A 72,089-nucleotide genomic window follows, 5' to 3' on the forward strand; every position below is an offset into this window, starting at 1 on the left:
GGGGATGCTCTGGGACCCAGCACTCAGTAGGGTGGTGCTCACAAGTATAGTCCTACTAGTAACTATACCTACAGTGCTTGGGGATCTATATTGCCATGCAGACCTCAAACATGCATATACTTCATCCCGTTGGTTTATCTCATCAGCCTCAGAACTTATTTTTTGATAAATGCTCTCTTTCAAAAAATAGAATAAATCTAGATAAAGTAAAAGTCAATTCTAAAGGAAAAACATTTAACTATTAAGTTTTTAGAGAAATAGTTTGGGAACAATTACTTCTAATATAAAACTTATTTGGAAAATGTATGATTTCTCACTCACATGTCATTAGCTTATAGATTTTTTATAGATATAATGAGTTTAAATGCATTTCATTTATTATTATTGATGCTTATGTATGTCATATTTGCATCTTTGGTCAGAAGGGATTTGTTCATGTTAAAACAGCATGCTTGAACATAATCCATAATTCTTCTTGGGTCGGCCAGGTTGGCCACATACAAGGCAAGCGCCCTCCCTCTGTCCTATCGCTCCAGCCTGGATTTGCTAACCAATATAAATTTATTTATTTTAATAAATTTCATTTAAATTTAATTTTTTTATTATATTTAATATAAACCCTTACACATTTTAAATATCCTATTGTATTATTTCAGTTATCTACTGATCTATATTTTTAGATTTTTTTTCATCCTGGTATTTTTTTTTATCATTAATGCTTTCTTTAAATAAGATTATTGTTAGTACTTTTGGGGGGTAGATATTATCTAGCAGCTTATTAAACTAGGCAACAAATATGACTTTCTTCTTTTAACCTTCACCTCTTCCATTATCCAATTTTAATTGTAGATATTTCATTCAAAACTCTTTTTGCAATTTTACAAAGGCCTATATTTTTTCTACTTTATTTGTCTTGAGGTTAACATCGCTGATGCAATAAGCCAACAAATTTTACTTTTATCTACACTCTTTTTGTTAATTATATAAACTGCTACTTTTACCAGAGTATATGAAATCTACGAACCATTTTTCACCAGCCAATTTTATTCTCCTGATTTGGAAGTTCATTTCTGGATTTGCTATAGCCTAATCTTCTAGTATTTTCTTTAAGGAGTTTTATGCAGGAACAATATTTTCTGAGTGACAGAGGAATTCTACAGTAATGAGGGAAAGAGATTATTCTGTGATGTCCTAGAATAGGTACAAATCAGATATCAACGGTATCAAACCCATATAGCAGGCAATTCAGAGATAATTAAAAGTTCTTGTTCTTAAGAAGTTTACAGCTTTTATAATGCAACACTGATACTTGGCACAACAGATCTCAGAGTTATGCTAAGGGAATGCCTGCTCAAGTTATTTTTTACCTATATTTCTGAACAGCAATAGACCAATTTCTTTCTATCTGGTCTATTGCTCACCATATGGGAAAGAGTTGTAATAACACAAGTGAGAATTCATGTTAGGACTAGAGAAAATTAATTGTTGCCATAAAAGCCTACTGAGCCATACTAAACCATTTTTATAAAAATCCCAAATTCACCTCACCCTTGATCACATAGCAATTCTTTAAATAAACAAATTTCTTTTTAGATGTTTCCTAGTGCTCTACCAGGTAAATTATGTTCTCAACTGTTAGCATTACTTTCTTTCTAACATCAAAATGGATTTGGTCTTAGTTCCTCTTAGTTTCTGTTTTTGTTCTTAATGGCTCATTATTTATTAGGTCAGATTAGGGAGAAATCTGTCTACCTAATACCTCCTATTTGTTATATTAAATTATAATTAATATATGGGACTATTTTAGCATTAGGCATACAACAGAATGTTTTCACATTTCTACTCAGTGAAATTATCAACCCCAAAGTAAACATCTTTTCTTAGTAACCTCCAAATTTGCAATATCATATTATTGACAATAGTCTTCAGAGTGTGTATCATATCTCCTTGATTTACATTTTCATGCAATTGAAATTTTATATCGCTTGATCCCCATCCCAAATTTCACCTACCATTCAAAGATCCCCCATCTGGTAGCCATTATTCTATTTTCTGCCTCAATCAGTTTAGCTTTGCTTTGTGTTTTTGGTTTCTTTTAAATTTTATTTTCCATTTCCACATACTGGGGAACTATATGGTATGTGTCTCTCTCTGACATGTTTTACTTACCACAATTTTATCAAGGTATACTGATGAGAGATAGTGATGTCACAGAGAGAAATGTTTTATTCCTTCTTTTTCCTTTCTTTTTCTTTTCCTTTTTTTCTTTTTTCCTTTCTTTTTCCTTTCTTTTTCTTTTCCTTTTTTTCTTTTTTCCTTTCTTTTCCTTTTCTCCTCCTCCTCTCCCCCCCCTCCTCCTCCTTCTATTTTTTTGTTTCAAGCCACACCCTGCTCTGCTCAAGGCTTACTCCTTGCTCTGTACTCAGGCATCACTCCCGGCAGGGCTCAGGCGACCATATGAGGATCAAATTTGTGTCAGCATTATGCAAGACAAATGCCCTACCTATTGTGCCATTGCTCCAGCTCCCCTTTCTTTATTTTCTGATTAGTATTCTATTGTGTATCTATAACACATATTTATTAGTTCATAGTTACTGGACACAGGTTGGTTCCTATATCTGGGTTACTGTAAATAATGCCCCAGTGAACGCAAGGATGCACACACATATGTTTTCAAGTGCTTCTCTGGAGGTCTGGGGTCCCTACCAACAATCCTCTGTCAACCAGATTGGTAGTTTGCTATAAAATCTCAAGGATGAATGCTTCTTGGCAGACCACATGATGCCCGGGATTATTAGGAGTCTACGTGGTGGTGCAGAGGGCTTCCTGGGCTGATTTCAGTGATGTTTGGGAGATTATATAGTAATTGCATGCTAGATTTGTTCCCTAACCATTGTACATTCCCCCAAACCCACAGGAGTATATTAATACAAACTCCAATTTTTGACAATACTTAGATGATATATATATTTCTGGTTGATTAAAATACCATTATCAGGATCCTATTGACATAATGAACTCATTTAATGGCATTAATTAAATCAAGCAGTTTAGGTCCTGGGTATTCAGAGATAAAAAGCATATTAACTTTATCGCTAATTTAATAATGAAAATATACTAATAAATGATTACAGTATAATGTAATTATAAGAGGTTTGCACATTTATATTGGGAGCACTGAGAAGCTCTCATTTAGAAAGGATTATCAGAGAGTATTCTAGATCTGACTTTTAAAGAATAAACAGAAGTCAGTGAATCACAGAATGCTGATGAAGGGTTTTTTGTTTTGTTTCTGAAAGATGACATAACACATGTAGTGAAGTCACCAAAGCAGGATATGACACGATGTACTTGTAAAAGTAGCTGTCCTCTGCAGTGTGGATGGAAGATGTGCAGTATGAATGTAGCTGTTTGGGAACTGAGAATTAGAGAGATGGGTACAAACATGCACTTCTGCCAACTTCCAAACATTTTTATGTTCTTAAGTATGATTATTTCCCCCCACAAAAATATTTTAAACTGGAAATTCAAGGGTTAGGGAGATGACTCAAGTGGTAGAATACATGTTTGGCATATTGTAGACCCTCAGTTCAATTACTAGGACAACACAGCCAGGTGTGGCCCCAACTTCCAGGTACTGTAGTGGCTCCATGAAAGCAAACTTGAAATTCAATAACTATTACTGTCACTGTCACTGTCCTCCTGTTGTTCATTGATTTGATCGAGCTGGCCCAGTAATGTCTCCATTTTGAGACTTCTTGTTACTGTGTTTGGCATATCCAATATGTCTCGGTAGCTTGCCGGTCTCTCCAAGAGGGGCGGAGGAATCAAACTTGGGTCGGCTATGTTAGCTGCGTGCAAAGCAAACACCCTACCCACTATTACATTTTATTTTATTTTATTTTATTTGGGGGAGAAAGGTGGAGGCACACTCAGCAGTGTTTAGGGCTTACTCATGGCTCTGCACTCAGGGATCACTCTTGGCTGATCTCAGTGGACCCTATGTGGTTCCGGAGATCAAACCTGGGTCTGCCATATGTCAAGTAAGTGTCCTACACAATGTACTTTTGCTTAAGACTCTCCAATGACTTATTTTAAAGTATTTTATGAAAGGGAGAGGGTGTTGGGGTCCTTGAGGAGAGTAAGGCTGGTACACTGGCGAGGAGTGTGGTGTTGGAATTATGTACATAAAAAATTGCCATTAACAGTATTATAAATCACATCATCGATAATGTTAATTATAATTTATAAAATATAAATATATCTAAAAAAACATATTATGCAATATATGGTTAATATGTGTTATTATTTAATCAAGCTTATTACATTCACTATTTAGCAAATAATTATAGGTTTCCAATAAGTATTGAGAACTCCGTTGAGCACTGAGGCAATATTAGTAAAAACAATTATGCTTCTGCCCTATTACAGTTGTAAGGCCAATTTATATTCTCTAGCATTTGCATTCTTTGCATTCTATACATTCTATAATGTATTTGTTCATGCCTTATTGCACTGGTTTGTCCTAGTTGGCCTGGAAACACTTTTAAATATATCTCAATCTTAAAAAAAAATGAAAGATAATTCTCCCTTTTAAATGCATCATTTTCTACTGCTGAATTAATTCCCTTGTTTCTCTTCATCTAAAACATGTTCATTCTTTCCTCAAATTTCCCTTTCAAAACTTTCTTATTCTGATTTCACTAGCACAATTTTGCTCAAGGTTGCAGTCTTCACCTTGATAAACCTAAGATAAATTCTCATTTTTCCTCCTATTCAACCTCTTAACTGCAACTGAACAGGAGTCTAGGACCCAAGACATAGTTGCTTGACCTACATTCAGTCACTTCCTCTGCTTCTTAACTCTCTCCATTATCTAACTGGCTACATGTCATGTAGGTGAGATTTAAAATGACCAGCTGTATTTAACTAGATTACCAGGCATCCTCCTCAGTACTCTTATTTTGATTATAACAAGATAGAATTTGTTTACTGGATCAGTAGTATAGAGGAAGTAGAAAAGGGGACAATTTCATTCTTAAAAAACTTAGTCATACCATAGGGCATATCTTAGACCTCACTGGCTGCAACATACAGTGACGGCTAACTATGGGATATTATGAGAAATGTGCTACTCTTTTTCTTGGTAGCCTTTTAGACAATCCCTAAAATTTGGAGCTCTGTTACTAAAGAGAGTGCTGATACTGGCATAAATAAGTAGTTCTCTCTTCTATTATATAATGTAATCATCCATACATTTCTATCTTTTCCGAAGCATTTGAATCTGAGAAAATATATATAATCTGGGATAATGTATATTCAATCATTTCAGCAAATCCGTATTTCTTTGGGTTATTGAGAGTAAGTATTATTACTACAGTGACAACCAGAAGTATTTAGTGTCAAATTTTTTTATTTTGTAATTCATGCAGCGGCACCAACAGGAACCTCTGTATCCCAGGCAATCTCAGTTCCCATAGCACACTTTACACCTTTCCTTTCCAGGAGACCAGAAAAACATCCAGATCAGAAAAACCTACACTTGTGTGATAATGTATCCCCTCCTTGCTCTCTGACTGGTTTCCTCTTACATAAACGAGGATTTGCAGAACTGAACAGTCAGGATGTATATTCCCTATGCAGGCATGGTTTTCTAACCAATTGAACAGCATATGTAAATAAGGGACTAACTGAAAGTTTGATGTTTTGGGGAACTCTCTGTTTATTTCCTTTATAAAAGAATCACTATTTACCCAGGACCTAGAACATGGTCTAATGCTCCTTAGACATTTCAATGCACAATTCACTCTGGGAAGTAAATGATACAGTTTTGGTGGAGATATCAGAGTTTTAGGAAAATAGGTAATGTTTCAAATAGTTGAGGAAAATGTGAGAGAATTACCAAGTTTGGAGTGTGGTTTTAGCAACCCATTAGATAGCAATCAATATACATTTTATGGTTAACTGTATTATTTTTTACCAAAAGTGACTGATTACTAAGATTCAGTTATAATAAATAACAAGCAGAATTTATCTTCTGTTCAAAATTTAGAATGTTGTTAAAATTATTATTAAAGATATGGAAAGTTTTTGCTTTGGGGGGTCATTTTACAGAGGAGAATGAAATTAATTACTTTTAGTGTCTTGAATTAAACAATATAAAGGAAATGTGTGTTAGAAAAGAATTATTACAATTTTGAGCACTGTCTTTTTAGTATAGAGTGATGGCAGCAATTTCTTATGTAAATCTCATCTAATTTTCATGAGTATATAATTAAAAATAGCATGTGAGGCTTGAAAAGATGTTACTATACTTATACTAGAAGTGAGAATATTACAACTGAAGGAGTTTAATGACTTCCCTAAACAGTGAAAGAAAGTTGAGAAAAAGTAAAACAGGATTTTCTTTTTTTCTTATTTTTTTAAATTTTTATTAGTGAGACATCATGAGGTACAGTCATAGACTTACAGATTTTTGTGCTTGGGTTTCAACTATACAATTATCAAATACCCATTCCTCCTCCAGTGCCCATTTCCCACTACCACGGATCCCAGTATCCCTCCCACCCCCCATCCCCCCATCCCACCCTGCCTCTGTGGCAGGGCATTCCCTTTTGTTCTCTCTCTCTTATTGGGTGTTGTGGTTTGCAAAAGAGGCAATGGGTGACAATCATGTTTGGTCTATAGTCTACTTTTCACATGCTTCTCGCATCCTGGGAGGATCCTCCCAACACCTTTATTTGGTGTTCCCTTCTTTATCTGAGCTCCCTTTTCCCCTAGCATGTGTGGTTGGCCTCCAAGCCATGGAGTAAAATTTCTAAAACAGGATTTTAAATCTAGTTATTCATCTAATGTTCTAAAAGGGAAAGAAGAAATGCATCTGGATATTCTCAACTCCATTAATTAACATAATTTGGGCTACTGTAATAATATTGGGAAATAATTTTTATCTCATTTCATTTAACTCAAAGGAAGAAATCTGTAGGTGTTTGTATTTTGTTTTCTTTAACTCCAACTGCCTACACTAAGTAAACCATAACTATATGTGGAGGTGATGTTCTGAATTCGCATGAATAATAGATACAAAATAAATTTGTTAAAGGAATAACATTTTGCTTTGGAAAATGATAGGTGCATCTTAGTGTGACTCGATTATCTGCCAAGTTCCAAGCAGCAAGGTGTGGTAAAAAAAAGCATGAATTCTGAAACACACAAATTAGGAACTGGTTCTAGCCTTCTCTGAAAATTAGTTTTGTCATTCACATATAGAAATGATAATGAATTCTTCATATTGTGTTTGGGAACACTCAGGACAGACTCACACTAGGAATTAAATGTATCTGACTGAAAATGACACATTTCTGATCAAATTTTACAAATTTTAGCAGTCTATAACCAGACATATCTAGCAGAAAGGAGAGAGAAAATTTATTTGTGGATCTTAAAGAATGAGAGGTATTGGTTAATAGCCCTCATATAGCATAGTGATTGAAAAATTAATTAGGGCCTGTGTGAATAGTGTTAAGACAAATAATATTCCAGTAATTTTGAAAGCATACTTTCCAGAATACTCAGAAGAATATTGGTAGGTATTTTCAGAAAAAATTCACTAGTAAGATAAATTTTAAGAAATACTAAAGTATTAATTGTTAAGTTTTTTTCACTATAAGATTTGTACTATGGCATACAAAATATATAAAGGATTTCCAAAGAGAGCTGGAAATTAAAATAAGTACCATTTTTCAGTGTTGTAAATTCTAGCATCTTTTTTTACTTGTTTGTTTTCTTTTTTAGAACCAGTGTTTGTAATTATTCTTTGAGAGTAAGGCTAGAATTATTTTTTGATATTTACTAAGAAAGAGAGGAGGGTTGTTGTTTTTTAGTCTGAATGAAAATACAAAGACTTCAAGGTAGTTAGTGACACTCTTCTAAACTCATCATAAAAGCAAAATAGTAGATACCACAGTTTTGAGGTTTTCTGCAATTGATAACATAGTGCTAGTGAGTTAAAATGTTTAGAAATAAGGTCACTCATTAGAAAGATGCTCACTAAAATTAAAAGTAAATGCCATTGTCTAATAAGTATAAAATGCATATTGGTGTATGAAGTGAAAGAACTGGACTTGGAGAAGAGCTTGTGATCATTATACCACAGTTGAGGCTGAGTTGTGAGGCCCATCTTTCTCTTGATGTAATGATTGCACTCTCTTAATCTATTAATATTTCATTTCTAATGACACTAATAAATATTTCACTCTAAATGCTGTGTCATAAGGTTGATCTCATAAAAGTGAGAATGGATCTGTACCTGGGAAAAAGGTCACAAGAGGATGAAATGATATCCTCACTGGTACTTTGCTGATTATCATCAAAAGTGTTGTAAAGGTCATCTATTCACTATTTATAAGCAAGGAATAATAATTGTTGAGTATAAAACTACCTGGATGAGCAAATGGATGTCAAAACACAGAGACTTCACCTATATTATGTCTATTATACTTAAAGTTTATCCAAATCTGAATATAAGGGGGTCATATCAAGTTAGATTTTACTTAGATGTTGTTTAATGTTTTTTTTTAAGCATAGATAGGTGGGGAAATATATATATTAAACCATGCTATATGTGAGGTTCAGATTGCAGCTATCTTAAAAATAAACTAGACTTACATATTTTCATAGTGATTCTTGGATTACTGGTATTCACAATTTAAAAGCATTATGTAACTACTTTAAAACTCATTAGTATGTATTTATCCAAATACTTTAGACAGATTGTGACTGATTCATATTATTTTCAGTGTAGTAGCACTGTAGCCCTGTCCTCCCGTTGTTCATCAATTTGCTCAAGCAGACCCAGTAATGTTTCCTTTGTGAGACTTGTTGTTACTGTTGTTGGCATCTCATACGTCATAGGGAGCTTGCCTCTCTGAGAGGGGTAGAGGAATCAAACCCAGGTTCATAACATGCAAGAAAAACACCCAACCCACTTTGCTATTGCTCCAGCCCATGAGTGTGGTATAGATGATAATTTTCTAAGTATTGAATAATATTTATTTTGATCATTTAACTCTATGTTCTTCAGAGGAGAGTAGTAAGATAATTTTCTTTTTTTCTAAATTTTACTTTTATTTTTATAAAACAGTTCACAATACTTGATTAAATTTATTTTTATAATTTTATTTTAGTAAATCACCATGAGATACAGTTACAGATGTACAAACTTCTGTGATTACATTTCGGTCATACAATGTTCAAGTATCCATTCCTCCACCAGTGACCATTCTCCACTTTTGATTACATTTAATGTTCGAACACCAGTTCCATGACCATTACACCTTTCCACCACCATATTTTGAATGTTTCCATCCTGAACTCCAATCCCTGACCCAAAGCAGAACAAAAATAATTTATTGTGTGTATTGTTTGTATGTGTGTGTGTGTGTGTGTGTGTGTGTGTGTGATGAATAACCCACTGAAAATCTTCCAAAAAAACTTTCCTTAGGGGAGAGTGTGTGAAGATTGTTGTATTTCATCCAGGGGCCATTAAGTCCATCTATAAGAGATTACTAATTTGTTGTTGAAGGTTGAGCCTTGTGTGCACACACACATATGTGTGTATGTATATATAGCTGTAAAATATATTTCCCTTTAAGATCGGTTGCCTTCTACTTTAAACATGTGAAATGTTTACTCTTGGAATGTGAGTGGTGTGAGGTATGAGATGTCGCAGTCACGCGGTTCATGGATAGGTTCACTTGTGGGTGAGGTTCAGCCCAAATGTGTGGAGAGTGGCTGTAAGCTTGTGGGCAGTTGAGTTCTGGAGGTTTTCAACTGCTGGGGCTGGGTCCCTTGGGGTGGGGAGAGGTCTCAGCCACCCACCCCCCCCCCCCCAGGTCACCTCAAATGAAACAGCCTGGCAGGGGTTAGCAGTATGGCTGTGGCAATTTGTTTAATGTTCTCTTCTGAGAGAAAAACAATGAGTCTCTAAGATGTTTCTCATAAGGTTGGCTTTTCTCAAAGTCAAGGGAATATGGTTTCACAAATCAATTTTGAAATTTGATTGCTTTTCTTTAACCTTTTCAGTCTAAAAATGTAGAATTCTGACTGGGAATGTGACTTAGTGGTAAAGCACATGCCTTTCATAGGAGACCTGTGTTCTATCCTGGGCATCACAAAAAAATACTGTGTTACTAAAAACATAATTTTCTATTAATTTTATTGGAAAGTAGATAATTTTCAGCTACATATTTCAAACTCATTTATTAGTTTTTATTAATTTTTACTAGATAGTAGTCATAAATATCAATGTTCCTTAACCTATATCACAACTTATAATTAGGAATGCTCATTATTTTATATTGGTTTTGTTGATATTTTTTAATTCTTTATATGTCTTGGATAGTAAACCTTTATCTGACATGACGACTTGGGTATTATCTTCCATTCACTTGGCTTTCTTAGTTTTATCCTATGTTCCTTTTACTGTGTTTGTCAAAAAAAATTATTAATAGTATATAACAATAAATATTTAAATTTAATATAGACACTCTTATTTTTGTTTCTTTTGCGTTCAGTGCCATCATAACATTGAAAATACCATCTCAGAGGTTAAAAATCTTGAAATATTCTGCTTATATTTTCCAATATGTACTTTATGGATTTTGGTCTAATCTCAAGATCTTAATCCACTTTGAATTTACTTTAGTGTAAGTTGTGAGTTATAAACCTGACTTCATTTTTTTTAAAACTTGTAGTTGTCCAGTTTGCCCACCACCATTTGTTGAAGAGGCTACCTTTACTCTACTTAGTGCACCCATGCTCATTTGTCAAATATAAGTTGAATAGAGATCTTGGAATTTGTGAATACTCAATTCTAACCCCTTGATCAGAGTCTGTCCTTATTTTAGTACCATGCTGTTTTGATCATTACAGCTTTTAGAATATAGTTTTAAGTTTGATAATGAGATACATTCCAATTTTTTATTTCTTAGTATGGCTTTGCTTTTCAGGTGCTTATGATTTCATAAAACTTTGTTATTGATTTTTCTAAGTATTGAAGAATGTCATCTGAATTTGGATAAGGGTTGAATTAAATTTATATAAAATTTCTGAGGAATAGTCATTTTTACAATATTGTTATTTCCAGTCCAGGAACATGAAATATTTTTTCTATTTCTTAAAGTCATCATATATATTTTTCTTAAGTAATTTAGTTTTAAAGATAATTCTACGTACTTGATAGCTTGGGACATTATTTTGAATGGATTAGAATCTTTTTAAAATCTCTCTTCTAGTTCATTATTTGCATATAGGAATATCACAGGTTTTGTTATGTTGCTTAGTAGCTTTTGTAACATAACGCTTTGTTGTATTGATTGTTTATAGAAGTCTTCTAGTAGCCTCCTTAGGGTTTATATACATATTATAAAGTTATCTGAAAATAGTAATAGTTTGACTTATTCTTTTCCAATTTGGGTCCTTTTGATTACTTTTTATTGCCTAATTGTTTTTGCCGGTGCTTCTAATACTATATTTAATAAAAATGGGACAGTGGATATTATTGCATTGTGTTTGATCTCAAGGGAATTTTTTGAGCTTTTCATCATTAAAAATGATACTGGGGGATGGTGGACAGAGCAATAATACAATTGGTAGGACAATTGTTTTGCACAGAGACAACCTTGGTTCAATCCCTGGCACCCCATGTGGCCACTGAGGTCCACCAAAAGTGATCCCTGAGCACAGAATCAGGAGTAAACTCTAAGCACTAACTGGATATAACCAAAAAAAAAAACAACAAACAGACAAAAAACTAAACCATACAAAATAAAGGAAAATGACACTGGCTGTGGGTTTGTTATAGAAGATTACTATTATCTTGAGAAAGATTCCTACCACCACCATTTTTGAGTTTTTTTTTATCATGAAAGGATATTAAATCTGGTAAAAAAAAAAAAAAAGCTTTCTTTGCATCTCTTGATATGATCATGTGTTGATACCCCTTTGTTGATATTGTGTATGAGGTTAATTTCAATGTTAAATCATCCTTGCATGACAGGGATAATTTCAAATTGATCATGGTGTGTAATTTGTTTAATACACAGTTGAATTAAGTTCACTAATATTTTGTTGAGGAATTTTTAATTGATGTTCATCAGGTCAGAATTTTTTTTGTAGTAGTAGTGTCTCTATTTGATTTGGGTATTAGTGTAATAGTGGCTTCATGGAAGTTATTAGGAAGGATTTCTGTTTGTTCAAAGTTTTGGAGAGCTTAAAATATAAAGGTAGTAAGGCTTGAAGATTTGATAGAGCTCACCAGTGACCCTAATTGGAACAGAGCTATTGTTTGGGGCAAGGAATTTAATCACTGTTTCAATTTCTTTGTTTGTGACTGACTTGTTCACACTGTCAACTTCCTCCCCATTCCGTTTTGGGAGATTGCATGATTCTAAGAACATGTTTATTTCTTCTAGGTTCTCCAGCTTAACATTGTAAAATTGTTCATAGTAACCTCTCATAGTGTCTTGAACTTCTGAGGGTTAGAAGTCAAAGTTTTGTCTATTTTGTTTACTCTTTTGAAGAACCATGTCCTGGTTTCATTAAATCTTTATATTAATTTCTGCTCTAGTTTCTATTTCATTCCTTATACTACTTTTGGAAATAATTTTTTTACCAAGTATTTAAAATGTGCATTTAGGTTGTGATTTGAGCTTTATCCTCTTTCCTAATATAGGCTGGTGTTGCTATGAATTTCCCCCTTAGTAAAGTTTTTGCTGTGTCCAATAGAATATCATTAGCTTTAAGGAATTAAGGCTGGAGCGATAGCACAGCAGTAAGGCATTTGCCTTGCGTGCAGCCAGCCTGGCCGAGCCAGGTTCAATTCCTCCGCCCCTCTCGGAGAGCCTGGCAAGCTACCAGAGTATTCAATATGCCAAACACAGTAACAGAAGTCTCACAATAGAGACGTTACTGGGCCCGCTTGAGCAAATCGATGAACAGCGGGAGGACAGTGTTAGTACAGTGTTAGTATGTTCATTAATTTTTCCTCTTTGATCTGTTTTTTAGCAGTGCATTTTTCAGCCTCTCAGTGTTAGAGTTGTCCCACATATTTTTTTGTGGTTAAATTCTGTCTTAATGGCATTGTATTCTGATAGGATGCATGGTATGATTGGAGAATTGTGCACAGAGAATTGTATTTGGCTTTTTGAAGATGAAAGGCCCTGTGTATGTCCATTAATCCCAGTTCTTCTAGTTCCTTATTTAGGGCTCTTAAATCTTAAATCAAGACAGAAAATCAACTGATATTCTGTCTTGTTGATCTATCTAATGGTTAAAGTGGAGTGCTAAATGTTAAAGTCTCCTACTACTATTGTGTTTCTGTTGATATGTTATAAACTTTTTTAACTCTATATTTGTTGATTTAGTAATACTTTGTCTATTGTTCTTTTAACTAGTTAGCAGTATCCATACCTATATCTAATTGCCTTCTTTAAATTGAATGCTATTTTTATCTATATCTAATTGCCTTCTTTAGATTGAATGCTATTTGGTCTAAGTATGTTATCTCAGATTTGTGAGACTACTATTGACTTTTATGATTTTTTTCTGTACTTTCACCGTGAGCTTGTATTTATTCTGTGCTATTATGTGTGTTTCCTGTAAGCAGCAAGTAAATGGATTTCATTTCTTGATCTATCCAGACACTCTATGCTTTGTGATGGAAGAATTTAATTTTTTATTTTCAAAGAGATTATTGTCATAAAGAATTGTTGCCAGTGTTGAAGTATGTCAATGTTGGACCAACCAAAATCCTCATTTTTACAACATAATCTACAATGAAATAATTTCAACATAACTCAACTAGCCCAACACAACATTCTCAGTGTTCTTTAGATTGAAATGCCCACAAAAATTATCTTCTATTGGGTATTTCACTACATAAATTATAAAAAGGTAAAGGTAAAGGCCCTCCCATTGATCGTCGATTTGCTCGAGTGGGCCCAGTAACATCTCCATTGGAGAATTTGTTGTTACTGTGTCTGGCATATCGAATACTCTCGGTAGCTTGCCGGGCTCTCCGAGAGGGGTGGAGGAATCGAACTTGGGTTGGCCATGTTGGCCGCTTGTAAGGCAAACGCCCTACCCGCTGTGCTATAGCTCCAGGGCAGAACATAAATTATAGTTCTTGTTTTTTCTGTTTGTTTGTTTTGGTTTGGTTTTGGTTTTTGGCTAGCAATACTCAAGGCTTACTTCTGGCTCTGCACTCAAGAATAATTTCTGTTTGTGGTCAGGAATCGTATGGGATGCCAAGTATCAAACATGGTTGGTCATGTGCAAGATAAGAACCCTACTCACTGTACCATCTCTCCAGCTCCAATAAATTACAGTTCTTAATTTTTAGAATTCACCCCAAATTGTATGAGGTGCATCACACTGAAATGTCTAAAGCTATTAGGAAATCCTTCACACATCTTCATCATCTGAAGTGTCACTGCTACTTGCTTCAGTGTAATCATTCTCAATAGTGGGTTTGAAAGTGCCTTTTTCCAGGGTCTTCACTGAGAGTCACAGATCATTATTCAAAATACCATTTTTCCTCAGGCCATTCTTCTGTAACTGTTCACTAATAACTTGGAATTCTCTCATTTCATCCTCAGTTAAGGGAGCATGCAGCCTATCACTTTTTAACAATCTGTGTTCTACTTCAAGTGAACTTGAAAGAACATCAGTTTGTGGGAAGGTGAAAGAAATGACTAATCTATTGGATATCACTGCGGCATAGCCACAGTGGAATCTCTTGTGGAATTTCACTTTCATCACAGTTTTAGTTTATATCACTTTCTTATTGAGTACTATTGCTATAATGCAAATTAAGTGAGTCATTCTTCTCTGAGCAGTATGAGTTTGAGCATTATGTTCCTCTTCTACTCTGTCCCTCTTCAATGCTTTAAAAAATTTACTCTTCTAATCAGTGTGCATACAGATGAGTTTGGTTAGCCATGTCTACTGATTAAGTTTGTCAACATATGAAATGGAATTTGAGCAATTATACTTTTTACTGAAGTTGTTAATTGGACTAAAATTCTTGGTAATTAAATGCATTACCATTGTCAATACTGTATGTAGACTCATAAGAGAAAGAACTCATGACTATTTTCTTTAGTTTGGCTTTTTCATTGTGTAGGTTTCGTAGGTGGAGCAACAATTTTTGAACTAAGCCTTTATAAATATTTGGACTCATTGCATTCTTAACTGTGGTGGATAAAGATTTCTGAAAACTGGGAATCCAGAGAGCAGCAAGTATTTTGAGTTCCCTTTATTAATAGCCAGCATGCATGAGGCTCTAGATTTAGGATTTGGAGGCTATTCTAAGAGAGTAGATTGAGAGATTTTTTTTTTGCAGGGGGGGCGAGGGGGTGTTGGGAGGCTGGCTTGGTTTGTGCTTGTCTGGTCATGTAGTCAACATACACCTGGATTAAAGATTTATTCTGGTTTGGTTCTCTCATATTCAAGATTTTAAATTGAAGAATCCTGAGCCATGAACTGTTTTCATTCTCTCTTGTCATCTTTCCTTCTCGTTCCACCATCAGTGATGCTGTTTTCACACAGTCTTTAGCTTTTCACAGTATGGAAAACACTTCTATGAGACTGGGAACTTCTACCATGGTACATCCCTTAATGATTTAGATTGTCTGTACCATTTCTTCCATAAGATGTCAGCCATTATTTCCCTTCCAAAACTACCTCTAACTCTGAATCTATTTCTGTTCAGAGTACAAAAATCTTTCACCTTTCACAAAATGACCTCCATTATGATGTCCAATACCAGAATCAAAGATATCTAAAGAGTTGGGTCATTGATTGTTCACATAATAATGATTTTATGTTCATGAAAAAATTTCAGAATGCATCTAAAAATTCCTGATGACTTTGTTGACAATGGAGGAGGAGGAAAATTAAGTTGAACTGTTGCAAAGTCATGCTGTGCTATTTGAGTCTAGTCCCTCTGACTCAGTGAAACCAGCTTCGGTGATTCATGGGAAGTCCAAATTCCCATAGAACTGCACAGAAAGGTATTGGGATTTTCTCTGTAATTTTTATGCTTTCCACTTTTATTTATGCTGTATGTTGGAAATAATATATAAGTTCTTTGAAGACACTTAACATATGACTATTTGAAATAGAGTTACTTCAAGTCAGCTACCCATATTTCAGTTTTGAAGTTTTCATATGGCAGTTATGGATAGATAGTACAGCATATAGGGTCCTTGCCTTACACACAGTTAGCTCAGGTTTGGTATTCAGCATCTCATCAGCCCCCTGGTCCCAAGTCAGGAGGGATTCCTGAATGCAAAGCCGGGAGTAATCCCTGAGCACCACTGTTTATGGCACAAAAACAACAACAAAAATGTCTTCATATGACAATCATCAGAATTAACCAAGTTCCTTTCCTTGTATTTAAGATTCAAGTCTCTTTGATTGTTTCATGCACTTATTACTGTTGTACTTATCCTGTCCAGATGAAACATCCAGGTGCCAAAAAAAGGGGAGGGGGAGAAAGAAAAGAAAGAAAGAAGAAAGAAAGGAACTCATATCTGAAAAGTATTTCTAAATGTCAGCATAGGAAGAGATACATAACTTCATTCAATACTATCATGCTGTTAGAAAGCTACAACATCTAACGCCGACTTAAACAAAAGATAATAGAAAAATATTGTATTATTTCCATCTTTTAGAAAACCTGTACCATTGTGATATGAAAAGGGCTAAGGTAAAAAAAATTCTAAAGTTTTTAATATAGGTAAAAGTAAACAGCCATGAGAGAGGTCTCTTTTTAAGCAGACTGTAGAATTGTTCTCTACACACAACACATTTCCAAGATGATTCTTGCTAATCTTAAAATTCTGGAGCAAAATTATCCAAAACATTGCAATTCCAAAATATCTACTTAAAATATCCAGGGTCTTTTATATAAAACCTAGGAGATGATCTTAATATCTCAGTAATTCAGTCACCTTCTGCCACATCCGAGGTGTGCCTGCTCCGTGGATGCTGCTGCACTGAATCCTGGGAGGATCTTTTCTATATTTTGAATAAATCCTCCTTTGGTATTTTTCCTTTCCCCACAACAAGTTTCAGTCACCATTTATTGTTTGCTTGTTTTTTGGTAAATCATATTCAGCTTGCCATGGAAGGCTTACTGGACAACCTTTTGTTTGATTTTGGTTTTGTTTCAATTGTGGGGCGGGCGGGGGCACACCTGGCAGTGTTCAGGGCTTACTCCTGACTTTGTGCAGAGGGATCACTCTTAGAGATGTTCAGGGGTATATAATATGGTGATCAAGGTTGAACCCTGGTTGGCAATATGCAAGGCAAGCTCCCTGCTCAGTGTGTTATCTTGCCATCCCACCCACCCTTTCGTAATTCTTGCAGGGTTGGTATGTAGCAAATGTCACCAGTGCTTATTCATCTGAGCATGTTTCATCCATCCTCAAATCTAAATGACAACTTTTCAAGGACTCTGGATTGAAAGTATTTTTTTCTGTTACAGACTTTGAATATGTCAGTTTACTCTTTTCTTGCATGCATGGTGTCAAATGAGAGATCTTTTGTCATTCTTGTTATTTTCTTTATATTTGAGGGGTTTTTCTCTCTTGATGCTTTAAGTAACCTTTATCTCTCTTGTTTTTTTTTTTGCCATTTTGATTACAAGCATGTCTTTCTGTTGCTCTGTTTTAGTTTATTTTGTTTGGTACTCTGGGTATCTTGAACTGTATGAAAACTTTCCTTCAGAAACTGGGAAAACTATTGTCTCTTCCACCAGTAATTCTGCAACTTTCTCTTTTCCCTCTCCTTCTGTTACTCCAATGATTTGGAGACTTCTTTCATCACTTCAGTATTGCTGCAGGCTTGCATTTATGCTTTCACATTTGCTGATATGGTTTTCCACATTGAAAATTCTGTTACTATGACTTGTTTTATTCTTTAGCTCATTCGGTTCAATTTGTGTAGATTATTTCATACTGTGAAGCAACTCTTCTTTGAGTTTACTGGATTTTTCCTATAGTTATTGCTTAAATTTTGTTGCCAGTAATTGCTTTATTTCCATTTCCATTGCAGAAAATGTTGCTTTGAGGTCCTTATCAAGCAGGATTCAGTGCTTTGATGAACTGAGGACCTACCTAAACTTTTGTCCCTTTCTGCCAGTGCAATTAAGTTCCTTTATTTCCTCATTGCTCTGTTCTGTTGAGTCTTTACGGGTGCTAACAGTGGAATTTTTATTCTTGGTTACCTGAATACTAAATGAGCTACTGCTTGGGCTTCTATTTTCAGATTATTTTCATTACATGAAATAAAATGAAGATTTTCCATGGAGGTATAGATCTAGTACTTCCATTTTAGTTCCCAAAGCATGAGTATGTATATTTTGTCATAGGATTAGGACACTGCAGTTTTCTACCAGTCATAGAATGTGTGTGCTATGTGAAGTAATACAGTTGAGAAGATTGGGGGAACCAGTGCCACATATGACACCATCCTAAGTTTATATGTGGCCACTCATGCTAGGGAAAGTGTCCCTGGTTGCTGGGCTGAGAGGATGGGGTGGTTTCTCATTTCTCTTCAGCACATCTAGTTGGAAGGTTTTAAATTAATTCATCTGAAGCAAATCCCTATGCTGGGGGATGGGCAGATGCAGACACAGATGCTGGCAGGTCTGTCTCTCTTTTATTAGGAATTTTATAAGTAGACATTTGAATTGCATGTTTTATTTAACATCATAAATATAAAACTATAAGAGGTATTCACAAATTTATGAAGCACATTAAAAACTTTAGAGGTTTTCAGATAAAATCTTTGATCTTTTAAAAATGACTATTTCAATTATTTCTAAGTGGCTAGGTTTCCATCTGAAACACAGACCAATTTACCTAATATTCAATTATAATCTGGGTGTCGTCTTCAACAGATTTTGTTGATGTGTCTCTTTCACAATTCCTGCTAAAGGTTGTTATTGATTGCTTTGAGACTGCTAATTTTTGTTTTGGTTTGCTTTGGGCAGTGCTCAGGGTTTACTCCTGGGTCTGCACTCAGGAATTACTCCTGAAATTGCTTGGGGGACCAAACAGGATGTTATTCACTCCCAGGCTTCTGCTTTCTAGACTTAAGCTCCAGTTGCCCTTAGTTCCTAGCACCCCAAAAGCAGGGTCCCGACGAGGGACTGAATGGACCCAGGGCAAGCTGAGATCTACCTTGGCATAGAAATGACCCAGGTCAAAGTCCCATGATACTCAACTATAAGTTGAGGGAATGATCATGGACAAATGCTGTCATGATCCAAAAGTAATGACAAGATTAGGACCCTGTTAGAAATAGGAAAGACTAATCTGGTTTTAGCACTGTACTCTGAGATCGAGATGGACCCAGGAGAAACAATTCTATAAGCTTAATGTATCTCTGACTGTGTCCATACAAAATGATTAATATTATGAATACTTATATGTTTGTTGAACAAGGAGAGGAGAAACATACCCTTGGGTGGGTGGTCCTGCTGAAAGAGAATATGTCCAAAGAAGCAGCTTTCCCTGAGGGAAAGAACTTTAACCCTGTTGATTGTGACCACACCTATGTGGGAGCCCCAAACCATCATGCTTTAGGATTTAAATAGGTTGAAATAGGGTGCTGAGGGAACCAGAAGGAGAAAAGGATTCCAGAGCCTGGAGAAGAATGAAAGGGAATCCAGACCCAGAGAGAGAATGAAGTAGCATGAGGAAGGAAGAAGCAGGAGGAGAATCAGAGGAGGATAGAGATGGGAATGGAATAAACTGCAACTGACACCAACCAGCCTAGCCGTCCTTCCTTCCTTTGCCTGCCCATCGTCATTGACCTCCCCGGGGTGGAGCATGTGGCATGAAACTACTGGACAGGATGGTGGGAGAGATAGAGCACTGCTGCCTTTTTTTTGTGTTTACACGTGTGTGTGTGTATGTGTGTGTGTATATATATGCATATATGTGTGTATATATATATATATATATATATATATATATAAAATGAGCTTTTGTTGTTTGGTTTTTGGCCACACCCATCTATTCTCAGGGCTTACTACTGAGTCTGTGCCTTGGGATCACTCTAAGTGTGTTTAGGAGACCATATGAAGTGCCAGGGATTGAACCTTGGTTAGCCATACGCAAGGAAAGTACCCTTCCTTCTGTAGTATCTTTCCTGCCCCCTTTTTTTTGTTCTGTTTTCTTTTTCCTTTGGTGACACACCTGATGGAGATCAGGGCTTGATCCTGGCTCTGTTCAGAGGTTCAGGGAACAATATGTAATACCCAAGTCAAGCACCTTACTGACTTTAGTATCTATCCAGTCCCTATTCTGATGTTTTAAAATAATGATGTGAAAATAACTTGAATATATTAACTTACCTAGAGTGTGATATAAAACTGTCTTCATTAAAAATTTATTTTATTTTACAAATTTATTTTACAATTGATGTAACAATTTAAATTTTTGCTCACCAATATCTCCTGAAATAAGATTTAAGTCTGAAGTAACTTTATTAACATTTTTATTAGTGTTCTTTTCACATAATTAGTATAATAAATGTGTTAATGCTTCACATGATATATGTGATCACAAATCTAAAACAATGGGATTTTTTCGCAACTCTGCAGAAATTAAAAAATAGATTTACCTAGATATTTCATAATACTCTATTTTGGTTCTTATTTATAACTCAGACATAAGTAATTAAGATTACATAGCTTTAAACAAAGATAAGTTAGATAATAAATTGATCTAGTATTAGAATGTGAGAAATAGTCTAAAAACTATATTTTGCATTGTGTAAAAATTGAGTCAATAAAAACAAATAGATGGGGTTCTTTTATACAAGAACATAGGATGAAATGAGAAATAGCTGATTAGATCTCATGCTGACAGAGATAAAAATATTCTGAGATGATTATCCTTCCTTCACTATAGACTTAAACTCATTGAGCAACATTGTTCAGCATTTACTTTGTTATAAAAAAAAGATGAAATTAGGGATGAAATTAGGAATTTCTCCATCAAGACATAAACTCGGTGTGCCTATATTTGAGTGATGGTTTCATTTGTTTTAGGATCTCATTCATTTACTTTAAAATTTACAGTTTTTTTTTTGTACGACCAGGTTTTGTACCAGGGCTCCCACAGATGGAAATGTTCTACTGTTGATCTATAGCTCTGGCCCTAAATTTACAACTCTTTTTTAATTTTAATTTCATTATTATTTTAAAATTTTTTACTAAAACACCATGATTTACGTAGTTCTTTATAATAGACCTGATTCAGGCATCAGCATTCCAATACCATTCCCACCACCAATGTCCTCTTCCCTCTACCAGTGTCTTCACATTCCCTGCCACCACCAAACTGCCCCCTTGGAATTTATTTCATATTGCTTGCTCCAACAAAACTTAAAGAAATGGCAAATGGAATTATCAGAAAATAAATCAACAAAAGTCAGTTTATAGTGATTGCTTTATGAGTTTAATCTATGTAATTAATGAAATTCAGATAATTTCATACAATATAGTATACTGCCTATTCTTATTTATATAACAAAATTTTCAATTCTTGCATCTAAAAATATATTGCATTTCATTTGTTTCACACTTGGATCATATTGTGGTAATCATCATATCTTCGCTGCCATAACTGAACTTCTTTTTTTGCCCTTTAGTAGGGATATAAATTTGTAATATTATAAATTTATGTCATATTACTTGGCCCCAACATGTAAAATAATTAATTTTTCTAATTAAGTTAAAATAATTTCAGAAAATAAATCAAAGTCTATTTGTGATGTGTAATTGCTGTATGTTTTGAGTCTTTCTTCATCTATAAGGACAACAATTGCACCATTAGTGAGTGACACACTCAATGCCACATGATAAAAAGTTTCTTCTGTCCTTTAAAGGAGCTCTTTTAGTGCTTCTTGCAAAATTGGTTTCAAGACTATGAATTCCCTAATCTGTGGACTCTGTATAGATTCTTCAAATGATAATCTAGCTGTATAGGGCATTATTGGTGAGTTGTTCATTCATTGAGTTTTTGTGCTATGTGCTTCCATATTCTTCTGGTTTGTAGAATATTGTTTGGTAGATCTGCTGTACATCTTTGGGCTTTTCTTTGTATGTAAGTTCCTTTATTGATCTTGCTGCTTTCTGTAGATTCTGCCATTTTGAGTACAATGTGTTTTTGAGTTCTAATTGGCTTTATTTTCACTGGGACCCTTTAGGACTCTTGGATCTCAGTACTTGTAATCTTCAACTCTGAGAAGTTCTTATCAATGATTTCTTTAATGATTCTTCATCATATTTGCCTTCTGTTCTCTAGGGACTTTGATGATTCTTGCATTATTCCTCTGGAACTCATCCCATAGTTCCCTTGTATGTTGTTTATTTTTTTCAGTTGTGTGTAGGCAAAACTGGGGATTTGAGTTCCTGGCTTTGCAATTGCCTAGCAAGCACTTTTAGCCTCTGAGACACTGAAAACCTCTAATTTTTAATATTACACATTCAGAAAAGCTTTCCTAATATACATCTATTCTTTCTAAACAGGTAACATTGATTTACCCTCTTTTGAATTGAGTGCTGAACGGAAATAAAGTTGATGTTTTTTTTTATTTTTTTATTATTATTAGTGAAACACCATGAGATACAGTTGTAGATTTACAATTTTTTGTGCTTGCGTTTCGATTATACAATGATCAAATACCCATCCCTCCACCAGTGCCCATTTTTCACCACCATGGATAATATCCCTCCCACCCCAATCCCTCCCGTCCCACCCTGCCTCTATGGCAGGGCAATCCCTTGTGTTCTCTCTCTCCTTTTGGATGTTGTGGTCTGCAAAAGAGCCTTTGAGTGGCAAACATGTTCAGTCCATAGTCTACTTTCAACATGAATCTCCCCTCCTGGGAGAATCCTCCAAAAACCCTTTATTTGGTGCTCCCTTCTCTATCTGAGCTGCCCTTTCCCCTAGAATGCCCAGCTGGCCTCTAAGCTATGGAGTAATCCTCCTGGTGCTGATCTCAGCTATTCTTGGGTATTAATCTTATATTTTGTTACTTTATATTCCCCAGATGAATGCAATCTTTCTATGTCTATTCCTCTCTTTCTGACTCATTTCGCTTAGCATGATACTTTCCATGTTGTACCACTTCTATAAAAATTTCATGACTTCATCTTTTCTAAGAGCTACATAGTACTCCATTGTGTAGATGTACCATAGTTTCTTTAACCAGTCATCTGTTTTTGGGCATTCAGGTTTCTTCCAGGTTCTGGCTATTGTAAAGAGTGCTGCAATGAACAAACAAGTGCAGATGTCACTTCAACTATACATTTTTGCCTCTCTGGGATATATTCCCAGGAGTGGCATTGCTGGGTCAAATGGGAGCTCAATTTTAATTTTTTGAGCATCGTCCATACTGTTTTCCAGAAGGACTGAACCAGTCGACATTCCCACCAACAGCGAAGGAGTGTCCCTTTCTCTCCACATCCGTGCCAGCATCGGTTGCTTTTGTTCTTTTGAATGTGGGCCAGTCTCTGAGGTGTGAGATGGTATCTCATTGTGGTTTTGATCTGCATCTCCCTGATGATTAATGATGTAGAGCATTTTCTCGTGTGCTTTTTTGCCATTCGGATTTCTTCTTTGAGAAAGTTTCTGTTAATTTCATTGCCCCATTTTTTGATGGGGTTGGATGTTTTCTTCTTGTGGAGTTCAACCAGTATTTTGTATATCCTTGATATCAACCCTTGTCAGATGTGTATTCGGCGGATATCCTTTCCCATTCTGTAGGCTGTCTTTGTATTTTGGTCACTGTTTCTTTGGAGGTGCAGAAGCTTCTTAGTTTAAGATAGTCCCATTTATCTATCTCTGTTTTCACTTGCTCGGCCAGTGGCGTGGCATCTTTGAAGATACCATTAGCTTCAATGTCATGGAGGGTTTTGCCAACTTTGTCTTCAATGTACCTTATGGTTTCTGGTCTGATGTTGAGGTCTTTAATCCATTTTGATCTTACTTTTGTACATGGTGTTAGGCAGAGTTCTGAGACCACTTTTTTTGCATGTAGCTGTCCAGTTCTCCCAGCAAAATTTGTGAAAGAGGCTTTCCTTACTCGACTTCACATTACTTGCACCTTTATCAAAGATTAGATGATCATATGATTGAGGGGAGATGTCAGTGTATTCAACCCTGTTCCATTGGTCTGCAGTTCTGCCTTTGTTCCAGTACCATGCTGTTTTAATTATTACTGCTTTGTAGTACAGTTCAAATTTAGGGAGGTTGATTCCTCCCATTTTCTTTTTCCCAAGAATTGCTTTAGCTATTCGTGGGGCCTTATTGTTCCATATAAATTTCAGGAGTGTTTGCTCCATTTTTTGAAGAATGTCATGGGTATCCTTATAGCGATTGCATTGAATTTATACAATGCTTTCGGTAGTATTGCCATTTTGACAATGTTAAGTCTCCCGACCCATGAGCAGGGGATATCTTTCCATTTCCTCATGTCCTCTTTTATTTCCTGAAGTAGTGTTTTGTAGTTTTCTTTGTACAGGTCCTTTACTTCCTTAGTTAAGCTGATTCCTAGGTACTTGATTTTCTGGGGCACAATTGTGAACGGGATTGTTTTTTTCATGTTGCTTTCTTCTCTCTCACTGTTTGCATATAGGAAAGCCATGGACTTTTGGGTATTGATTTTATAGCCTGCAACTTTACTATACGAGTCTATTGTTTCTAGGAGTTTTTTGGTGGAGGTTATTGAGTTCTCTAAGTAGAGTATCATATCATCTGCGAATAGTGAGAGCTTGATTTCTTCCTTTCCTACCTGAATGCCCTTAATATCTTTTTCTTGTCTAATCGCTATTGCAAGTACTTCCAGTACTATATTGAACAGCAGTGCAGATAGTGGGCATCCTTGTCTCTTCCCTGATCTTAGAGGGAAGGCTCTCAGTTTTTCCCCATTGAGGATGATGCTTGCTGTAGGCTTGTGGTAGATGGCTTTAACTATGTTTAGGAAGGTCCCCACTATACCCATTTTGGCTAGGGTTTTCATCATAAAGGGTGCTGGATCTTGTCAAATGCTTACTCTGCATCTATTGATATGATCATATGCTTTTTATCTTCTCTTTTGTTGATATGATGGATTATGTTGATTGATTTCCGAATGTTAAACCATCCTTGCATCCCTAGGATGAATCCTACTTGGTCATGGTGTATGATCTTTTTGATGAATAGTTGGATTCTATTTGCTAGTAGTTTGTTGAGGATCTTTGCATCTCTGTTCATCAGGGATATCGGTCTGTAATTCTCTTTCTTTGTGGTATTTCTGTCTGCTTTTGGTATCACTGTGATATTTGCTTCGTAGAAACTGTTCAGAAGTGTTTTTGATATTTCAATTTCATGGAAAAGCTTAAAGAGGATTGGGAGTAAGTCCTCTTTAAAGATTTGGAAGAATTCACTAGTGAATCCATCCGGGCCAGGACTTTTGTTCTTGGTGAGAATTTTTATTACCTTTTCATTTTCCTTGATGGTGATAGGTCTGTTCAGGTATGCCAGGTCATCTTGGTTCAGCCTTGGGAGTCTGTAGGAGTCTAGGAATTTATCCATTTCCTCGAGGTTTTGATGTTCCGTGGCATAAAGTTTCTCAAAGTACTCCCTGAGGATCCTTTGAATGTCTCTAGTTTCTGTTGTAATGACCCCCTTTTCATTTCTGATTCGGTTTATTAGGGTTTTCTCTGTCCCTTTCTTTGTGAGTTTTGCTAGAGGCTTATCGATCTTGTTAATTTTCTCGAAGAACCAGCTCTTGGTTTCATTGATCTTTCGGATTGTTTTGTGGGTTTCCATCTCATTAATCTCTGCTCTGAGTTTTATTATTTCCTTTCTCCTGTTCAGGTTGTGCTCCTTTTTTTGGTCCTTCTCCAAGCTCTTAAGCTGTGAGGTTAGGTTACTTATATGTGCTTGCTCCTCCTTCCTGAGGAATGCTTGTAGAACTATAAATTTTCCTCTTAACACAGCTTTTGCTGTGTCCCATAAGTTTTGGAAACTCGTGTTCTCATTTTCATTCGTTTCTAGGAATCTTTTGATTTCCTCTTTGATTTCCTGTCTAAGCCACTCGTTGTTCAATAGTGCACTGTTTAATTTCCAGGTGTTTGATTTAGTTTTCTGTTTTTGTGTGTGATTTACTTCTAATTTCAGCGCATTATGGTCTGAGAAGATTGTTGATACAATCTCTATCTTCTTAATTTTATGCAGGCATGTTTTGTGGCTCAGCATGTGGTCTATCTTGGAGAATGTTCCATGTACGCTTGAGAAGAATGTGTTACTGTGTTACTGTGTTTGGCATATCGAATACATCATGCGGAGCTTGCCAGGCTCTGCCCCGTGGGCGAGGTACTCTAGGTAGCTTGCCCGGCTCTTCGAGAGTGGCAGAGGAATCGAACTCGGGTCGGCCATGTTGGCTGCGTGCAAGGCAAATGCCCTACCGCTGTGCTATTGTGGATGAAGTGTCCTGTATATATCTACTAAGTCCCTTTCTTCCATTGTTTTTCTCAGATGAAGTATGTCCTTGCTAAGCTTGAGTCTGGTTGATCTATCAAGAGGTGACAAAATGGTGTTGAAGTCTCCCACTAGTATTGTGTTGCTATTGATGTCTTTTTCCAAATCTATGAGTAGTTGTTTTAAGTACTTTGCTGGTCTCTCATTAGGTGCATATACATTTATTATTGTAAGTTCTTCCTGTTGTACAGATCCTTTGATCAATAAGAAATAGCCTTCACTGTCTCTTATGACCTTCTTCACTCTGAAGTCGATGTGGTCTGATATTAGGATGGCTACCCCAGCTTTTTTATGGGAGCTGTTTGCCTGTGTGATTGTTTTCCAGCCTTTGACTCTGAGTCTGTGTTTGCTTTGACTATTGAGATGTGTTTCTTGCAGGCAGCAGAATGTTGGGTTCAATTTTCTAATCCATCCTGCCAGTCTATGTCTTTTAATTCGTGTGTTTAGCCCATTGACATTGAGAGAGATTATTGTTATGGGATTTTGTCCCATTGTTCTGTTGAAATTTGGTGTATTTGAGGGACCTTTCTTGCCTTAAAGTAGCCCATTTAGTTGTTCTTGTAACCATGGTTTTGAGTCTATGAAGTTCCTGAGCTGTTGTTTGTCTGTGAAACTGTGTGTTGTTCCTTCTATTATGAATGAGAGTCTCACTGGGTAAAGTATTTTTGGAGAGGCATTTATTTCATTGAGTTTTTTCATTATGTCCCACTACTGTTTTCGGGCCATGAGGGTTTCATCAGAAAAATCAGCTGTGAATTTTAAGGATGCTCCTTTTTAAGAGATTTCTTTCTTCGATCTTGCTGCTTTCAGAAATTTTTCTCTGTCTAAGGTTTTGGTCATTTTGATCAGAATGTATCTTTGAGTATTTTTATTCAGATTTCTTCTAGCTGGTACCCTTCCAGCCTCCTGAATGTGGTCACAAGTTTTCTTCAGCTCTGGAAACGTTGTAGCAATGATGTCTTTGACAGTTTCTTCTTCATCAAGGTTTTCTTCCTGTCCCTCTGGGACTCCAATAATTCTTATGTTACCCCTCTTGGCTTCATCACGATCTTCTCTTGCCATCTGTTCCAAAATTGTGAGTCTCTTTTCCATTTTCTGCTCTTTCCTGGAGAGTCTCTGAACTTCATCTTCGTGCTCGCTGATTCTGTTCTCAGCAGCTGTTACTCTGCTGCTGAGGCCTTCCGCTGAGTTTTTCAATTCTCCTACCAGGTTTTTCAGGTCTGACATTTCTGATTGCATTTTCCTCATTTCTGCCTTCAAATCCTCTTGTCTTTTATTGGCATTGCTTTCCATTGTTTCTTCTAGTTCCCTAAGCATCCTAAGTAGCTCCCTTCTGAATTCCTTGTCAGAGAGGTTGTCTAACACTACAGTACTGTTGATGTCTTCTGGGCTAGACTCTTCAATAAGAAAGTTTGGTGGGCTTTTGCGTTGCTTTACCATTGTGACAAGTGTGGTTTAGTCCTTCACGTTCACTGTTACTATTCTGCTTGATATGCAGTGTGAGTTGAGATAGGCTCATGAGTTATTGGCTACTGCGTTTCTAGTGGCTGAGCTAAAATAGAGAAGATTCCATCTAAGAAGGTAGCTTATGGTTCCTAGGGCATATGTAGTGGGAGAATATTTCGTGGCCGCATTAGCGGCCATGGCTCCGGAAAGGGTACCTGTGCTGGTCCCATGCAGATCAGGGGAAAAAACGGCTGTTCTATGAGATCGAGTTAGATGCGCATGCCCAGAGAGAGACCGAGGCCCTGGGGGCGGGCTGTACCTGATTGGAATGAGAGAAGTTGATGTATTATACCCTATCCGTAATAGTAAAAGAAAAAGTGCCACAATAGAGGCAGGTTGTGGGGTTGGAGGAAACTGGGGACATTGGTAGAGGAAAGTGGACACTGGTGAAGGGATTGGTGTTGGAACATTCTATTCCTGAAAATCAATCATAAATAACTTTGTAATTCACAGTGTTTTAATTAAAATATAAATATTCCCTTTTATGCCTTTAATAATGTTTGTCATAAATTTTAATGTTATATATTTGTCTCTAATAACCCTCCCTAGAATATGTAAATAATAAGCACCATGAGCACCAGATGCTTCTCTTATACATTACTTAACTCCATTAACTTCTAAATGGAACAGAAAGATCATGTTAAATAAATTTAAGAAATGGAAAGAGAAAGGAGAGGAGAGGAAAGGAAAGGAGGGAAGAGAAGTGGAAGAGAGGGAAGGATAGGAAACTTGTCAGAAAGAAGAAAGTTAAAGAGCAAGAAAGAGGGTATGGGAAAGAAAGAAAAGAAAGCACACCTGCTCATATCAAGCCACCTCCAGGGGAGTTGTATGCACTGCTAACCATAATACTGTGTACAGATGTCCTACTTGGTTTACCTAACAGTTGACCATTGACCACTTCTGTTCTCATTTTCACTGTTATTTCATGTGATTGTTCTATAAAATTAATTCATGTTGCCCATAAACATATTTTCACAATTCATCTGTATGTACTCCTGTCTCTACACTTTTGTTCATAATGAACAAAATATTTTTTCAGGAACTGTTTTGTTAAAATATCATCTTTCCCAGGGTGCCTAATCAATCATGAATTGATTCTGTTGTGCTATTTTATTTGAACATTTGTTTCTGTTCAATGATTTATAGTTCTTCAGATTTATATCCTAGGTCTTTTATGTTGCAAAGTTCCAGGTCAAGAAGGATCTAGAACTAATTCATTTTCTTTTAATTCATTAGTCTTTTAAATAGTCTATTGGTTTTGGATTGTGAGCCACAACCATCAGTGCTCAATGATTACTCTTGCTCTTTACTCAATGATCACTCCTGGCAATTCAGTGATCACTGATAAGAGTGATAAGCCGTGCTGAGGATCAAACCTGGGTCTACTGTGTGCAAAACAAGCACCTTAACCGCTGTACTCTCTATCTCTTCATCCTATCCTAAATTATCTGATATAGTAGCTGAATTATAGTATATCATAAACGAGTTCTATTTTAATTATATTCTCCTTCTATCAAGTAATAAATTGTTAAATTTTAAATAACACTATTTTTTATTAATTTTTAATTTTGGCTTTGAACATGCCTTCTTTAAGTAGGAAAATTAATTCTATCATGTAAGAGCTACTTTATACTAGAAGTATAAAAATACTACAGCAGATGATTCCAGTCCACTTATTTGCAGAATATTGGATAGACAGGTATTTAGCATCTTCTCTACACTTAACCATTAAGCACTAGGAAAATAAATTGCTTTTTTATTTGTTGCTTATTTTCTCCTTCTACTATCATTACTGTAACAGTTCTATCAAAACAAGATGCTTAATTATGGCCTCTCTGCATTGGGAGATTGTTAATACAGACAAAACTGTTGACACATTGTAGCTAGGATACAGCAGAGTGAAAAGTTTAATCAGCTGTAAAGCCACAAATGAATTAGATTTCAAATATGATGGGCCATCACAGGAAATGATTATTGATGTAATTCTAAAAATAAGGTCTTGAGTGGAGATGGAATATTGCTGAATAAGAAAATATGCACTTACACGATTTTGCTCTAAAGGAGAAATACTGGCTATAACAAGAAGAACTTAATGTTTCTCTCCCTAATAGAAATCGTATGGTCTCTTACCATGAACTGTGAACTTGCAAAATACTGTGTGAACTATGTAGCATATTTCCTTCCTAGATAATATCATCTTAACCAGAACTCAAGATTGATGAAAAACATTGAAGAATCATATGTCCTTGAAGTAAAATCCTTACCATTTTGAATTGTTCTATATCGGTTTATTCTTGTATAAATGGCATGGATATAACACTTTTTCTGGCCTGGGATTTTAAAAAAAACACTACCGTACCCTCCTTCTAGACAACTGCTTCCTTAGGTTATTGATTATATGCATCCTTTTCATCGTCCAGATCTCAGTATAAATGACACCTCTGCAGAAAAGTGTGGGTAGTTGATCACTATCTCATTTATTCCACCCTTTCCAGCATATTAGGGCAAATCTTCTACTTTCCTTTCCTTTATATTAGTCAATATCTGAAATTGCCATTCTGATTACTTGGGAAGAGTAAATATAAATACACACATGGCATTTATTTGTGTTGTTTACTTTTGTTTCTATGTTGGAATGATGCCTGAAATATTCCTTTAATATTTTAGGATAAATAGATAGACTCTAGGAGGTAAATCATTGTTTCCCATAAATTAAGTGTCTATTTTCAGTTTATTATTTTTATTATGAGGTGTGGGTTGTTGTTCTTGCTGGTGTTTGTGAGCTATCCTTGTTCACTGTTCCAGTGTACTCCAGGCTCTATACCTGTAGTCATCAAGGTGCTTAGTGCGTTCATGGTGCTTAGTTCCTGGGATTTGAGCCATGGCTGGCTACATGGCTGGCAAATACTTTAACCTTTACCTTTCTAGCATAAGTCTTCTGGTTATTGAGAGAGGCATTCAAACATCCAACATTTTCATCTAATATAATTTTTGGAAATAGTTACAATATTATCTGAGAAAATCAGTTTGAATTCTTAAATTTTAAATGGAAAGAGAATACCTAAAGAAGCAGAATAAGTAGGGGATTATTTATTTATGAAGTCTCTATCACATACCAATGGTTTGTCAAATGCTTTAGACAGTCTCACATTTATTAGTCATAGTAATAATGAGTACAAAATTACTGTGTAATTTAAATTTTATTTCTTAATCAATCCTGTCAGTTAAACTTATGGTGAATACTATTATTGGCTTCATTTAAAGTGATAAAATAGCTTCTATGCAGGTATAATTTTCACATTCACATCAGAAAACAAACATTAAAAGTAAATTTTAAGAAGCAGGTAAATCACAATTTAAATTTGAATTTAGGTAAACATCCTATCATTTATGCTTTTATCTTTTCTCATAAAATCATAAAAACCAATGGATATGTATGGTTTATCTCCAGTCAAGCATTTGCATTGATTTTTCAGAGGCAAGTAATGGAAGTCTTTAATGAATAAAAAAATAATAATTTTTGGAGGATCCATGAGTTGAACTTGAATTTTATAGCATGTACAAATAGCCTAAAGTACATAACAGTTACCATGAAATTATTGGATAGAAGAAGGACAGTGAAAGCACGGATTGTCTTCATTATGTTGGTCATTGCTATGTATACCTGTGAACTTAGGGCTAAAGTTAGAAATGGAATGCAGACTGTGGTCATAATAACCAAGAAAGTCTCTATAAGTGGAGCTTAGATTGGGTCTTGAAGAATGGGTAAGAATGTGGGAAACAAAGATCTAAAGAAAAAAAGAAAAAGAGAAAGGGAGGGAAAGAGAGGGAATGTAAGTGTCAGTAGGAAGGAAGAAAGAATATTGCCATCAAAGACATAGACTGAAGGAGTAGAAGGAGTATGTGTGTGCAGAGGTGAAGATGTGAAGCACCACAATATAAGTGAAAAGGGAGTCCGGTTAACCAGTTTTTGGTGGATCAGGAGTAGTCAGTTGTAATTCACAGCTAGATTGGGTCTGATAACACTATTAAATGTGAATCTTCTTTTCATAGTCTTCATTTTCATTGGCATCTTCTTGGCATGGGTGTTGGTGGCTAAGTGTGAAAAGAAAGTATGGACAGAAAGGCTGTCTCTTTCTTCCACAGACATAGCAGATCGACCACAGGAATCTTCAGGAAATACACAGAAAGAGTCATTTGACAGAAATGAGACACTCTGGAGATGTATTTTATATCCAAGAATGAAATGAATTCCTGCAGTGTGGCAGGGCATTCTGCCAATCTAATTCATTGTGCTCCTGCTCACTTTTCTATTTTTATGGCTAATTGCCTAAATAAGGGCCTCTTGCTTTACTTAATAGTCTAGGGAATTTTATGTAGACAGTGCACTTTCATGGACTAAAGAGACTAAAAATAATGTCTCACTTCCTAAAATTAATTCTGGCAGAAAAAGTCATTGTATAAATGTAAGCTATTTGGGAGGCATTCTATCAATGAGAAAATTTGCTGTTGTTATTGCTTTAGTGGCTCTAAGATGAATTGGTGTTTACTAGAAAATTATCTTAGTGCACAGAAATTCTGAAGTCAGAGTTTTTACCAAATGTGCTGTTTAATTTTGCATTGAATTTTTAAGATGCAGTCTATTTTTTATTCTACCAACATTCAGTTAAATAAGTCCTGAGAAGCTATTATATATCTTGTGCTTTTTATATATGTTTATCATATTCTTATATATGAATAATTTAATTTCATCTAACACTCATAATTTTATTTAAAAACCCTGAGGTTTAATTTATTTTTCAAGTCAAAAATAGTGAGTAGAGAGCTAGAATTTAAGTCTATATTTCTCTGACTTTATGTTTCATATTCTTCCTTCATCTCCCTGATATTTCTGTTTTTCAGGATTAGGAAATTCTCCTACCATGTTGGACAATAAAACTTCTCTCTCTTTCTGCTTATCTTCGTTCTTTCCATGTGTAATTAATGAGATCTAAGTTCCACCTTTTATTAATGAGATCCCTGTTTTAGTTATTGTAGATTCAAAGAAAAATAAGTCAGAGAAGATGATCTGGTTAACAATAAATATCATGGCATATGAGAAATACTATGATTAGGTAAATTACTGGAGTAAAAGCATTGACTCATTCTGCAGACATGAGTCATAAAAGACTTCAGAGAAAAATGACAAGGATCTGAGTCTTTAAAGCTAACTAGGAATTTTAAGGAGAAAATAGAGATAAGATCGAGCGACATCCTCAATTCCCAAAGCAGCTTGTTGTATGAAGGTGCAACGGTTTAAGAGAAACCACAAACAAAAAAGTTTACCTTTAGAAAAGCCTCTGAAGAACAACAGTTTATGCAGTATATTACAAATTCTTCTGAGTAATTAGCTTTCTGGAATACTGTCACGCCGCAGTAAATATTCCTTTCTCAGCACACTTGAGATTATCTGAAGTGCAGGGCAAATATTCTTGCCACCAAACAGTGTTAATATCCTTAATTTGCATAAAACACTGAAACAACACCTGTATTAATTGTCAAACAAGTTGATTGCTTCCAGACACAGAATTTATGTAGAATGTTATTCTACAAAACTAGTCCACCTTACCCACACACCTAACAAGATCCCCTTTGCTGGCGAGTATTAAGAGTTTAGAAGTGCTTTAGCAGTGTTTGTCCTAAAGCATGAACAGAAATAGGAAAACATCATAAAACTCCCTCTGCTTATGGTTACTTACACTCTTATCTCCTCTCAGGGATGCTCCTTGGGATACTGAGTCGCATGTTCATTGTCATGTTGATGGTCTTCTAAGATAACACCCAGATTTAGAAGCACAAATATTATAAAGGCCCAACGTCATTCTTGGAGGAAGACATCGCCTTCAATTTGGTTGACACTCTTTTCTTCTCTGACATATTCTCCCTTGAATGGGTCTCCACATTGTCCAGGAATCTCTCTATTCATCCCTAAATTATGACCTGTGCACAGTCACTTCCCATACAAATCTTGTTGAGCTGGTACAGGTGCATTCAGCAGGTACCACAACTGCTGTCAGAAAGTGTGTTTTCTAAAGGAGCAGTAAGCTCCACCACAGCATGAGGGAAATGCCTGCATTTGAATTAGTTATCCTTCACTACATCATTACATTTCATGTTCACAATGAACAAATGGGTCTTAATTTGGACAAGATAAAGGTTGTCAAAGCATTTTCATTGAGCTAGTTTATTTAGCACATTCTTTGAGAGTGCCATGTTATTTATACTATATTTTACCTCTCTGAAGCTGCAGGACTTTTTGCTGACCCAGAGGTTTGTGAGTTGTTCTGAGAATCCCTGTGAGCAGAACCTCAGAACCATTCTGAAACAGCTAATTATCAATTCTGACCAATTCTTAGTTTGAACTATCAGAGTAATAAGAAACATTTTTGAACAGTAAGTTTATTCTATTGTGTGTATATCAATATTGCTCATAAACTGTAATTTGGAGCATTCAGAAGTCAGACACCTTAGTATTATAACTTTATAACATTTCTTCAATTCTTTATATCACAATTCAATAGCTATAAAACAGTAGTCTTCTAAATATACTGAAGAAAACAATCTAAACATTTCTAATGTTCCCGTCTGAACAGGCTTTTGTGCATGAAACTATAGAATAAGTTTATACTGTCAAATTGGATAGAAAATATCTTCTGTTTAAATAAACTATCTGTTTATAAATGAACTCTAATTTTAGTTGTACACTTACAGACCTGATTAATAAGAGGAAACAAGTTTTTCCACCTTTTTCCTTTTGAAATATAAAATGTGGAGAAAAGAAGCCAACAATGTACTAATTAACCTAGTTAAGGGGAATAAGAAGCAAGTAAAGAATAATCTAGTTAGAGTACTGTCATTCTGAGATGAATTTTCTGTTCATGTACCCAAGCACAGAGATAGGATGGAGGAAACCAGAATCTGAAAGAGTGGAATTTGAACTATGGAAGCTACCAAATCTACATTTAAATATTTTTTTCCAATCTCTGACAAGTTGCATGACTTAGGACAAATAGCAATAAGGAACCTGGTAAGAGAAGACATCACGTCTGGATTATTAAACTTGTCTTCTCTATTCAAATTTATAGAAGTAAATAACTGTAAAAGGGAAGGCATTATTACCATTTTATAACCCACTTTGTGAAATTCTAGTATTTTAATAGTAATTGCTAGCACTGTGTTAGTATAGTGCCAAATTGTGTCCCAAAATCGCCCTATTTGTTTGACACCTACTAACTCCACTTAATTGTCAGAACACACCTATGTTCAGAACATACATAATGCATTTAAGGAACACACATAATATACATAATGTATATTCAGAACAGACGTTATCATTATTCCCATTTTATAGGTGAGGAAATTGAGAAGCAGGGAAATTATATAACTAATTTCAATTTTGTAGGCTTGTGACACATTTTTTTTCTCATCTTGATTTAGTATATTTGTTTTTATCCAGCACTTCTTCCGGCTTCACTCTGACAGCTGAAATTCTCTTCTTATATTCCATTGCTGCTGGTGGTGTCACTTTTAGGGCTCCAGACTTGGAGACTAATAAACTTTTCAAATGTAAAAAAAGAGGTGAATCTATAAATACTTAAGAGGTTCCACTGGCTTTCCCAAATTCTGCTCTAGACAGTGCCAGAAAAAGACCAATAAAGCAATATGTACTATATAATGAAAATTTCTTAAAATGGAATATGTATTTCAAACTAGGAAGAAGGAATTCTATTTAAGGCTAACTATAGTAAAATAATGTAAATATTATATTATCAAATTAAAGTTTGCATAGATCAAATGTGAAAAATCTCATACGGACAAATGTGTGTTCTCGGAACCTTGTAATCTTAAGTAAATTTTTCTAAGTTAAAGTTTTATTTCTTCCTATGACTTTGAAAGAACATATGAATTATATCATCAATTATAAACCTTTAAAGACATCTTAAAGTTAAACATACACACACATACACACACACACACACACACACACACACATGACATATGCTCACTGGCTTTTACAAATGAGACAAACTTACGTGAAAAATGAAAAGTAAGTACTCCCCAACTATAATGGCATGTTGAGAACAACTTAAAAAGATTTGTGTTAGCACCAGATAATCAAGAATAAACACAAAGCATATTTTCTCAAATCCATGCTGACTCTTCATGCTTCCAGACCACCCCACCCGCCACTGCAACTTTTCTTTTAAAATCATGTGTTACTTTCTGAGCCTTAATATTACAAACACACCTTTGGATACATTTGATGGTTGACTTTGCTGATTTATAATTAGTGCATGCCCCCACATGGCTTTGACAAAATGCCACATTACTCTTCTGTGGTAAATAGATCCATTGACAGACAAGCTAATGCTTCAAGATTACCTTGCAATCTCCTTTGAACACACTGTTAATGTGCTGAGGTCACTATTTATTTATTTAGTTATTTTTATTTTATTTATTTATTTATTTGCTTTTTGGGTCACACCTGGTGATGCACAGGTTTACTCCTGGCTCTGCACTCAGGAGTTACTCCTGGCAGTGCTCAGGGGACCATATAGGATGCTGGGAATCGAACCCAGGTCAGTCGTGTGCAAGGCAAATGACCTACCTTCTGTGCTATCTCTCCAGCCCCATGAGGCCACTATTTAATTGACAAAAAGAACCAAAAACCTTCCCTCAGTGGATAGAGACCAGGATTCTTTGTTAAATGATAATAAGTAACAATCAATGATAAATTACTTTTGCTAGAGTTTTAACTCGGTTTGTGGTGTACATAAAATTAGCAGATACTATGGAGGGGAGCTCAAGACAGTACATTAATTGCTGATTCTAAATTAAATGCTGTTGTTGAGGGGTGGGGGCCACTGATGTATATAACTCACATCAGACTCTATCCATTGGAGCGGTGGTTACTGGTTGAAGGTGACAGTGATTGGTTCCAGTATGAGGCTTAGAACCCGATTACTTTCTTAATGTCAACATCTCCCTTTATGCTGACCCAAATGTGTTGCTTCCTAGCCACCAGGGCAGGTAGATTATTCCTGTCTGAATGAACTTTGTTATTGATTCCAACTTCCTCAGACTGGTGACATTATTTTATGTCAGCCTAAACATATGGTCAAAAGACCATAAAAGTAAATTCCTAAAAATTATAGACTTCCTGGAAATTTTCACTTTTATAAATCTGTCAGTGGATCTGAATCTTCTTCCAAACAGTTTTCGCCTAAGGCCCAGTTTCACATGAAAAACTTTGGCAAATATATAAATGCCTGATATATTAAAGCTGATCTTTCCATTGCTTTTCTCTTGGGTATTAATACAGAAGGTGAGGTTTTATTTTCACTGTCAATATTTTCATTCATCTGATTGAAATTGGGGATAGTTCATCCTATTACTAATTTTATTATTTTATTTAACCTGTAATAGATTAAATAGGAGAGGGAGAGTGGGAAGGCAAGATAGAAATGGAAGTAAAGGGTATTTTGCATTTTTACTACTCTGATAGAAATAGTCTTTGAGGTCAGGGCCATGAATTGATAGCAAAAAGGACAAATGACTGTTCTACTCAGCTAGCCTGGAAACTAAGTTCACATGTCTTGTAAATCATACAGTTTGAGGCACAGCCCAATCCCAGTTCAATTCCTGAGTACCACATATGGTCTCCTGGGACTTCCAGGGGTCCTTTTGAGCACAGGCCTAAAGTAAGCTTTCAGAACCACTGGATGTGGTCCCAAAACAAAACAAATACAAAGCTTAGACAACACACCAAAAAAGAAAAACAAAACAGATGCAGATGCTACACACACAGGAAAGCAAGAGAACAAATCCAGATTCTCCAATCCCACCAAGAAAGAATAAGAAAAGATATTGAAGGAAGAGCAGGTGGGCGGGGGTTGGGTGGCATGAGAGAAGTAAAAGGGAATGAAGGTGGAAGATCTTTCAATTGAGGATTATGACTTGGGATATGGATTAGTGGCAATGTGCATGCTTTGCATGTAAGAAGCCATGGCAGCATACAGACTAAAAGCATAAAATGAGGAACAGATAAGGAACCAGATGCAAGTTCTGAGTCAAAAAAATTCAGAAAGCAGGAGCTGAGTGGAGCACAGATCCAGGAAGAAGTAATCCATGAGCATAACTAAGTTTGGCCTGAACACCCCAGATCTAAGATAAAGAGCAAATTCTGTGTGCATAACATACAGTTACATTGATTTAGTTCTACTATATGTTCAACATTGGACTAAGTTTTCGACATAAGGGAATGTCTGTCCTCCCGTTGTTCATCGATTTGCTCAAGTGAGCCCAGTATATCTCCATTGTGAGACCTGTTGTTACTGTGTTTGGCATATCGAATACATCACGGGTAGCTTGCGAGGCTTTGTGGTGTGAGCGAGATACTCTCGGTAGCTTGCCGGGCTCTCCAAGAAGGGCGGAGGAATTGAACTCGGGTTGGCCATGTTGGCTGCATGTAAGGCAAACGCCCTACCGCTGTGCTATCGCTCCAGCCTGAGTTTTCGACATATAGGAATTTATTTAATAATCTCTGTATCACTACCATATGGTGTCAGCATTATTCATACTATCATCTGATGAAAATGAGTTAAAAATGTTAAATAATTTGCTCTACTCCTACAACTAAATTGTTAGATCTAAGACTGTTGAAGAGCAAAACTAATGTTTTACTGCAGATTATTTCATTTTTTTAACACTCCTCAATAAGGAGGAAATCCTTTTAAGTACTATGTTTCTCACCCTGAATAAACAAGAAAACTTTATATATCATCTTTGGTGCTTCGTAAAAGTAGAGACACTTGAGCCCTACTCTGGGATTATGATTCAATATGGTTGCATTGGCACCTAGAAATTTGTATTTTTTGTATTTTATATTTGATTCCCGTGTGTAATACTCGATCACTTGATCACTTGACATTCCGTTACTCATCAATTTGCTCGAGCGGGCACCAGTAATGTCTCCATTCATCCCTGTCATGTGCTAGTGTAGCCAAATAGTATCTGCTCACTCCAGGAACATGAAAAGCCTGAAACTATTCATTCAGGGTCTTGACAAAGAAGTCTGACATCTCATAGGTGGGCGTCCACGCAATTTTTTGATGTCCTTATGGAATCCAGTTGGTAGCGGCTCTAGTCCAGCAGTTGTCTCCAAATAGCATTACATGTCCAGTCCATCTGATTTTCATCGCCTTGGCAAACAAGAGAGCATCCCTGATTCTTGATTGTCGACAGAGGTTGAAACTGAATTACTTCTCTCACTTGACTGAAGCATGATACCAAACATAGCTCTGGGAGACCCGAATAGCATTCTTATCCTGTTTTCATAGGGCCCAAGTCTCTGAGGCATATATTAATGCAGGAAAAACAGTGGAGTCTAAGAGATTTGCCCAGAGCCAGAGGTTCTTCATCCTCTTACCTATTTCTTCAACACTCTTGAAGGCGTTCCACGCTGCTCTCCTCCTCCTGCGCAACTCAGGTGTCAGGTCATTTGTCATGTTGAACTTTCGACCTAGGTACACATAACTGCTGCATTTGGAGATGTTTGTCCCATTGAGAGTGAATAAAAGGTCAGGATTGAGTCTGTTTCTCATGTACATTGTCCTCGAGATATTCAGCAGCAGTCCGACCTTTCCACACTCATGGTCAAAGTCGGCCAGCATTTGGGCCACTTGGTAATGCTTGGTGTTATTAAAATGATGTCATCAGTGAAGCAGAAGTAGTGTAGTTGACGACCGTCTATCTTAACTCCCATTCCTTCCCATTCCAGTCATTGCACAACATTCTTAAGGGTGGCACTAAAGGGTTTCAAATGGTATCACCCTGTTGAACCCCTCTCTTGACATCGATGATCACTTCCTTGTATAATGGTGTGATCCTGGTAGTGAATATGTAATACAAATAACAGAGAATCTTGATGTATTGAGTTTGAATGCCCTGTTTGTCTAGGGCTTTGATGGCTGCTTCAGTCTCAACAGAATCAAAGGCCTACTTAAAGTCAATGAACATTAGACAGAGCAGCATCTTGCACTCTCGAGAAACCTCAATGAGCTTGGTTATCCTGTGGATATGGTCGACCATGCTGAATCCTTTACGGAACCCGGCTTGCTCTCATGGTTGTCCTTCATCTACTGTTCTGCTAGTTCTATTCAGGATGACTCAAGTGAACAGCTTGTAGATGATGGACAAAAAAGATCAGGTGATAGTTGCCAATGTCGTGGATGTCTCCCTTCTTGTACAGTAGAACAGTCCTGCTTGTTTTCCATTGGAATGGAACCTTGATTCAGACAGGTAGTGTGTGAAGAGCCAAGCCAGTGTATTGATGAGTACTGAAGGCAGATTCTTCAGGTGTTTGGGTCTGACCTTGTCCGGGCCGGGTGCTGTTCCCTTCTTTACTGATAAAGTGGTGTGTTGGGCTTCAAAAGGGAGAATGTTGGGAACGACATATCCATCCTGTGGAATTTGGTATGTGGGCAGGTGGACGAGGCTACGAGATCTGAGTAGAAGTCATGGATAATCTTCTCCATTGCCCTTCTGGAAGATGTGATAGATCCATCAGGATGTCGGAGGGCAGTTCAGCTTGGTCTTGTAGTTGGCGAAGGATAGGTGGGCATTGTGAATGCTTTTCCTGGCTTCTGCCGCCTCTGCCAGCACTTCTGCTCTTCTCTCTTTAAGGTCTTCCTTTATTGCTTCTCTGCACTGCTTTGTGAGCTCAGATGTTCACTTGTTATTGCCTGAGGTTCACACCCAGCCATGTTGGTGAATAGGTTTGAGAGTTTTTGAAGACAGGCGTCTTTTTGTATCTTTTTATCCCGTGGCATTCCTTGCAATATCATGTAGGTACTGAACCAATTGATCATATTCTTCATCAGTGTCATCAACAATGGCATCTTCCCATGTTGGGCAATAGTGCCAAAGAGCTCCCAGTAGGTGGTCATTCTGGGAGTTCTTTCCTTAAACTTTGAAGCCCTTTGTCCCCCCTTCGTGTAGTAAAATTTTGCATGAAGAAGATGGTGGTTCGATCCCGATTGGAATTTTGGGAAAACAGCAGGATTAGTTAGGCAAAACCTTTGATTGAATATGATGTGATCAATTTTGTTTTGGAACTGTCCACTGGGAGACTCCCATGTCCAATGTTTAGATACGACCTTCTGGAACTGTGAGCATAGATGGTTTTGGCTGACATGATGAACTCAGACAGTCTCTCACCCTATTTCTTCCATTCCAGGCCTTAGGTCCTGATGTGCAATTCTTTGGTTGATCTTTTTGGTCCTATCTTGGCATTATAATCACCAACAAAGTTCTTGTAGAAGGTGATGTCTTCTTCATAGAACTTCTCTAGCTCTATGTAAAACTTCTCAATTTCTTCTTTATCATAATTGGATGTTGTTGCAAAGGCAATGAAGATAGAAACTGCTGGCAGTGAGCCACATCTATTCAAGTGTAATCATCCGACTCGGGTTGTTAGGCATTCAACTGAATAAATGCTCATGGCCAAGTGTGTGTTGGCAAGCACAGCGACACCACCAATGCCTTTTTTGTCACATATTCTGAGGAACAGTTCTTCTCTAATGTCGAAAATGGTGTGATGTGATCAATGCCTTCTAATATTAGTCAGACCAATGATGTTGTAGTTGATCTTCCATGCTTGCACCATCAGGTGCCTGATGGATACCTCCGGTGCCAGCATACGTGCATTGACTGTACGGGTAGTCGTTTTAGTCCTTCTTCGTTTTGGCAGCCTAGTTCGGACCTGAGATTTTATCAGCCTCTCATTCTTCTTAACGCTGCTGTATTGGGGGTCTCTTTCAGGGCCAGGGGAATGAGGCCCATGTGTAACACAGTCTGATAAATATTATTTGTGCAATAAATAATATGTCTTCAATTACTAAAACTGTAAAGAGTCTAGACATTTTTCCAAAACCAAAAAAAATTTACAGGCTTTAGAACATACAGTAGTTTACTTCAATCAAGCTTTTGCTGATGTCCTGACACTCTACCTCAATTTACACCATTATGAGATTATGAAGGAAGGAATTGAATCTCCCCCTGTTCATTCACTGACAATGAACAATTTCCTAATTGGCAGATTGTTTGTCATCAAAATTATCATCTGCTCCCTGGGGTATTACATGTGCCTTGCATAAAGGATTGTGACTGTCACCATGCTCCATCATATCTGGATCATATGTGACTATATGAACTGACCAAATATGGTGGTCTTTTTTGTAATTAATTTATTTATTTTTTAATAGTGAGAGACCATGAGGTACAGTGGTAGACCTACACATTTTTGTGCTTGGGTTTCAGTTATACAATGATCAAACACCCATCCCTCCACCAGTGCGCATTTCCCACCACCACGGATCCGAGCATCCCCTCCCCCCCCCGCCCCCATCCCACCCTGCCTCTGTGGCAGGACATTTCCCTCTCTCTCCTTTTGAGTGCCGTGGTCTTCAAAAGAGGCATTGAGTGGCAATCATGCTCGGTCAACAGTCTACCCTCAGCATGCTCTCCCATCGTGGGCGGATCCTCCCAACACCCTTTATTTGGTGTTCCCTTCTCTTTCTGAGCTCCCCCTTCCCCTAACATGTGTGGTTGTCCTCCGGGTCATTGAGTAAAATTCCTGGTAGTAATCTCTGCCATACTTGGGTGTTAGTTTCCTATTTTGTTACTTTATGTTCCCCAGATGAATGCAATCTTTCTATGTCTATCCCTTTCTTTCTGAGTCATTTCGCTTAACATGATACTTTCCATGTACTACCACTTGTATGTAAACTTCATGACTTCGTCTTTTCTAACAGCTACATAGTACTCCATTGTGTAAATGTGCCAGAGTTTCTTCAACCAGTCATCTGTTCTCGGGCACTCAGGTTTTTTCCAGATTCTGGCTATTGTAAAGAGTGCTGCAATAAACAGACAATTGCAGATGTCACTTCGGCTATACTTTTTTGCCTCTCTGGGATATATTCCCAGGAGTGGTATTGCTGGGTCAAATGGGAGCTCAATTTCTAATTTTTTGAGAATGATCCATACTGTTTTCCAAAAGGGTTGAATCAGTCGGCATTCCCACCAACAGTGAAGGAGTGTGCCTTTCTCACCACATCCGTGCCAGCACCGGTTGCTTTTGTTCTTGTGGATATGGGCCAGTCTCTGTGGTGTGAGGTGATACCTCATTGTGGCTTTGATCTGCATCTCCCTGATGATTAATGATGTGGAACATTTTCTCATGTGTCTTTTAGCCATTCGGATTTCTTCTTTGTCAAAGTTTCTATTCATTTTATCTCCCCATTTTTTGATGGGGTTGAATGTTTTCTTTTTGTGGAGTTGAACCAGTATTTTGTATATCCTTGAAATTAGCTCCTTATCAGATGTGTAGTTGGCGAATATCCTTTCCCATTCTGTTGACTGTCTTTGTATTTTGGTTACTGTTTCTTTTGAGGTGCAGAAGCTTCTTAGTTTAAGATAGTCCCATTTATCTATCTCTGTTTTCACTTGCTTGGCCAGCAGTGTGACATCTTTGAAGACACTATTAGCTTCTATGTCATGAAGGGTTTTGCCAGCATTTTCCTCAATGTATCTTATAGATTCCGGTCTGATGTTGAGGTCTTTGGTCCACTTAGATCTTACTTTTGTACATGGAGTTAGGCAGAGATCTGAGCCCATTTTTTTGCATATAGCCGTCCAGTTTTGCCAGCATAATTTGTTAAAGAGGCTTTCCCTGCTCCACTTCACTTTTCTTGCCCCCTTGTCGAAGATTAGATGCTCATATGCTTTGGGGGGGACGTCAGTATATTCAACCCTCTTCCATTGGTCAACAGCTCTGCCTTTGTTCCAGTACCATGCTGTTTTAATTATTACTGCCTTGTAGTAGAGTTTGAAGTTAGGGAGGTTGATTCCTCCCATTTTCTTTTCCCCCAGAATTGCTTTAGCTATTCGTGGGGGCTTATTGTTCCATATGAATTTCAGGAGTGTTTGCTCCAATTCTTTGAAGAATGTCATGGGTATCCTAATAGGAATTGCGTTGAATTTATACAGTGCTTTGGGAAGTATTGCCATTTTGACAACGTTAATTCTCCATATGGTGGTCTTTAAAGCAAATTACTTACCCAGTTCCTAGTCTTCAAAGTCTCGCATATTCCTTTTCCTTTAACAGACCAATTTGATATCTCTAAATACCCATCACTTCCACCCTGTACCTTCATTTCTTACTCCAGAAACTAGCCTTGACTACAGGGATTTTGCAGTACTATTAATCTAGCTTGCATTCTGTAGACTGGGAACACCTGTAAAAGCTTTTAGAGGTTTCTCTAAAAGCCTCTGCCCCTCTCAGAGTCGGGAAAGCTACTGAGAGTATCCCACCCACAAGGCAGAGCCTGGCAAGCTACCTGTGGTGTATTTGACATGCCAAAAACTGTAAAAGTAACATATTTCATTCCCCTGACCCTGAAAGAGCCTCCAATATGGCATCATTGGGAAGGACGAGTAAGGAGAGGCTACTAAAATTTCAGGGCTAGGATGAATGGAGACGTTACTGGTGCCCTCCTGATCAAATCAATGAACAACGGGATGACAGTGATGCAGTGATACAGTGATTAATCCAGCACCTCCCACTTCCCATTAAACCACTGTACGTTATAGAGGATAACCTTTCTACAACCAGCTCTGAGACATTGTTCTTAATTTCCCTATGCTATCGAGAAGCACTTTTCCAGAACTTCTCTCATTGTGGCAGTGTTGTTATGTTTTATTCTAATTACTTCCCAGAGCTCCTTCATATTGCAGGGAGCCTAAAAATCACTGGGCTTCGTTAAATCACTAACCTCCATTAGCTATTCCCTAGCATCAAGCTGTTGGCCAGTAAATTTATGGAGTGGTCAGATAAAAACCCTCCCAAATCAATCTGGCTGCTTAAAACTGGACACTGCCATTAGCAGCAACATTCTTAAGCATCTTCTTGGCTGGTATTTTTAATTAACACAGCTAAATGCCTTGTAGTATTAGACCAGGGCAGCAGGACAAAATTAAGAGAGACAAAGGCAGAGATGTTGAAAAAACTGAGAACAAAATTGGGAGCCTTTTTTATAATCATTTTTTGCAAGGTTAAACAAAGCTTCTCTAACTTTTAAGGTATTTCCCTGTTTAGACATTGAGAATAAAGTCACAGACTCAATGGATTTTAAAAGTAAGGAATTGGATTTAATTCATGCCAAAACACTCTTCAAGTTAGTCCTTGCAATCAAAGCTAGCTATTAATTATCTAATACCTACTCAGTAACTGTAACAGGATTTTAGACAGCTTATGTTATTTTCTAGGGAACCCCAAGGTTATTTATTATTGTTCCAATATTTGGTTAGAAAAACTGAGAATCTTTTAGTAAATTTTAAGGGGACATAGATGTAACAAATAGTCTGCGGTATCAAAATATAGCCTTTATATCAAGTCGCATTACTATTCCATTTTATCTAATTGGCAATGATTCTAACCAATGAGCTTGTTGCTAGCATAATACTTTGGGACATTCTTTCCAATTAAAGAAGAGTAGAAAGCTCTCAGCATAGCACACATGAACCATCCATTTAAGACAAAATATGTGCAAAATATGCCATTGGCCTTGGCATGCAAGGAATGGGAGACATAGCTCTTTTTGTACTTAGTAAGAATTAGCTAGGATTATGACGAATTGACATCAGAAGATTTATTAATATTTTTACAGTGAAAATGAAGAAAGACAGATACAAAGCTCTGGGGAAAAAAAGGCTGGGAAAAAAGGAAAAATCTCTGATTTATCCAGTTGTTAGATTACAAAGATTGCAAAGACTCAGACAGACATTGCTGTTCCTACCTGGAGTATCAGCCTTATAAGTGGTGAGTATAAAATATTCTGGTATGAAGATATAATTAGAAAAAAATGAAAGGTCTGAAAAGAGTTCAATTAGCTAGAGTTCAAAGTTCAATTAGCTAGGTTCTCATTTGGCTTTCATTTTGCTTTTCTGAACTATTCTTTTAGGAAATGAAATCTCAAGGCAACAAGCTAACAAGATAGACAATAATAAGATGCTCCCAGTGTACAGGTGTGTCCAGTTGCTAGCACACATGCAACTGAACACACTGCATTTAGATGGCATGATCATGAACTCACCAAGTCACATGGTGGATCTTCACTTACATTGGTAGTTAGTTGAAGGAGAGAGCTATCCAGGTACTACAACCTAAATATTATCTCTTTGAACCAGTAAACTGGCTCAAAAACCTGAGTGCATGTTTGCAACTGCAGATTCCTGGTACTGCATGGTCCCCACAGGCAGACGTAAATCCCAAACACAAAGGTGGGAAAAATCCATAAGAAACATTGGGTGTGGCCCTCACACCAAAATAACTACAGGCCCAGGAGATATGACAATTGGTAAGGTAGGCAACATGGGTTTGACCCCCAGCACCACATATGACTCTCTGAGTCTCTGATCCCTGAGCAAAGAGCCAGGAGTTAGCCCTGAGTAAAGCCCAGTGTGTCCCAAAACAAAAATAAAATAGACAAAAGAATAAGCGAAGACAAAAAATAAAATACTGTAACTTAAATTCAGTGTTTCAGTTAGCTCAGACTGATTATAATTGTTGATTTCAATGGACTCTTTGGGGAGTTACTTATCATAGTTTTCAAGTTTTTGTAGCCTGTAAATTATGGTGCCTTTAAAAATGATCCCTTTTATTTTAGTACACATTAGTATTTATATACTGAACACTATTGTACACTTATTTTATGAATACACAGAAATATTAACTTTTGGATTTTCTTTATTTAATCTTCACACATCTGCTAGATACTATCCATTTGAAATATGAAGAAACAGAACGGGGTTTATAGACACAGAAAAATGTTATTTCTCATTCAAAAATACTTCTTAAGCACCTTCTTTGAAGTTCTTTTCTCCTTTTATCATTTTTCTCTGTTCTCCTTTTCCCTCTTTCTCTTTATTTTCTTCAGTTTTTCTTTCTTTTTCTACACTCCCTCTCCTCTTTCACACAATAAGAGAAAAATGCTACAACATTGAGAATTTGTGTCAAGTCTTATTATAACGTAATCTTGGACAAAATCATCACTGTGTGTTTTTGCATCTATTTTCTATAAACCACACAGACTGATAGTGAGATAAAATGATGGAAAGATACTTGCTAATTTAACAGGTTTTATAAGTTAAATTTAATATACTTTTGCTATTAAAACTGCTACATTATTTCTAAGATCATCTCAGAACCATCATCCCAGTGTCTATGATTCTTCATCTCTAAAATAGAGCCGGGCAACCAAAGTTAGAATAATGGCTCAAAGAAACATCTAGAATCAAAGAATGCAGGCCAGAAAATTGAAGTGTAGCCTTTATACAAAACAGGAAATGAAAACAGAAAAGCCTCACTTTGAACAGTCTGATTTATAAAAGCTTTAAATCTGTATTGAAATAAGTGCTAGAGTCTTCCTGGGAATTTACCAAGGTAGAAAAGGAGAAAGATATGAAATGTGAAAATATAGGTAACTAATGAGAGTTATTTGTCACATCCTATTAACTGAATTAAATGTGTATTCTTATCCAGAAAAGTCATGGAGTCTCTGCTCTAAGAAGATAAGGAATATGTCAATTAAACTAGGACTGTAGAAAAATAACCTATCTGTTCACATGTTTGCTGAATAAATATCAATTGCTGATGAGCTTGAAGAAGTTAGGTATTGGAAGAATAGTGATACAGTTTGAAAATATTAGTCAGTAACTCTTTGACAAGAATTCTAGAAAATTTAAGTAGTTTTCATTACTTATAGTTAGCAGACATTGGCCTTGTGACAAGCACTGAACTAGTCTCAAGTGGTAGAACAGTGACTGCTATTCACAAGAACCCTTTATGTGGTCTGAAGTGATAGCACAGCGGGTAGGGAGCTTGCGTGGCACGTGACCGACCTGGGTTCGATTCCCAGCATCCCATATGGTCCCCCAAGCACCGCCAAGCACTCAGTAATTCCTGAGTGCAGAGCCAGAAATAGCCTTGCGCATCCATCCATGAGTTTGACCCAAAAGCAAAAAAAAGAAAAAGAAAAACTTTGTACTTACCTTATTAGTTACCCTGGTTGTAAATAGAGTTATTAGAAGAAGAAGTGAGGGGAAAAGGAAAACTAGAAAAGAAAGAAAATGTGGAATTAAAATAGTGGAATTAACGATGCATCCAGCTAGCTCCCCACGTTGACAGTTCAATGAAAAATATACCAAAGAGTGTTCTAAAGTGATTCCAGCGTTATAATTATTTGCACATTTATGTTCTAGATTTCTGTTTGGGGTGAGGTAATTTAGAGGTTTATGAGAGGCAATTTTTTTCCACTGAGTTGTGAAAATTCTCTTTAGTTGTGTATATGAGGTGTACGGCAAACTAAGAACAATCTTGTTACTCAACTAATGGATTAAATGCTGTTATTTAAATGTTAATTACTAAGTCAGTTTTAAAGAGTTCATAACACACATATATATTTACAATAATTTTGTGTTCATGTATTTTAAAACCTCCCTTATGGAGACCTGTATACCAATGCACTGCGTGACTCTAAGAAATACAAAATCAAAAATTATGTTACGAGATGTGGATCTAGGGTTAGCCTTGAGTTGGTCAGAGTATCAGAATCACTGAATCAGTGGCACAATTCTCACAGAAAGTATAATAGCTAAAATACTTTTATAAGCAATTCAGTGAGTTATTTGTATATTCTTACTAACAGGAGAAGTATAATTTGATTGTCAATGCTGCCATAAGTTCTCTGAATCCCTATACTAACACTGCATTATAAATTCTCTTGTTATATTATGAATCATATTTTGACATTCCATACTTATAAAATTCTATTTAGCTGCCATGATATATTTGGTAGCCATCAGCAAAAGACCATAATGGGCTTATTGTACATGTGCACAAGCCTGTATATGTTTTCCTTTTCAGAAGATAGATCAGCAATGTAGTTCTCTGCTATAGTGTGAATGGGAAATGCCACAATGCACAGTCATTTATTATATCCCAAATTGTTACTGGCATTAATAACTATGGGACTATGACTGTGCTTGTTGTGTCAGCCAGACATATTCTTGTGATTAGCTTTTGGATAATAGCAGCAGGCGGCCTAATGTAAAATAATGACCTTAAAGAATTCCAAACAATGTGATCCTACAGAGAAATCAATAGCAGAAAATCAGGGTGTTCTCTCCAACTTCCCACACTTCCTAGGGCTTAGTTCCTGGGAACTTCATTACATGTGTCTTGGTTACAATGAGAGAGATATAAAAATTAGAATGTATATATTTCGCCTTTCACTCTTCTGGTCTCTAAAGGGTTGAATGATGTATTTGAAATGGTTGAATGTAGCATCCTAGTGGCTAAATTAGTGATTATTGTGAAATGATTCAACTCAGAGAGGGATCATAACATAGACAAATCTAATAAACTAAAGAAGTAGGTGACTTTTATTTTTTTTTGGAGTGGCGCATGGAGAAGAAAAGATTTTTCCATTGCTTTTAATTGTTTATAAGAAATAGAAAATAATCACAATCTAACCCACTAGGAGATTTTTCTTGCATGTTGCTACAGCAATTTTTAGTGAGCATTTGTAAAATGGCATCCTGGCTTATAAGCCATACTTGTTTGATTGTGTAGATTTGAAAACCATTTACTTATGCACCCATTTGTATACAGGCTTTATCACTACCACATCTGGGAGTCTGACATTACTTAAAAAACACAATTAAATTCGAATGCTTCATACTAGAACTTTATTATAACTTGCTATTTCCTTTCCTTAATTTCATCCGATTACTCCTAATTATAGTTTCCTATCATAAACAGTTCTTCACTTATTTTATGCGGGGAAATTGCAATAAGAATTGAAACCTTTGTTCCTTCCTCCAACCCGTATTTTAGTCTTTTGATTAGGAAAAATGGAGTCCATGAAACACACACTTTGTATTTCTAGAACATCTCTATAGGCAGAACTCCTTCAACAATGAAGTTCCTCCATGGATGTATGTAAGGTATCTGTACTAAATGTATAGTGAAAAGCAAGCAAGACTAATAGTTTGTATTTTAATTTTTACTCAAGTCTAGGTAAAGTTGATTATATTCCACTAAAACTTATTTGTCAAATATGCATAAATTCTTATTCTAGCTGTAAACCTATAATGGAATTTTTTTTTACCATGTAATCTTATTCAGATATTTTTAAATGGTGCTAGTGAATAAGGATTGTGGGGGTCTTCTGAGGGTCAGTTACTATGCTTGGAAATGAAGTTACATTCTTATATTCTGTCTTGTAAACTGCTCTTGAGATATAATTTTAATCTCCATTTAAAACTGCACAAAATGTGGTACATACAAAGAGGTCAAATATTCTGCTCAAGTAAAAATGAATAAAGAGCAGAAAGGAACAGGGTGGAGATTTAAGTACAGATGTTTTTGAACATCATAGTCTGACTCACTGACAAAATTAAAAGGCAAATTGGAAGCATCCACCTTCTGTATTTATGAGACTCTGCACTGCACTATAACACTGTCCTCCCATTGTTCATTGATTTGCTCAAGCGGGCACCAGTAACATCTCCATTGTGAGACTTGTTGTTACTGTTTTTGGCATATCAAATACGCCACAGGGAGCTTGCCAGGCTTTGCCATGTGGGTGGGATACTCTCAGTAGCTTGCCGGGCTCTCAGAGAGGCACGGAGGAATCAAACATGGGTAGGCTGCAAGCAAGGCAAACACCCTACCCACTGCGCTAGAAAATAAATTATCTAGCATTTGCCCATGGTAGACAGGCTTGGTTGGAGGTGGGAAAATTTTAAATAATGGTGGTGGGAAGGTGTAATGGTGGAATTGGTGTTGAAATATTGAATGTCATCAATTAATGTGAACAACCTTATGGAAATAAAATTAATTCACTGTCACTGACCTCCTGTTGTTCACCAATTTGCTCTAGCGGGTCCAGTAACGTCTCCACTGTGAGACTTGTTGTTACTGTCTTTGGCATTTCAAATACGTCACGAGTAGCTTGCCAGGCTTTCCCTTGTGGGTGAGATACTCTCAGTAGCTTGCCAGGCTCTCTAAGAGGGGCAGAGGAATCTATCTCAGCTTGGCTGGGCTGGCTGCACACAAGGCAAACACCCGACTGCTGTACTATCATTCCAGCCCAAAATTAATTTTAAAAATAAATTTAAAAAATTTTTAAAAAACCCCACATTTCTCCTTACCTTTTCCAACTTTAACTTCTATTTCTTTCAATAGTGACGTGCAGATTTCTGATCTTTGGTTCATGCTTTGTTGTTGTTTTGGTTACATATGGGAGTGCCTAGCTACTCCACATGGAGTTTGGGGTCCCCTCCCCAGCACTTGAGGGACCATGCAGTGTCATGCAGTGTCAAATGCAAAGCATGCACACAAGCCGGGTTGAGCTGTCACTCTGCCCCCTTACAGTTTTTAATTGAAGTATTTTACTACCTTACTTAAGTTGATTCCCAGAAATTTGATATTTTTGGATACAATCATAAATGCAATGAACTTTTTTCTTTCTCTTCTACACCATCATTTGCACATAAAAATACAACAAGTCTTTGTGTGTCTATTTTGTGGTCTACTTTTTGACATTTATTATTTCTAAAGGTTTTTGGTGGTGTTTTTTTAAATGGGTTTCTACACACAATGCCGTGTCACCTACAAATGACTTACACTATTTTTAGTATTATATATAGTCAATTTAAAAAATGTAATGCACTTGTCATAAATTTTGATAAGCTTACATTTTAATGAAGCTCTTTTTTTTAAATCAGAAGAATAATAGCAGAAGCTTGGATTTACAATGTATTTTTAATATTTTATAAAGAAAAATAAAATCTGTGTTTTCCAATGACATTTTGGGTTAACGCTCTAGAAGACTGATGGTAACACTATCTTACTGCTTCTCAAATTCCACAAACAATCACAATTTTTTCTGAAATAAAATTGATGATCATAATTTATTTTATTATGAGACACAACCTCCAAGAAATCCAAAATGTGGTAAGAATTAAATAATAAGCATGGTACAGAACTGAACCTTCAAGATGGGTAGTGTTTGTAAATTGAAATTGATATATGATGATTAACTTTAAAATCAACTTGAATGGTTAGAGGTGTTTATTGTTTCTCAGTGTGCTTCTGAGGTTGTCTCAGGACCTGATTATCATTTGAATGGGTACTCATTGTTCTCCACAATGTGGTTGATCACCAGCCAATCTTTAGAGGCTCTGAATAAAATAGGGAAACAGTTAATTTTTTCCTTCTCTCACTCACTGGCTGAGCGTGGAAATCTTATCATTTTCTGCTTTTGATTGGCATTTATATGGTATTTACATGATAGGATTCCAGAATTCTCAAGAATTTGAAGGACTAAAACTAAAATATATCAATAGTGTTCTGGTTACATTTGCCTAGCTTTTAGGTAGCAGATAATGGGACTTCTTAGCCTCCATAATTGGATAAGCTTATTTCTCAGAATAAATCTTTGTTTCATATGACTGTAATTTTTCACATTCTTTCATATGCTCCCTCTTCTCTTCTAGAGAGTTCTATCATAGAAATAGAGTAAGCAGAGCTATTACCTAGTCAAAGGTCGTCCATTTACTCTCTTCTTGAAGGGTAATACTCAAGAGATAGGATTGATGAAAGAAAAATTTTCTCAAACCACCTTACTCTCAGACTAAGGTTGGTTTATAAAAGATTGATAGAAGAAGTCAGCAAAAGCAGAAAAGGGTAGTGACCTAATGGTGGAGAAGAAATCCAGTTATGTAGTTTTCTCCTGAATTCAATGGTTTGTAAAGTCACTGGACATGCTGACCTTTATAGTCTTTGTAGAACTTAAGATAATGCAACTATGCAAATTCAGCCTTAGTTTTTCTATGATGTTATCAGGGAAAAGATGCATTACAGTTTGTTATTGAACTCTCCTCCATGATTGGCTCCTAGTTTAACAGGTAACACGGTGTCTATAGAAACATTACTGAACATCCTGGGAAAAGATTATTTGAAAACTAAGGTAGATAGGACATTATTATAAACTATAAAACACTATTTCAAGAAATAAAAAAAGGGCACAAAGAAATGGAAACATATCCTCTGCTCATGGATTGAGAGAATTAACATTGTTGAAATGGAAATACTCCCCAAACCATATACAGATTCAATGCTATCCCTGTAAGGGTAACCATGAAATTCTTCAGAAAAATGGATCAAATGCTCCTGAAATTCATATGGAAAAACAAGCCCCCGTGAATAGCTAAGCAATTCTTGGGGGGAAAAAAGAGGGGAGGCATCACCTTCCCCAACCTCAAACTGTACTACAAGCGGTAATAATTAAAATAGCGTGGTGTTAGAACAAATACAGATCCACAGACCAGAGAAATAGGGGTGAACATCCTTACACACACCCTCAGATATATAATCACCTAATCTTTTATAAGGGTGCCAGAAATGTGAAGTGGAGCAAGGCAAACCTCTTTAACAAATGGTGCCAGAAAAACTGAATAGCTACATGCAAAAAATGGACTCAGACCTCTACTTACACCATACACAAAAGTCAGATTAAAGTGGATTAAAGACCTCAACATGAGACCAGTATCCATAAGGTACATAGAAAACAAGGTCGGCAAAACCCTCCACAACACTGAAGCTAAAGGTATCTTCGAAGATGACATACCACAGACCAAGCAAGAGGAAACAGAGATAAACAAATGGGACTATCTTAAACTTAGAAACTTCTGTACCTCAAAAGAAACAGTGACCAAAATACAAAGACAGTCTACAGAATGGGAAAGAATATTCACCCAATACCCATCTGATAAAGGGTTGATAACAAGGATATACAAGGCACTGGTTGAACTCTACAAGAAGAAAACATCCAACCCTATCAGAAAATGGGGCGATGAACAGAAACTTTCTGAAAGAAGAAATTCAAATAACCAAAAGGCATATAAAAAAAAATTATCTTCATCACTAAATATCAGGGCGATGAAGATCAAAACAGCAGTCAGATATTATCTCACACCACAGACACTGGCACACATCCAAAAGAACAAAGGCAACCAGTGTTAGCATGCATGTGGGTAGAAAGGAACTCTCCTTCACTTTTGGTAGGAATTCCAACTGTTCGAGCCTTTTTAGAAAACAACATGGATGTTTCTCAAAAACTAGAAATTGAGCCCCCATTTGACCCAGCAATACCACTTCTGGGAATATATTCCAGAGATGCAAAAAAGTACAGTAGAAATGACATCTTGTCTGTTTATAGCAGCACTATTTACAATAGCCAGGGCCTAAAAAAAACCCGAGCACCTAAGAATAGATGACTTGTTGAAGAAACTTTGGTAAATCTACACAATGGAATACTATGCAGCTGTTAGAAAATATGAAATCATGAAATTTGCATGAATTGCATGAAATCATGAAATTTGCATGAAATTTACTGGGAACATTCATGTTGGAGAATGGGCACTGGTGGAGGGATGGCTACTGTATCATTGTATAACAAATAAAATCAAGAAATTTTGTAAGTCTGTAACTGTATCTCATGGTGATTCATTTTTATTTTAATAATAAATATTTTTCAAATATTTTAAATAAACTTAAATTTTTAATAAATATTTTATTTTAATCAGTGTATCACTGTCATCTTGTTAATCGTCAAATTACTCGAGTAGGCTCCAGTAATGTCTCTATTCCTCCCAGCCCTGAGATTTTAGCAACCTCTTCTTACTTATATTTTTCCAATTTTTGGAGGCTCTTTCAGGGTCAGAGGAATGAGACTTATTGTCATTACTGTATTTGGCATATCAAATACACCATGGGGAACTTGCCAGGCTCTGCCCATGTGGGCGGGATACTCTTGATAGCTTGCTGGGCATAAATGGGTAGAATGTGTCTTATAATGTGGTCCAGAAAGTGGCCTAGAGCATGGCAGTTGTTGGGCAGTGGAGGTCAGCTTCCGGGACTGGGTCCCTTGGGTTGGGAAGGACTCTCACCCTCCACACAGCCTGGCACGGAGTCCGGTGGCATGGTTCTGGGAGCCTTCTTTTATATTCCCATCTGGTGGGAGCATCTGTGAGTTCTGAAGGGTGGCCGATGAGATTGCCTGGTGCTGGCAGGGTGTGGCTTATGGGTATGATCCCTGAGTCACCAGAGACTGGGGGAAGCAGGCAGAGGATCTCTGTTCAGGGTCCCATTGAGTACAGAGTCCAAGGTCACAAAGTTATGCATTATCTGGGTTCAGGGAGATTTTATTCTTGTGTGAGGCTCGGCCTGAGCATCGGGAAAGTGGCCTGGAGCATGGCAGTGGTTGGGCAGTGGAGGTTGGCTGCCAGGGCTGGGTTCCTTGGGATGGGGAGGGCTCACATTTTATTTTAATAATAAAATTAAAAATAAATAAATAAAACACTTTAAAGCCAAGTTAGAAAGTCTGAATTTTATTTAGTAAAAATATATTAGAAAGAAAGAATAAGAATAATACTTTTAAGAATAAGAATAAGACTTTTAAAATAAAACTAGAAAGAATAACAAAATAAGGCTAAGGAGGAGAATGAAGGAAAATAGAAAAAGAGAAAGAATGAAAGCAACAAAACAAACAAGTCTGCAGTATTCCGTATGAAAAGAGTTGCTCTATTTTCCTAGTTCCCACCTGCTATCCACCACCCAACATACACACAAACACAGATACAGGTAAACTCACATCTAAGCACCTGGTCCTGCAGCTTTGACCTAGGTACTTAATATCTAGACTGCTAATTACTCAGTGGTAAGTATGGAGCCTCAGGTTGGATAGCTATTAGTTTAAAAGACGTCATTATGTGGGCATGTTTTTAGGTTAATGCAGCTCTTGAAATTTTATTAAGATTATTTAAATTACCATATTTGGTGAAGAAATAGGAGTGTTTTCAGTTTGACTTTGAGAGAGAATAGAGAAGTAATGTTATTGCAATCATATAGACTGTTTAGATACAAGCTTCATGAAAGAGGATAAAGGTAGTACTCAGTAAGTGGTGGGAAGCTATCCCCAATGGAGATTAATAATAGGCAAATTTTAACCTTTAGCATTCTCATGTGAACTCAAAAGGTGTTTGATTTTGCAATCCTACTTAATTTTCTCTTAGTCTTCAAGTAAATGTCTAAAAATAAACCATATGATACTATAATCAAAGTGCTAGTAGGATGGCATTCCTTATGTAAGAGAAGTAAGAGAAGAATTAAAAGTAAGAGAAGAATTAGTTTCTTTTCCAGTTTCTGAAAGCAAATATATTTTCTGGCTCATTGCATTTCTGACTCCAGTGTTTCTCCTTATGGTTTTTTCTGACATTCACTCTCCTATGTCCTTCTCTTCCATATAAAAAACTTTTTAATATATTGGGCTCCTCCAAAAAATGTAGGATGATCTTGCATTCTCAAAATCCTTTAATAAAAAAGTCAATTTTGCCATTATTCAGGATAATATATTCCATTTCTTTAGGAATTATTACATAGACAGCTTTGTAAAGTTATAATTCTGATGTCCATAAAGCTCAATTCCAATTTCATCTCTACTCATAGGATTTCCCCCAAATTTTTTTTCTCAAAAGAAAATAGAATCAGCAGACCATCTTTTCCTATATCCTATAGCTTTCATTATCTTCACTATGAAAACCTTCTACTCAGTCATTTGATTATGTTGCAGGTAACTTGTGTGAAGTAGGGAAAGAGATAGCAGCTTGAGACATGAGTCTACTGCTTCCTTCCTTACCCACCTTGATCACTCAGGGAAGTGCCTGGGAAAGCTAAGACAGATGAGACTCTTCCATAAGAACTTTCATGGTACAGGTGCAGACCTTATGTTTTACCAGCCTCGTGAGGCAATAGTCAAACTGAACCTAGAGGGCCGGAGCCATAGTACAGTGGGCAGGGCTTTTGCCTTGCACACAGCCAATCCGGGTTCAGGTCCGGGCACCCCCTGAGCACAGCCAGGAGTGATTCCTAAGTGTAGAGCCAGGACTAACCCCTGAGCATCGCCGTGTGATCCAAAAAGTAAAAAAAAAAAAAAAAAAAAAAAACTGAACCTGAATTCTACTTGATCTGCCTCATGTGGGAAAAGATCCCTGCCAAATGATTTCTTGAACCTATGCTGGAGTGAGGAATTACTTTTTGCAAGAAAAAAAAAAGCCAATCTTGAATTCTTTTAATTTTATTTTTCTGTTGGTGGAGGTACTGTGGTTTATAATATTGTTAATGAAGACTTCCTGTATACCTAATTCCAAAACATCAATTGGGATTTCATCAAACTAAAATTTCCTGCACAGCTAAGGAAACATGAGGTATAACTAAAAGACCAGCTGAAAGGGGGATTTTTTCTTTTCACTCAGTGCAGCAGATAAAGGATTAATATCCAGATTTACAATACACTCAAAAAATCAACAAAAACAAAAAATTGGTCCTGAATTTTTACCCAGGCTTTTCAGATCATGGGGTTGTCAACAGAAAAGAATTTCAGGAGGAATTAAATAGTGAAATATAAAAGTTTTATTTAGAGATTATGGAGAAGGAAAGAGAGAGAATAATGTTCAAGAAACATGGGATTCTCTGAAGGGGACAGCTGAGAATATAAATATCAGGGGGAGATGAGGGTTATGCCCCCCCAGATGGGGAAGATCCCCACTTGCCTTTGCAGGGTTGATTTTATAGGTTTTCTCCCAACTGCACAATTGTGGCACTTTCTACATAAAAGTCCCTAAAAGACATCCAACAGAATGGAAACACTATGACATTGTCAAGGGAAAAGCTTAAAACTGTTGAAGGTCGACCTTCAAGTCCTTTTCAAAACCTGGAACTGGGAACTTGAAGTATGGGAGTTTCAGTCATCGCTGGGTTTATGCCCGTACCGGTTAAGAGTCTTATCAGACCTTATTTTCTGTTAACAAAATGGGTCTGGCCATAATGCTTTTTAATGCTTAGGTCTAGTGGCAGAATAACTTCTTTAAATTCCATTTTATTTTTCCTACTTTATGAAAACTCATTGCCTGCCTTATCACCACCCTCACTTTCAACTTGATCTATTTCATTTATGAAAATTGAACTACATTTATCATAATCCCAGATTGTTATAGCTGCAAACTCAGAGACTATATAGCCAATCATGATTGATATTTGATCTAAAATATGTCTTGTAGAAGCAGCCCAAATTTCTTTGCTAGGAAGGAAAAATTTTGGTCCTCTTTATCAAGGCAGGGAGGGAGAATAGCTTGGGTACAACATGCTGGCTATTCAATTTTGATCTTCTTCTTCTCTCTCTCAGTGCTAAGGACTGAACTAGGGTCAGTAGCATGCAAGCATGTGTCTTACCTGCTTTACTATTTCTCTGAGCCAATCTGTCACATCTCATAAAATATGTGAAACTGAGTTAAAAAAAAACACCTAAAGCAATTCAATTTTAAAGAGGGCCTAGTTGATGTTAGGGCTCCACAAGTTTTGTTTTGTTTTGTTTGGGGGCCTCACTGGCGGTGCTCAGGGCTTACTCTGTGGTTTACATTCATAGATCACTCTTGGAAAGGTTTGGGAAACACGGTGGGGTGACTGGGATAGAACTCTCTCTATGGCCCTTATGGCTCCAAGAACTTAGTAGCATATACACAGGTTCACTTTACAATGATGTACACCTGAAACTTATATAATGTTATGATGCAGATTAGTCTATGTAAATAGCTAGAATAAAATGAAAAACAAACAAACACTGTAAATAAATAGATCACCAATTAAGACAGAAGAAATGTTCAAATACCAGGTAGAACAGCTTGGAACAAAGATGTAGGTCTATCTAATTTTAATTTTCTTCATTATAATAACCTTTAACTTTAAATGTTTTACATAAAACCAAATGAAACAAGAGCTTTAGGATTAAAATTATGCTAACTACAGGGAAAGAGCTATGGTACAGCAGGTAGGGTGCTTACACTTGACCTTCCTGGGTTTGATCCCTTTCACCACATATAGAGCCTTGAGCTCACCATCAGTGATCACTGCACTCAGACCCAGGAGTAAGCCCTAAACACTTGAGGTACTGCATGCTCCCCATCAAAAATTTATGGCAGCTACCTATTCCCATAAAACAGAAGTATTGAGCACATGACCACATTGCTGAAGACTTAAAAGAGATTTATATTTTTAAAAAGATCAAGGTGACTAGTTTCTGCAGTCATCTACAGACTCACAGCTAATGATTCTTGTGATTAACTCTATTAAATAATCATTCATTCATTCATTCATCATCCTGTTAATCGTCGATTGCCTCGAGCAGGCCCCAGTAACGTCTCTTTCATCCTAGCCCTGAGATTATATTCAAGGCTTTTTAGGAGAATGAGACCCATCATTGTTACTGGTATTTGGCATATTTGGTGCGCCACGGGGAGTTTGCCAGACTCTGCCAAAAGACATTATTTATTTTCCCTGTGTGAAAAAAAAACTGGCTAACATTTTAGTTTGGGGACTTTTTATCTCTTCTGCTAACTACTGCATTTACCTTTGATTTTCTTTAATGTTTTAATATGTATCAGATCTCCCTGTTTCCTCTTTCCCTATCTTTTTAATCTGAATTGGTGAATGTGCTCTAGAAGCTGAATGACACAGATGACAGGAACCAATTTTGTATGGTTGGTTTTTGTGTGCTGTCTTTACGCAGAGGTCTCTGAGCGAAGAAGAAATATTCCTCGAGCCAAAAACCCAAAAACCCCTTTCTAAGACTTCTTTCTGTGCTGAAACTCCCTGCAATCAAGACAAAATTGTTTTTCAAGCAATGAATCATGCTGCTTTGTAAAGGATCCCCTATGTGTCTGAAGGGCAGAGGACTGTGGAGTGTGTGTGTGTGTGTGTGTGTGTGTGTGTGTGTGTGTGTGTGTGTGTGTATTGGGAGGTGGAGGTGCTATCTGAGTGTCTCAGGAAGTAACAAAAACTAAATGGATTAAAGAAGCTACTCTAACTCCAGTCCAAGAAGCATGAACTCAGAGAAACCCTTTGGGATGCTGGCACAAAGGCTTCCAGCTCCAGCCCAAAAAAAGACTGAACCCCTGAGGATAAAAACACCAGCAGGAATAAAAGACTGTGATAAGCATATGAAAGAAGACAATCAAAGGTTCTGAAGGCATCCCCTTGACAACAGACTACCAATAGACTCTTATCTTTATAAAAAGCCAAGCAAGAGCTGTTTGAGAAACAAATGAGCAAACCTATAAAGAGAACTTTGCAAAGGCAAGCTGCACACATTCCCATTCTGAGATTCTCAGGCATCTAAACCTGGAATTTTTATACTCAGCTATTCCCTTTGAAGAAATTCATGATTTCTTTGAAAGATACTACTCTCTCTACCTTCCTCTCTCATATTCCTTAAATCAAGATTTTTAATTTCACTGTTTATCAATTCCTTGATAAATTTGGGAACGCTGCGCTGTTGGGTGCAGACAGACAGATGAATAAAGTGAAGGAAATAGGAGAAGTTTATTGGGGCTTGCTCCCGGGGATACTTTAACAAACCTTGGTTGAGGGTGGAATAGAGCCTTGCCAAGGGAGAGACTAAGGGAGCATTTAAGTTGTTTTGGGCAGGAAAAGGGGAGAAGGGAACAAAGACCAGTGGAAACAGTGCACTTGATCTGGCTTGTTACCTGTAGTGGATGGATGTGAAGAAGCACAGTATGCAGCTTGGTGGTTTTCTGTAATCCAGTTGGGCCATTTGTCTTTTCTTCCACACTGGTGGACAGGGTGATCCGATTCTGGTAACGTTGCTGTCTCATCAGCCTGTTGCCATTCGGTCCCAAGCAAACCTCACACTCCTGAACTTTATTTTTTATGCAATCATAGATGATGGATCTGGAAACCTATGCAGCGTTTAGGACTGATTTTCCTTTTCCTTCAGAGCAATGTCTCACTATTACTCAGATGTAACACTGTAGCACTGTAGAACTGTCCTCCAGTTATTCATCAATTTGCTTGAGCGGGCCCAGTAACGTCTCCATTGTGAGACTTGTTCTTGCTATGTTTGGCATATCAAATACATCACTGGTAGCTTGCCAGGCTTTGTTGTGTGGGCGAGATACTCTGGGTAGCTTGCCGGGCTCTCCGAGAGGGGCGGAGGAATGCAAGGCAAACGCCGTACCCACTGTGCTATCGCTCCAGCCCAATTCAGATATAGGGACCAGTTTCTGCACCATGAAGATCAAATGGGCCTCAGGAGCAGTTTCAAGAGTATCTGTGGGACTGGTAGAATGGAGGCATCAGCTACATCATTCCATATCCCCTTAGGTAGTCTGCAGCGCTCTCTCTCATCCACCTTCCTTGCCCTCTTTCTCCATACTTCTCCTACCAACATCACTTGGGGAATAGTTTAGGACGACTAAGTCTCCCCAGCTCTTTCAAGGAAAAAAAGTCACATGATTTTTCTGTCTACATGGCCATTATTTTCTTGTATGTTATTGCACAATTATCCCCATCTTCTAGGATACTGTCCCACTTCTCATAGCCTCTGCAGTCCTGTTACTAATAGTCTTTGTTGCTATGATTCTTTTATCTTATTCCCAAATTGTTCTCATAATCTTAATTCTTACCCAAGATTGGGTTTTCCTTCTGTATAAACTACAAAAAGAACTGATTGATTTATTTTTTAAATGCAAATATGACCATGTTATTTCTTTTCTTTTTTTTTTTCCAGAATTCCCCCCCCCACCCCAATTGGCTTTCTTTCATAAATGTAAGGTTTACTCTGGACCAAATGGTGACCAGCTAACGAGATAATGACATTCCCAGAATCAAAGATCATGACCCGCCCCTCAGCCCTACCCCCACTTTCACCCTCCCCCATCCGTAGTCTGGAACACTGGATTTATGGTTCATCTGGCACCTGACTACGTTCCATGCTTCCTTACATCTACTCCATACAGATAACAGAAGGCCGGGCTAAGCAAACAGTCCCACAATCTCTATTTTCTATTTCTGCCCAAGGAAACTTAAAAAATCCCTCTTAGTCTCTCCTAGGGCGAGGCTCTACACCAGAGGTCTCTAGAGCCATCCCAGGATTACACTGCCATAAAGCCATAAACTTCTATTTATTCTTGCCTCTGATTCTCTGTCTGTGCTGGGTGAGGTCTCAGACCTATTAATAGATATCAGTAGTTTTGAGACCTAAATGATATACTTCTGGATCTAACCACCTATTCCCAAACCAAGATTCCTTTACAGAGTTTGGAGATTCTGTATTGAATAATTGAAGTCATTATTAAGAACCTCTGATGTCTCCTCATAATTTCAATGGTTACCTTGTCCTATAGACTATGCTCAAGTTGATTACCAGCACACATACTGGCCCTTTGGTTTGGCCACTTCCAGATTCACATTTCAGCACCATCTCCACCAAACCTACCCGAACCATCATTTACCAGGGATGCTACCCTAATATGTTTGTGGTATCTTGCTGTTTGATATCTCTTCTCTGTGTTTTTATACACTGTACCCCATTTAGTCAATGAGGAAAAGGTTAACTGCAAAAATTGTCTTCCAAGTACCATGTGGAATTTAGTTATTGATTAATCCACTACCATCCCTTCAAACTGAGTTAATCACTCTGTATCACTTCATATTCGCTAACTTTGCTTATTGAACAAGCAATTCTCCATTTTTTTAAAAGAATGTATATGTTATACTTTAAATTGTGTATTATTTCTTAGCTGAACCAAGCATTTTTCTAGAGATACAACTATCTTTTAAAATATATAACTTAATATTCGGGGCTGGAGCAATAGCACAGCGGGTAGGGTGTTTGCCTTGCACGCAGCTGACCTAGGTTCGATTCCCAGCATCCCATATGGTCCCCCGAGGGTAATTCCTGAGTGCAAAACCAGGAGTAACTCCTGTGCATCGCCGGGTGTGACTCAAAAAGAAATATATATATATATATATATATATATATATTTATCTTAATTTTCTAGTCTCAAAGCACTGTGCATGACACTTAACACAAGTATATAAATTAGATTGCACCAATATTATACTTTCTTCTCAGATTAGAGAATGAGTTTTATAAAAGATGACCTACCATGATCACAAAGGAAAAGCTGATGCAATCTCAGTCTTTTCAGTCAAATCGTATGCCATGTGTGACAGATAATATCTCTGACAGATAATTTGCCACGTAATATCTCACAATGTAACTTGTAATATCTCTAGATTATTATCTTTTAATATATCATATAACATCTTAAATTTATTGAGGAGTTATATAGTAAATACAATATATAGAACATCAAGTCTATATTAATGTATGTAATAAACCGCCCATAAGAAGTATGATTTTGGGCCCAGAGAAATAGTATAGCAGGTAAGGTACTTGTCTTGCATACCATATGGTTTTGATCCTTGGTATCCCATATGGTTGATTCCCTGAGTCCTATCAGGAGTAATCTTTGAACTTGGAACCAGGAGTAAGCCCTAAGCATAACTATGTTTGGCAAAAGCAGGCAAATTTTTATTATAATCAGTTCTTATATCTATTAAAAAGCAAACATCATATTTATCTATTAGAACTTAAGCTTTTTTATAAGCTTAATTATGTCTTTCAATCTACAGTTATGCCTATTTTGCATTTTTTTCTCCTTAGCATTTTGATTCTGAGGATAACACTAATGTCCTCATTTCTATTTTCATAAGTAGTCTTTTAATAGAGTTCCTGTGAGATCTAGGAAACTTTGATACAAAAAACTGTATCCAGGAAGGTGTACAGCATCAAGGGGTTGATCTACATTCTCATTTTCATAACCACTCTTTAAATTACTGAACAAATTTTAGAGATATAAGAGATCATTACTTCGCTTTACTTATTTTTACCAAAAAGTTAACCAGAAACTGTTTAGATCAAACATAATTCTCAGGGTGTATGTATTCTATTTGACAGCAAGGGTGGGTACCAAAATAGTGTTATCAGTAGATGAACAGAATTGTTAAGGACCTTAGTTTTATCTCCACTTCTAATCTTTCATTTGAGGGGGGAGGATTTTTCCTCTACCTGTATAGCAATAGGGTTTTGGTATTTGTAGAATTACAAGAGAGGACAATATATAGATGAAGTGTGATGTTGGAATTCTATGGCTTTCTCTGGGGAGTAGGGAGAATTTTCCTATAGCAATGCCCACCTTGGTAAATGTTTTTGTTTCATTTGTCATAAGTATGTCACATGAAAACTTTTTCTATGTTCCAGTCGTTGGTATGAATGTAATGGGTACTGGGACTTAATTACATTATGAGATGCCATATTTCAGTTTTCCCTGAATCAGAACACAAGTGTGTATCCAAGACAAGATGGAAATAATAAAGGATCAAGTTTAGCCTAGAAATGAAGGTAGATTAAATTTGATCATATGGCCATCAAAATCACAATTAGGCTTAGAATAACTTTGTGATATCTTCTCTATAGATAGAACCCAAGTGTGTGGGATGCATAAACCCACCTGTTCTAAGAACATTGGCATCCTACAGAATGTCCATTTGTGAGCAGTAGCTTGGAAAAAACACTTTAATATTCCAAGGGATAAACAAAAAGCCTGTGAGATCTTTGTTTTCATTAGGAATAAAGATTTATTCCCTCAAAACCATTCCGTCTATTGAGGTAAAAAGCAGCATTAAAAGTTATTTTATTTGTTCTTATTAACTTTGTGTTTGTTTGGATTTGTGTGTGTGTTGTGTATATGCATAAAAGACTCCATTCAATTAGAGGAAATAATGTATAATTATTTGAACTGTAGAGCAAGAAGATAGGTCATTAATGAGACTAATATAGTTTAAAATCCTTTGATACCAATAGGCAGAACAAACAATTAAATAATCAGATTCTGAACCCACCCACCAAAAATATACAATGAAAAATGAACTGAAGCTATGCATAAATTAAATCATTGAATCAGAAAATGTGAGACTAAGTATGATAGTGTTAAGTGGATACAGATGAATAAATAAAGATAATAAGGGAAATATTATAAACTAACTGTGCTGAGTAAAGCCAGCCTCATAAATAAAGAAAATGTTTTTATGAGCCATCTGGAGGCACACATCACATCACCAAATCAAGCCAACCTTATTCATCTTATAACAAGTATTTTATTTGTTTGTTTGTTTGTTTTGGACTTGGAAGCTCACCCAGCAATTATCAGAGCTTACTTCTGGTTCTGTGTTCAGGGATCATTCTTGTGATACCTGGAATTGAACCAGAATTAACTACATACTGTACTATCACTCTATCCCATAACAAGTATTTTTTTTTAGTCATTCATGACTTACTTTAACCTTTCTAGGTTTGCTACCTCTAATCTAAATTCAGCATCAATTTTTTAAAGTTGAGATGACTTTGAAGCAATTATTTTCATTTAAGTGTTAGATTTATCATTGTTACTTTAAGGAAGTTGTACCCTAAATTAAATTGAAGAGAAGTTTACCTGAGCAAATTTAAGATATTTACAAATACCCCGGACTGGAGTGATAGCAGGGATGAAGCAATAGCACAACAGGTAGAGTGCTTGCCTTGCTTGCAGCCAACCTGGGCCAACCCAGGTTCCATTCCTTCGCCCCTCTCAGAGAGCCTGGCAAGCTACCGAGAGTATTTTGCCCACATGACAGAGCCTGGCAAGCTACCTGTGACATATTCGATATGCCAAAAACAGTTACAACAAGTCTCACAATGGAGACGTTACTGGTGCCCGCTTGAGCAAATTGATGAACAATGGGAAGACAGTGCTACAGTGCTGTAGCAATGAGGACATAGTTTCTAGAATGATGGAATGTTATCATTTATATGAATGCAATAGATTTATACAAACCACAAAATTAAACATAATAATTCTTGTCACTGTTATTATTTGTCTATAATCTGTCACTGGCAAAAAAGAGATTATTATTTATTATTATACAATTATTATTTTATGGCAATTAAATATCAAGCTCTTATAATAGAGTGATAAGAAAAAGTATGACTGAAATTCACCCGTAAATTATTCAATTGTGTAGAATGAATAAAATCTTATACAGCTTCAGAGTTACTTAGGAATCAGGCTCAATTAATATGGTCAAAACCTTGGATACGGTATCAAGGAGATGCTTGCTATTTTCTTTCTTTATTTCTGGGTTTTCTGTCTTATAACGAAACTTCACTTCAGACCGTGGAGTTTTGTTAGAAGTGGTTGTTCAGTTTTATTGTCTGAAAAGAATGTTGTTGGCTCTACAGTTCCTTTGTAACACTGCTTTTGGTCTCAAGGAGGTAATATTTAAAAACGTTATTTCTGTTATGGAATAAAAGGACTGAGTTCTACATCAGAGATAGAAAGAGGAACATGGTGGAGGACTGCACTGTGTTCTGTTTCAAGAGCTGAAATCTCAATATCATTTTTTTCCAGGAGACATGGTGAATAATGGAGGGAAGAGCTAATTACAGCAAGCTAATCACAGATTGCTGAAAAATGAGTTTTCATTGCTACAATACAGCAATATAACTGATAAAAGGCCTGTCCATAAAAGCTACTTGAGTTTCTAAGAATCTAATATTAAGTTCAAACTGAGCTAACCCAAATTTAAACACTTGTATACTCTACCTTCAAATGGCTTTTGATCTTTGAGTAAATAGTACTATTACTACAGCCCCAAATTCAGAAATTTCTTGATTTAACTATTTCCCTCATGTTGACTTGCAATTCACTAAATACTCTTGTTCTCTTTATTTGAAATATGCTATGAATGTGTTCACTGCTTCTACTATGAATATGATCACTAATTCTACTATTAATATGATCACTAATTCTTCTATGAATATGATAACTGATTCTTCTATGAATATGATTCCCCCTTCTAACACGTGGAATAAATGTGCCATATTTTCTCATTTGAATAATCACTATTCTGATATCTTTTACATATTTCTATTCTTGCTTCCAAGAGTAAATGCCCCAAAAGGCATTTAAGATGTTTATTTTAAACAATCAATCATTCCTGTGATCAGAAACATAATATGAATAAATTATTATTATAAAATATAAAATGAAATAATTCTTGTTAGAAAACTATTATGCAATATTTTGCAATATTCATTTTAACTCTATAAAATTATTCAATCCTATACTCTCCCCTCATTAACTCTGCTTCAGCAATGCTATTTTTCGTGGTAAATAATAAATATAGAAGTTCATTTCTATCCCAGGTCCTTTATCTACTGAGAATATGTTAAAAGGTTCTTATTCCTTTAAATTATTTAAACTTACATTTTTCTTAATGAAAACTTAACTTTGTGTAAATAAAATCTCAGTATAACTTTATAAAGGTCACCTGAGTTACACAATAAATGATTCTTTGAAACATCCACCATTGACCAAGATGGAGCTACAATACAACTTAAAATTTGAAAAAAATATGAAAATACTTTCGTTCCAAAATTACAAAGCATCAAGTAATAGAGCAACTTGACCACTGAAAATTAGGAAACAAAGAAAATCTTCTGATTTTTGTAGCTCAATGCCAGATTATTTATATATATATATATATATGTATGTATATATGTATATATGTATACACACACACATATATATCAGTAGATAAAAAGGAACTTAAAAGTATCTTTTGTAATCAGTAAACTAATAATATGGGGCAAGGCCACTGTGGAACCTAGGATGGCAGACTTCATAAAGCACAATTCCTGAGAGGAATGGATTCTAGAGATATCAGAATGGTCCACGGCAACAACTTTAAAGACATTGCTCAGCACTTGTATAAAGAAATTATTCAGGATCAGAGAGAAAGATACCAGAAAATATTAGGTGGAACAATTAACAATCCTCACAATAAGCGGGGAATGAAGCAAGTTTTTTAGAAGAGTGGAAAACTTGACAATATAAAGAGAGTGAGATGAGTTAAAAAAAAAAAAGACCTTGCATTTGTTGTGGGCAAATTAACCCTGACCTAAATGCTACTCTGAATCTTTCTAACAAGACTTAATACAAACAAACAAACAAACAAACAAACAGAAAAGACAAATTAAATAGTTCTGAGTTGTGAATTCTGAGACAGATGCCAGATGTGAATAAAGTGTGCCTGGGGGGATGGGGGGAGGGAGTCCGTGATAGGGTATGTTCAATGCTCAAGATCTGTGTAGGATAACATTGGTTTGTCTTTTCTAACTTGTCACAGGGAACTTAGGTTTATTGGATTGCACCCATTCACAGTACTTCTGAGGCACTTCCATTCCTCTGTGTCTATATGTAACCTCTTTCTTTGTGCCCATCAATCACCTTTATCTCCTAATCAGATTCTGTTAACTTGTAAATATTGCTTTTCTCTTCCCCTTTTATCCTTTGAATAGTTAATTCAGAACAATGTCCTTTTTATATAGACACAGGAAGACAGTTAATGCTATGTTTTTGTAACTTGGGAGTTAATTGACTCTGAATAATAGTCAGAGCATCCATTTTCTCAACTTACACCTTAGTTGCCCTTATTTTCTAGCATCCCAAAAGCAGGGTCCTGAGGAGGGACTGGATGGACCCAGGGCAAGCTGTCCCTGGGTCTGGCATCGAAATGGGCCAGGCCAAGTGCCATAGTCACTGTCACTGTTCTCCCATTGTTCTCCCATTGTTCATCCATTTTCTCGAGAGGGCCTAGTAAAGTCTCCATCATGAGACATTGTTGTTACTGTGTTTGGCATATCGAATACATCAAGGGTAGTTTGCCAGGATCTACCGTGCGGGTGAGATACCCTCAGTAGCTTGCCAGGCTCTCCGAGAGGGGCAGAGGAATCAAACTCGGGTCGGCCATGTTGGCTGCGTGCAAGGCAAATGCCCTACCACTGTGCTCCAGCCCCAGTGCCATAGTACTTAACTCTAAGTTAAGAGCAAGGTTATAAACAAATTCTGTCATGAGTCAAAAAGTAGCAAAAATATTAGGACCCTGCTAGGGTTAGGAAAGACTATTCTGCCCTGAGCACTATAGTCTGGGATCTATAGTGAGATGCCCCCAGGAGAGCCATCCTACAAGCTTAAAGTATCTCTCACTGTGGCCATTCAAAGTGACTAATATTAAGAAGCAAAATTAAGATGAGAAAACCCCCTAGCTGGTATTTTGCCCTTGAACTGCATCTCCTGACTGCAGGTGATCAGGAAGGGCTTTGATATGTTGATTGTGCTACCAGACCTAGGTGTGGTTTCTGCCCCAAATGGCAGGAAGTTGAAAGAGACTAGACAGAGACCAGGGGAAGGAGGCGGAGCCTGGAGAGACTAGCAAGGGAGACAGGAGGAGCCGGGAATGAGGAGCTCAATGAGACTGGAACAGGTGCATGGGGAGAATGGAATAAACGGCAACTGATCACCAACAAGCCTGGCCCTTGTTTCCTCCTTTGTCTGCCCATGATATTGACCATCCTAGGTGGGGAAGCGACATGAGATGACCAAACAAAGGGGGCGAGAAAGAGCAACAGGATTCCTAGTTGTTGGGTGATTGCCTCCCAGTAGAGGACCAGAGAGACAAGGGACCCACAAATTGATGGTCAAATAGCCTGTTTATTTTCCAAACTGAGTAACCAATTATAGAGAATCTGAGGTACAGAACTGCACCTAGATGTGATAGATCATTTACAGAGGTAAAGTGTTTTGACAGCAGTAATTCTTTTGGAGGAGGAGGGGATCAACTCAAGGAGATGCTCTGTCTGAGACTATTCTGAGAAATTCACTCAGGGGCAATGAGCATCTATATTGCTTTTCTCTTTCCCTTGCTGCAAGTACATATCAAACAATTAAGTTTATTTATTATTAATATTCGCAGCTGTTTGGATAAACACAGTAAGAAATATAGATTCCGAAACTCAGTTCTCTGTGCTGTGGGGCTGAAGTTAAAAACTGGCTGGGCTATTACTAAAAATCCTAGACTAAGTCCTCACATGGGTTTAATTTTTCCTACCCATAGGGTCCTTTCTTTTAGACCATTGTGGCTTTGGTCAAGACCATACTTTATGATTTCAAGACAGTCCTATATAGAAGCCAGGGTGGCTTTGATGCTTGCCCCGGGTCCATCCAGAGATCCCTTGAAGGGACACAACTTTTGGGCGTATTAGGAACTATGGCCACTGAAATCTGAGTCAAAAAATTATAATGAATGCTCAGTATTAAGTATATTTCAGTCAACCCAAAATTAGGACCATAGCATTAATAGTCTTTCATGTTTAACAAAGAACATTGTTCTATGGTAAAATATGGAAAGATTATAGAGGAAAGAGGAAAGCAAGAAATTCACTGCAAATGCAAAATCCAGAGTTACCAGCAGACTTAACTTATTAAGTAACCAAACCTGACTTGGGAAATTAAGTAGCTAATATGAGAGGTAGTGTACAAAAGGAAGATTAAAGATAAACTCAGGGGATTAGAATGCTTGTAAAAGCACTGTAAGCTTCTCTGGGGATAGGAAAGGGATAATTCACTGATGAAGCCTAAGACACTTGGGGTTACTATCCAATACTGAGTAGCAAAATCAAAGTAAAGAAAGTTCAAGATTATTTCAGTACCCATGTAGGTGAAATTCAGACTGTTCCACCAAATAAATACATTACAGGTTTACACAGATAGTAAATTATGGTTCATAATAAAAATATCAGTAGAAATGTTAGCAGAAATCATATAGATAGTATAATTAGAGGAAAATATTTAAAGAATTGTATGTTCAGAAATAAAAGACTGAAGATGACAAGTTTGTAATTATAAAAGAGATAAATATCTAGCTATGAACATTATGTAAAATACACTAAATCAACTACAATCAAGTGGTTGTAGGGTAGGTTTGCAGAAGAAAATATTAGTAAATATGAAGACAGTAAAATAAATTTTCCAAAAAAAGACATGTCAAGAAAGAAAAATGAGGGGAAATCATAAGTAAGCTGGGAATTAACTAAAAATGCCTTAGTATGATCAAGATTTCAGAAACTTGATTAAAGTTTCTGAAAAGGATGGAGAAATGTAAGACTGTATTTGGCAAAAATTTCTCAAACTTGTAGAAAAATAAAAACCTTTAGATACAAGTAGCTTAATGAATTTTAAACATGAAGCTAATTATACTGAAGTACATGATAAACATATTTTATCATTTTAATTAATAATAATGATGAAATATTAAATACAGCTATAGAAAAATAACTTTGTATCAAATAAAAAGATAAGGCAAAGTCATATTTTCCCCTTGGAATAAATGCAAATAAAGTGGCAGATGACTGATTTAATTAAATCAAGACTATGACAAAGATATTTTCTCAGTGTTTCTATTGAATATTCAGGGAAAATTCTAGGCAGCAAGATAAGATAAAACAAAATGTTTTTATGTCATATATGCAATGCTGGAGTGATAGTACAATGGGTGGGGAACTTCTCTTGCATGCAAGCAACCCGAGTTTAATCCTCTGCATCCCGTATGGTCCCTGAGTCCCATCAGGAGTGATTTCTGAGGATAGTGCTACACATGAGCATTGCTGGATATGGCCCCAAAACTTTTCAAATAAGCAAATATATGAAAGAAGCAAAACTGCATTACTTTGCAATGACCATGATCACATATGTATTAAATGTGACAATATAAAAAAAAGACTACCTGAAAAATTAGTGAATTTTGTGCAGTTGAAAGACAAAATATCATTTATTTATACCACCGTCTACTTCGTGCAAAATTCTACTTCACAGAGCGGGGAGAAAGGGCTGCAAAGTTCAAAAAGAGAACTCCCAGAATGACCACCAACTGGGAACTCTTTGGTACTATTGCAGCAACATGGGAAGATGCCATTGTTGACAACATTGACGAGGAATACGATCGACTGGTTCAGCACC

The 72,089-nt window shown here is 36.6% G+C and overlaps 1 pseudogene; it reads right to left on the reverse strand.

Moving 5' to 3' along the window:
• Window positions 1-14,463: 14,463 nt before the first annotated feature.
• On the reverse strand, window positions 14,464-51,489 carry LOC130015967 (vasculin-like; annotated as a pseudogene).
• Between the last annotated feature and the right edge of the window lie 20,600 nt (window positions 51,490-72,089).

This window comes from Sorex fumeus, unplaced genomic scaffold (assembly GCF_029834395.1).
Source record: "Sorex fumeus unplaced genomic scaffold, SorFum_2.1 ptg000007l, whole genome shotgun sequence".
Classification (NCBI taxonomy): Eukaryota; Metazoa; Chordata; class Mammalia; order Eulipotyphla; family Soricidae; genus Sorex; species Sorex fumeus.